The sequence below is a fragment of the Rhinopithecus bieti genome, unplaced genomic scaffold, assembly GCF_001698545.2.
Source record: "Rhinopithecus bieti isolate Rb0 unplaced genomic scaffold, ASM169854v2 scaffold_1103, whole genome shotgun sequence".
Taxonomy (NCBI): domain Eukaryota; kingdom Metazoa; phylum Chordata; class Mammalia; order Primates; family Cercopithecidae; genus Rhinopithecus; species Rhinopithecus bieti.
The window spans coordinates 636,430-701,147 of record NW_016803302.1 but is presented as its reverse complement, the minus strand read 5'-3'; the positions used below and the strand labels follow the sequence as shown (position 1 = coordinate 701,147).

General features: G+C 40.6%; 1 protein-coding gene across 1 annotated transcript; it reads right to left on the bottom strand.

Annotated features, from left to right (window-relative positions):
- Positions 1–26,771: 26,771 nt before the first annotated feature.
- KICS2 (KICSTOR subunit 2) lies at positions 26,772–50,907 on the bottom strand. The gene is made up of 3 exons (XM_017872651.1): positions 50,611–50,907; positions 44,410–44,695; positions 26,772–28,788 (listed from the first exon to the last, which is right to left on the bottom strand). The coding sequence occupies exons 1-3, from the start codon at positions 50,843–50,845 to the stop codon at positions 27,972–27,974; spliced, it is 1,338 nt and encodes a 445-aa protein (XP_017728140.1). The 5' UTR covers positions 50,846–50,907; the 3' UTR covers positions 26,772–27,971.
- Positions 50,908–64,718: the final 13,811 nt, after the last annotated feature.

Below are 64,718 nucleotides of genomic sequence, written 5' to 3'. Positions count from 1 at the left end.
CATACATACATACATACATGGGCAAAGGACATGAACAGACACTTCTCAAAGAAGACATTCATGCAGCCAACAAACATGAAAAAAAGCTCAATATCACTGATCACTAGAGAAATGCAAATCAAAACCACAATGAGATACCATCTCACACCAGTCAGAATGGTGATCATTAAAAGTCAAGAGACAACAGATGCTAGCAAGGTTGTGGAGAAATACGAACTCTTTTACACTGTTGGTGGAAATGTAAATTAGTTCAACCATTGTGGAAGATGGTGTGGCAATTTCTCAAAGATGTAGAACCAGAAATACCATTTGACCCAGCAATCCCATTACTGGGTATATATCCAACGGAACATAAATCATTCTATTACAAAGGTACATGCATGCGTATGCTCATTGCAGCACTATTCACAATAGCAAAGACATGGAATCAACCCAAATGCCTATCAATAATAGACTGGATAAAGGAAATGTGGTACACATACACCATAGAATACTATGCAGCCATAAAAGGAATGAGATTATGTCCTTTGCAGGGACATGGACGGAGCTGGAAGCCATTATCCTCAGCAAACTAACACAGGAACAGAAAACCAAACACCACATGTTCTCACTTACAAGTGAGAGCTGAAAATGAAAACACATGGACACAGGGAGGGAACCAACACACACTGGGGCCTGTCGGGGTTGGGGTGAGGGGAGGGAGAGATTGAGGAGAAATGGCTAATGCATGCTGGGCATAATACCTTCGTGATGAGTTGATAGGTACAGCAAAGCACCGTGGCACACGTTTACCTATATAACAAACCTGCACCTCCTGCATATGTGCCCCAGAACTTAAAATTTAAAAAAAGAAAGAGAAGATGGCTTGGAAGGGACTCAGTCAGAACTTATCCTTGTTTTACTTGGTTTAATCACTGGAGCATTTAGAAGCAGAACAATGGGAGAAAGTGTTTTGTTTCATCTCAGAGGTACTCTAGTTTCTCTCTCTCTCTTTTTTTTTTTTTTTTTAACAACAAAAAAATATTTTTAAAGGAAAAAATAAAGGTGATCAGAAATGAGGAAAATTGGCCAGGCACAGTGGCTCACGCATGTAATCCCAGTACTTTGGGAGGCCGAGGTGGGCCAGTTGCCTGAGGTCAGGAGTTCAAGACCAGTCTAGCCAATATGGTGAAATGCTGTCTCTGCTAAAAATACAAAAAAATTAGTCAGGCATGGTGGCATTCGCCTGTAATTCCAGCTACTTGGGAGGCTGAGGCAGGGGAATTGCTTGAACCAGGGAGGTAGAGGTTGGTGGCTCACAGTTATAATCCCAACCCTTTGGGAGGTCGAGGCAGGCAAATCACCTGAGGTCAGGAGTTCGAGACCAGCCTGACCAACATGGAGAAACCCTGTCTCTACTAAAATTACAAAATTGGCCACGCATGGTGGCACATGCCTGTAGTCCCAGCTACTTGGGAGGCTGAGGCTGGAGAATTGCTTGAACCCGGGAGGCGGAGGTTGTGGTGAGCCAAGATCATGCCATTGCACTCCAACCTGGACAACAAGAGCAAAACTTCATCTCCAAAAAAAAAAAAAAAAAAAAAAAAAGAAAGAAATGAGGACAATTTGTTTAGCATGGTGTGAAACAAGATACATAATAATAAATATTCACTGAATAAAGAAAATACCTAACCAAACTAAACCAAAACAAATAAAATGGTCATCCATTTTAACAGCTCATAAATTTCCACTTGGAAAAAGAAAAGTTACAATATATCTTGTTTAGAATGGGAGTGTGTTGATGAAGAAAACATAGTAAGCCTCATTGCGGGAGAACCAAAGGCCTCCAGTGATGTAAGTAGGGAAGAAGGGGTTCCAGTATATCTGCTTATGTGCCCCTCAAAATAACTTATGGAAACTGGGGATAATTTACATTAATTAGAGGAAATTTCTAAATAATCCATGGCCAGGCACGGTGGCTCATGCCTGTAATCCTGACACTTTGGGAGGCCAGTGCAGGGAGATCACTTGAGGTCAAGAGTTCCAGACCAGCCTGGGCAACATGGCAAAACTCCATCTCTACCAAAAATACAAAAATTAGCTGGGCACAGCAGTGCACACCTGTGGTCCCAGTTACTCAGGAGGCTGAGGTGGGAGGATCGCTTGACTTGAGCCTGGGAGGCAAAGGTTGCAGTAAGCCGAGATTATGCCACTGCATTCCAGACTGGGCAACAGAGTAAGACCCCGTATGAAATAAAAATAAGAAGAATTCATATTAGGCCAAATGCAGGTCATGGTTTTAAAAGTCCACTCGAATTGAGAAATAATCTTAGAATGAAGATAACTGAGTCTTGGTAATACAAGATGAGCAGAAAAAATTCTGTAAAATAATTAGCAGGAAGTTCAAGACCTGGAAATATATTGGTCACAGTGAAGACAGGAGATAGCAGTGGTGTGATCTCAGCTCACTGCAGCCTCTGCCCCTGGGTTCAAGCGATTCTCCTGCCTCAGCCTCCCGAGTAGCTGGGATTACAGGTGCTCACCACCATGCCTGGCTAGTTTTTGTATTTTTAGTAGAGATGAGGTTTCGCCATACTGTCCAGGCTAGCCTCGAACTCCTGACCTCAGGTGATCCACCCGCCTTGGCCTCCCAAAGTGCTGGCATTACAGGCGTGAGCCACTGCGCCTGGCCACACCATCCTTATTACATTCTACAGTTACACTGCCTGAGCTCCAACCTCTAACAGCTAGTCACAGTAAAATTCCCAAAAGTCCATCTATTCCCTCTTAGGCTCTCATTCCTCCCATATTATGGCCTTGAGGTTCCTTCTTGCTTCGAAGTGCCTCAGGGGACACAGTAGCTGTCTCCTTGGTCCTGTACTGATACGCTGAATATGGCAAAGAAGCACCAACAGTTGAGTAGTTGCTGGCCTTTGAGAGCTGTGTCCAAAGCACAGTGCTAGGCAATATGCCTGCCCGCCGGGTAAAACAACAGTAGTGTCCTCCGAAGCAGCAAATCTAAAATTGCCAACGCTGACACAAAGAATCAGAGGCACACGTTGGCACATGATTGAAATGCTCCAACAATTTCACAGAAGGAGTAAATAAGCATTTCAGTAAAAACAGATGCTACAGGCAACATATCCCATAACCGCGCCTAGTAGGTGAAGGAAGTACTTTTCTCCTTAGCATATCTTTGGTGGTAATTATTTGTCAGTTTGCCCAACTGATGGGACAAACAAGATCATTTTCTCATTTACAGCTATTCTAGAAAAAGCAATAGAGAGAGTTGACTTAAAATGTAATGTTATTTTAAACTATGCAAGATATATTAACTTGTTAATACATGTAAATTTTCTACTTGTCCCTTTGTCATTATATCATGGATATAGGAAACAAAAGGAAGAATTATGTATGCTTAAGTCAGGATAAGCACTCCCATGAACTAGGAAGTCCCTGAGTAAAGAGTTAAGGAATTTGGTATCCTTCTTTCTGAGTGAAGGAATCTGGTATCCAGAGAATAAATGATGAAAATATCAATGTTACATTTCTTCATGTAGCTGGTAGCAAGACAGGCTTCATAATGGTTCTAGACTTCCACTGTTTAGGTGGGCATCCTTTTCCTTTCCTCTTTTTTTTTGTAAATATACATGCTATGGATCTATATTGTGACTTAGCTCTTAGCACCTCACAAAAGTCTGCTTGTTTTAGCCCCATGAACATCTACAGCTTTCTCAGATCTTTGCCAGGGAGAGGCTTTTAGGGTGGATGTTTATATTACACTTAAGAAAGAATTCCTTCCACTCTGATGAGCAAGAAAGGCAGTTAAAGACGAAAAAAAGTCAATAATCTTCTAAAAATGAAAACACATCTTACTTCTCCACTCAAACCCCCTATGACATTGAACCCTTAAATGCAGATAAGCCTAAAACTATATAAAACCCTGGACTTAGCAGTTTTATATACTAATGCATTTCCTTTTTCTTTAACTTAAGGTAGTTTGAGTTGTCACTAGCAACAGTTCAGATTAATACAGACACCAAATTATTAACAGTACTTATCTTCTAGTAGTGAGATTACAGGTGACAATTTTTCCTTTCTGTTTTGTTTGTTTTTTAGTATTGACAATAAATTTACTAATTTTTCAATAAAAGAAAAACTAAGGCATTATTTTAACGTATGGAGGAAAACAGATGGAACATCACTGAGGATGGAGAGCTGACGGACACCCAGTCAACCTAAGGAAAGGATCTGGACCCTTCTTGGCTATCTCCACTCCCTACTCCACTTACAGGGTTCTCGCGAACTCCACTCCCCGCCAACCCCAACACTCACGTTTCTTGCATAATCCAGTTTTTTAAATCCAGGGATAGGGAAACAGCATTAATGATTTCTGAAAGTCTCTGCCAAGTCTGTGATTTTCAGAATGACCGCTATTCCTGCTTGGGTCATAATTTAACTGTAATTAAATCTAAGGTTGATGCTGTATTTTTCTGTGCAAGAGAAAAGCACAGAACATGAGAAATTCTTTTTTCTTTCCACTAAACACTTTCATACTTAAAGAAAAAGAGAACACTATTGATGGGACTTTGGACACAGACAGTTAGAAATTCCACTAAAGTTAGTTTGAACTTGTTGAGCATGTTCCATTTGCAAAGAACAAAAAAATGTGCTTAATTTGCTGCTGGAAAGAGTTGTTCACCTAGCTCCTCATTCAAGTTCCTCATTCAAGGAAGTGACACTATTACCATGAAGAGTCATGGAATGTATCTGGGGACTGACCCATCTGGGGCTCACTAAGATAGGCTCTGGGTCTCTCTGGAAATTTGGGTAACAATTTGGGACCTGTGGCCATCTCAAGGTTCTTGTCTGTGACCAGTAAGTCTGGGCAGAGCACAAAGAGTATCAACATTCATTTTGGCAAGCAAAATAAACTGACTCTGGATAATTTCTGCAAAAGGTGAATTTATTTAAAGCTATTTTAATAGTTCAGAAAACCTGCAGGAAGACCAGAGAATTAGGCTTGAGGGTCCCTAGCTAGGAACCCACTCAGGGTTATGCCACATAAATGTTTAGAAGACATCACCGCCTCTGTCACTGTCCCTAGACCCAGACCCAGCAGCCAGTATCTACCATCCCCAACACTGCCAGAAGGAAGAAGGAAGGAAGGAAGGAGGGAGGGAGGGAGGGAGGGAAGGAAGGAAGGAAGGAAGGAAGGAGAGGGAGGAAAAGAGGGACGAAGGAAGAGAAAAGGGAGGAGGGAGGAAGGAAGGAAGTAAAAAAGGGAGGAAGGGAGGAGGGAAAGAACAAAGGGAGAAAGGAAAAAAGGAAGACTGAAGGAAGAAGGGAGGAGGGAGAGAGGAAAGGAGGGAGGGAAGAAAGAAAAGATTGCCTAACTAGGACACCAAGCCAGTTGGTGGTAGTACCTTCATGCCCTTTCTTCCCTGCAGGGCACAATGGCTGGTGACACCTTTCTGATGGATTATTTCTTATAGGTTGATTGGGAGCTCTGAACACGCTGAGTCTGCCCCAAGCAAGATCAGCAGTTTTCACTTCATGGCCACCTCTTCACTTCCTGCTAGGGCCTTCCAGCATGGCTCATAGAGTGATCACTGGCTTCACTTCCTTTGGCTGAAGCCCATCTACCATATCTTCTTTGAAAGCAAAGAAGCTATTTTAATAAAGCCCAAGGAGGTTAGCAAGAAATTATTTCTGTTCTGGAATGTGGGCTCTGTTGTCACATCATCTAAGAGAACCTAGAAATCTAGACTTTTGTGTAAATTTGAAAATTATTCCAGTCTTGCATCTTAACCTTTAGTTTGTAATCCTTAAGGGAACTCAAATCTTAGTCCAAGAAGAGGCCTTAAAAAAAAATGTGCATTTCTGCTACCCACCCCCACCCCATCTGCTCTCCTTGCCTCGTTTAGTAACACCTTACTTCTCACAAACCCCTTCTGATGTTGTCCATCTCACTAGGCCAAGGAAACCCAGCAATGCTCCCAGGAACATCAAGAGATTGCTTCCTTATCACCCCCTGACCCCTTACCTACTCCTGTGCCCTAACACTGCAGAGAATGGTGAAGTCTTTCTGTCTGATTTCATGAAGCTTGCCACCATTTCTTTTAGATCCCAGCCGGGGAGTTGCTGGAAACAATCAACAATAAAAATAACATGGTGTTGCAGTCTGCTATACACTGAAGTGTGTCCCCTTAAAACATATGTTGAAACCCTAACTCCCAGCACCTCAGGATGTGACTGTATTTGGAGACAGGGCCTTTGAAGAGGGGATTAGGTTAAAATGAGGCTGTTAAGGTGGTTCCTAATCCAATCTCACTAGTGTTCTTTTAAGAAGAGGAAATTTGAACAAACATAAGAGACACCAGGGATGTGTGCACATAGAGGAAAGGGCACATGAGGACACAGAGTAAAGGTCACCATCTACAAGCCCAGGAGAGAGGCCCCAGGAGAAAACAGATCTGCTGACACTCCCATCTGGAACTCCGAGGCTCCAGAACTGAGATAAGATACATTTCGGCTGTCTAAGCCACCTGGCCTGTGGTAATTTGTTATAGCCCCAGCAGGCCAATCCACAGGCACTGGAGGGAGGCAATAGGCAGTAAAAAGCGGGAGGATCTCGGACAAAAGCCCAGTTTCCTCCTTATGCAGGATTGGAACTCTCAGGTCACAGAGCCTGAGTTCGGATACAGGGGGTGTTCAGCCCAACAAGGTCTACTGAGCCTCCCGCAGGATCTCATGTAAAGTAGTGTATCTATAATAGTGGGGGGTTATAGATTATAGGAAAGGCTCTTAGAGGTTCCTTCCAAATCCCCAAGGGATTTTCCTTCATTATAGAATGTGAGAATTACTGTCATAAATATCATGTAAAAGTTCTATAGCAGCAAACTCGCAGTATAAAAATATACCAAAAGGTCTTTTCCAGAGTTCATGTTAATACACCAAAAATAATCTTAGAGGTCCATGAATTCAGACTTGATTCAATATATTTTCTCTAAAATCTCTAACAATCCCCAGATTTAGCCAACCTGATAATATTACCACTTATGGCTGGGTGCAGTGGCTCACGCCTGTAATCCCAGCACTTTGGGAGGCCAAGGCAGGTGGATCACCCAAGGTCAGGAGTTCGACACCACCATGACCCACATGGTGAAACTCTGTCTCTACTAAAAATATAAAAATTAGCTGGGCGTGGTTATGGGCACCTGTAATCCCAGCTACTCGGGAGGCTGAGGCAGGAGAATCGCTTGAACCTGAGAGGCGGAGGTTGCAGTGAGCCGAGATTGTGTCACTGCATTCCAGCCTGGGTGACAAGAGCAAAACTCCATCTCAAAACAAACAAACAGCAACAAAACAACAACAAATATGTGTGTGTGTGTGTGTGTGTGTGTGTAATCACTTATTCTTTTCCAGAATCTCAAAATAAGCAGCTAAATTAATTCCTTGGGAGCAGTCAAGAAAAAATTCACTCAAGTCTGTGTAACATGTGAACAAGATCTATTTCGCATTGATGATCCCACAGAGTGGACTCTAAGCAAAGAGGGATAAAACCCTCATCAGCCCAGGAAGGGAAAAAGAGCCAGGTTTCTGGTGCTTCTTGAAAGGATCTGCCTCAAAGTCCAATTCTAATAAACACCTCAGTGAGGAACAGGTGATTCATTGCATTGGTAGAAGTCTCATTTATAATTGAGTCCACTATAATTATTCTGACCTATTCTATTTCATACCAAAATAACTTTGGAGGAATCCAATGGAGTTTGGCAGGAACACCTTTGGGGGGATAAAAAGAAACGTAGCTTTTGCAGTGTCATTCTTTAATATAAGCCACAAAAGACTGTGTAGGGGTGGGGGTGTCTACTCAAATCACAGAGGTGAAATGACTTAAGACATGAGATCCAATAATAAGAAAAGATTACATAAATCCTAAAATATTATAGAGTATAAAAATGTACACCCTTTAAAAGTATTATATGACATGGTCAAGTTTTAAGGAAAGAAAGAAAGAAAGAAAGAGAAAGAAAGAAAGAAAGAAAGAAAGAAAGAAAGAAAGAAAGAGAGAGAGAGAGAGAGAGAGAAAGAAAGAAAGAAAGAAAGAAAGAAAGAAAGAAGGAAGGAGGGAAAGAAAGGGCTTAATGAATCCACCTCTTCTAAAGAAATTGGTCCCCCAAATTTCCATTTCATTGCCATGACAACTAGTACTCCATCATTGCCATGGTAACCAGCTGAATAGCATTAGTCTAAAGACAAGCTCTCTGATTGGGTGACCAACGAAAGCCATTAGGTGCCCCACCACAATGCTGAAAGACTGTTTTGCAATCACTTTGACCTATTTCTAGCTTTTCAATGTGTTTTAATTCTCCACTGTGTTTCCCTAAAACCAAATGTTTTTGGAAGGAGACAATTTCAAGAAGTGTATAATAACTGTATTCCTGCATGTCCCTGCTAAGTTCAAGACCATTTGTTTTCTATCCCAGAAGTGTGGTAATGTATGACAGCCATACCCTTCACCATGCCTTGCAGTTTAATTATGACATCCCCTCTGTTACAGCAACTAGGCACGCTAGCCACATCTAAAACCAGATGTTGGTTGCTGGTCACAAGAAGCTGCCTTCTTTGTTTGATGAGGCCACTGACAAGCTGAACTGCAAGGAAACTTTGAGGGTGGGGAGTGACAATCTGGTAAAATAACAGAGCGGGGGCCGGGTGCAGTTACTCATGCCCATAATCCCAGCACTTTGGGAGGCCGAGGCAGGCGGATCATCTGAGGTCAGGAGTTTGAGACCAGCCTGGCCAACATGGTGAAACCCTGTCTCTACTAAAAAAAAAAAAAAAAATACAAAAATTAGCCAGACATGGTAGTGGGCACCTGTAATCCCAGCTACTTAGGAGTCTGAGACAGGAGAATCGCTTGAACCCAGGAGGCAGAGGTTGCAGTGAGCAGAGATTGTGCCATTGCATTCCAGCCTGGGCGACAGAGCAAGACTCCATCTCAAAAATAAATAAGTAAATAACGGGGGGAAGGGATACATGTATATGGACATGCTCTTGTTTATATGTGTATGTAAATATATGTGCATGTAAAATAGTATTTACAATTTTAAAATGGCTTTTAAAAAATGCTCTCCTTTTAAAAAGGCTGTTGAGATATGATGATGATTGATGATGATGGTGGTGATTACTATTATTATTTTATAGATGGGGCCTCCCTATGCTGCCCAAGCTGTTCTTGAACTCCTGAGCTCAAGCAATCCTCCCACTTCAGCCTCCTGAGTAGCTGGGGCTACAAGTATGTGCCACTGTACTTGGCTCACTGTTAAGCTTTTTAAATGAAAACATATTTTCCAGCTGATAATCTTGCTGGCTACTTGCTCAACGCCAACTGCATATATATTCATGAATCACTCGCAGCACACTGTTGGAAGCAGAGATACCTTGGGAAACCTATTCCACCCCTAGCCCACCCCCTCTCTAGCTGGACCACACTTTTGTTAGGTGTATACTGTTGAGAAACTTCCTTGAAAAATTCCAGCTCTGGACTTTCATAAAATATGTGTTGAGAACCTTCCAATAGGCAGTGCCAGAGTTGCTAAAGCAACGGACTTGAAAGTGCAATCTAGTTAGAAGGCAGGGAGTTAGAGAATGGAGGGAAGGCACCTGCCTTGAAACTGGGCTTGCAGAGCACATACAACTGAATATCACAGATCAATGAAAACCAAGATTTCTCAAGACACCTTTATCAATTCAACACATATTTCAGAGCAGCTGCTAGGTAGCACTCATCTAAATGCTCAAGATTCACAGTGACAGGAAGCCCTGCCCTTGTGGAGTCAACATTCACGTTTTACATGAGAGTGGGAAAATGGCAATAGTTCATATCCAAGAATAGAACTATTTTGTGTGGAATGACAGAAATTGTGGGGTACTCCAACCCTGAGCATTCCTTGGCATGGCCACTGGTGCTTGTTATGCCCCAGCCACTGTGCAAAGGCTGGAAATGCAAAGGTCAGCAGAAATGGGCTTAGGCCTTGGCCTCAGGAAGTTTACAGAACAGAGAGGAAGGGAGTTGCTCAGAAGTAAATGGTCAACCACTTACAATGGTGATCAGGACTCCGAAGGAAAGGAACTGAAGAGCCCTCTGCCAAAGGAGACTGAGCAGGGCTGGGCAGAAACAGGGCTGGAGTGCCCAAGGAAGTGATGACTGACATGAGGCCTGAGGGATGCAGGGATAAAGGGTGACATAAGATAGAGGGTGAAGAAAAGCATACAAGACACAGGGAACAGCAAGGGCTGCTCCGCAGACCCAAACAGAGCCAGGCAAGAACACATGTGATGAGCCTGGGGAAGGGGCCGGGCTCCACACGCAAGTGGCAGTGTTTATTAAAAATAAATCCTGGCTGGGCGCGGTGGCTCAAGCCTGTAATCCCAGCACTTTGGGAGGCCGAGACGGGTGGTTCACGAGGTCAGGCGATCGAGACCATCCTGGTCTACACGGTGAAACCCCGTCTCTACTAAAAAATACAAAAAACTAGCCAGGCAAGATGGCGGGCGCCTGTAGTCCCAGCTACTCGGGAGGCTGAGGCAGGAGAATGGCGTAAACCCGGGAGGCGGAGCTTGCAGTGAGCCGAGATCGCGCCACTGCACTCCAGCCTGGGTGACGGTGCGAGACTCCATCTCAAAAAAAAATAAAAATAAAATAAAAATAAATCCTTAGATCACAAAGCCATGTACTAAGTCAGAATGTGCTCCCTAATCAATTTAATATGAATCTATACATGGAAAACAATGTTTTTGTTTGTGGTTGGAGATGATAATAAAGGGGATATGGTTTGGTCTGAGATTAGAATAAAGAGAATTTCAGCACAACAATTTTTGAGCACCACTTACATGCCAACACTAAGTGTAAAAAGACAAAAGACCCAGTACCTGTTCCTTACAGCTTAGTCATACACACAGAACTATATGCAAATCCATCTAGCATACCCAGAAAGTGACAAGAGAGAAAGGTATGTGCATGGGACAACCTTCACCTGAACATTTGCATCTAGACTAGCCCAGGAGAAACGGTAGCTACTATTGTTAGCCCACTGCCTTAGAGAAAAAGGCACTCAAAGTATCAGCTGAATTACCCCATAGGGTACCACTATGAAGATCAGAGTTTTATTTGAAGATCTATTCTGAACCTCCAGAGAAAATTCCATTTCTCCCTCCTAGGAAAGAATTCAGCAACAGTAGTTTCTTACCTAGCCACAGTACCAGGATAAATTCATTTTAAATGCATGCATGAGAATAGAAACATGCACAGCTAGCACCAAAAGAACAGATGTAACCCATGAGAAATGATTAAAAGTTTAGAATATGCCTCATAGGGGGAAAAAATTCAATAGCTACCAAAATGAGTCTTTCTACACAGCTAGAACAGAATCCAAGGGAAACCCTCTGACCCGAGATAAGGAATCCACAGGCAGAGTGACTAATACTAACAGATGGATTTGGTCTCTTCAAAGCCATTTAGAAATGAAAAGCACTGCATCCAAATGTTTATCATCACTGTTAATAATTGCTATTTTTGCCGCTATATTCATTATCTAAACTTGACAGAGTAACTCAGATCACACAATTCATGCAAGTACAGCAAGATAGGAGACAGAAGACCTGAATGGAAATCTCAGAGCATGCTTCCACTTCACAAAGGCATAGTCTCTGTCAAATAAACAAGATTTAAAGTACGGGAAGCAACAATACCACAAATAAAATTGCTACCTGGCAAGGGAGAACACCTTACTATGAGTCTGTTTTATAGAGTCTCAGAATTTTCTATTTAGGAGGAAACCTACAGGCCCCTATAGACCAACCTTCAACATAATTGCTATCCTCGTCATTGGATTAAAAAAAGGAAAGGAGGGGAAAAAGGGACAGAAAGGGAAAGAAAGGGAGAGAAGAGAAGAAACAAAAGGGAAGGGGGAGAAGGAAGGAAAATTCAAGTGAATGAAACAGTACAGGGATGAAATCATAATCCTGCAGCTCAATGCTTACTTACTTCTCTGTCTCCTCCCAGGTTGACTCCAAACGATTGATACTCACTAGTTAGGAGGTCTGATCAGGTATAGATAAGCTGTGCCATACAAAAGGCCCCAGGGGGCTTATCCTGTCTTTAAAAATAACTCCAGAGTACTACATCAAAGCCTTTGCAGAAAATCCATATGCACTCCCAGGGCTCTGACCCATAAAACATTCTTACCAGGGACCTGGATGAGGCCATGCACTGTGCAATGACTATGAACCAATGGAAATCTTTTTGAAAACTTGCTGGACGGTCCACTGTGTAACCTACTTTGGTATGTCTTTTAATCTGCATAAAGGACATTTCAGCCCGTAGCACCAAGGAAGGGTATTACGTGAATAAACAAGGTGTTCTCTTTCGTGACTAATTTCTGTGCCTCTAGATAAATTTCCCTAATGAGGAGTTCTCTGTTGAAGTTTTCCTTCTTCCCTTCCTTAGTCCCTCTTCTCTCCCACAAATTATAAGACATGTTTCATACCCTAGAAGAGCTCACAGTCTAATGAGTGACAGAAGACATTTATTCCTTCATGAAGGTCTGAAATATCATAGCATTTCCAGTAGTACAAATAGTTTAGAAGGCTTGAGCCCAAGTCAAGAAGAGACACATCTTACTCCAGCGAACAAGGCAGAGAGTTAAATGCCATGAGAGTGGGATGAACAATTGGGACAGGGTCCTTGAAGGAGAAGAAATTTCTTCCAATAGGGGATATAGGGGAAAACTTAATACAAAAGGTGGCCTTTCCTTGGGTCTTTCAGGAAGCATAGGGTTTTGGCAGATAAAGATGGCAAGAGGTGATGATCTATCCTAGATTAGAGGTTTTCTTTTCTTTTCTTTTCTTTTTTTTTTTTTTTTTTAAACGGAGTCTTGCTCTTGTCACCCAGGCTGGAGTGCAGTGGCGTGATCTTGGCTCACTGCAACCTCTGCCTCCAGGGTTCAAGTGATTCTCCTGCTTCAGCCTCCCGAGTACCTGGGATTACAGGCACCTGCCACCACACCCGGCTAATTTTTTGTATTTTTAGTAGTTGTATTTTAGTGGTTTCGCCACGTTGGGCAGGCTGGTCTCAAACTTCTGACCTCAGGAGTTCTGCCCACCTCAGCCTCCCAAAGTGCTGGGATTACAGGTGTGCACCACTGCACCCAGCTGATCATAGATTTTCAAACTGCAATCCCTGGGCCTGCAGCATCAGCAACACTTAGAAATGTAAAAGCTAGGGTCTTACCATTGACTTGCTGAATCAGAAATGAGTCTGAGCATGCTTTGTTTAGCATCCCAGTGATTCTGATTCATACTTTAGTTGGAGAATCAATAATCTAGATTTAAGATCCTTAGTCTGGGGTCTGTGAACTTGGATAGGGAAAAAATATATCTTTATTTTCCCTAATGTCTAACTGAAATTTAGCATTTCCTTCCATTGCCGATGTAGGTCATAAATTGCCACGATAATTATTAGGACCAATGCCATATCTTGTTATTAAATGTATTAATAAAGAAGAATGCACACAACATAGCAGATTTTTAAATATTTTTATAACTGTATTTCAATATAATTGGTTTCTTTGTAATTCTGTGTATCATTTTATAGATTAAAAACATTGTGAGAAAGTGTTTGTATGCTTTGCAGGCTGCCAATGAGATCTCATCTTTTATCATACCAAAAATGTGAAGCATCCCTAGTCTAGAAGGATTCCAGGCAAAAAAAAAAAAAAACTCAGAGCAAAGGCAAGAAAATACATGGCCAGGCAAGAAAATACAAGGCTGGCCAAGTATTCCATTTTGCGTAAAACTGAGGTAAAGCAAGGAAACGGCAAAAGAGAAAAAAAAAAAAAGGCTGAACCTGATTGTCAGAACTGGACTTCTTCCATCAGACTCTGGGGAGCTACTTAATCAAGACTTTTTAAAAAGAGGGAGTGGGGCCGGGCGCGGTGGCTCACACCTGTAATCCCAGCCCTTTGGGAGGCTGAGGTGGGCAGATCACGAAGTCAGGAGATCGAGACCATCCTGGCTAACAGGTGAAACCCCGTCTCTACTAAAAATAAAAAAAATTAGTCGGGCATGGTGGTGGACGCCTGTAGTCCCAGCTACTCGGGAGGCTGAGGCAGGAAAATGGCGTGAACCCGGGAGGCGGAGCTTGCAGTGAGCCGAGATCGCGCCACTGCACTCCAGCCTGCGCAACAGAGCGAGACTCCATCTCAGGAAAAAAAACAAAAACAAAAACAAAAAAGAGGGAGCAAGAGGCAGAGCCAAAGAGACACAACCAGCTCAAGGTTTTCAAATAATTCCCTAGCAAAGGTAAGAAGGCAGGCCTGGAATAGAAAGAAACAGAAGGTGAGAGACCAAGCAGGAGATGACGTTTCTAATCCAGGCTTGACTAATAGCCCAAAGTGAAGAAAGAACTATGAAAATGGAATGAATATGAGAGTGCTGTGAAGATTCAGCAGTGACTAAAACAGAAGAATCAAACATGACTCCAAAGTCTGAAGAGAGGGCGACTGGGGCAAGAGTCATACTAAGAAAGAATTAAGGATGCCAAGTGGAGCAAGTCTGGGTAAGGAAAGTGCTGAGTTGCCTACAGGATATCCGGGTGAAAACATCCAGCAGTTATTTATCTGCCTGGGACAGTACTGACCTTTAAGACTTACTGTATCTCCTGAATAGCCTATTTGGACTTCATCGAGAGCTTTTCCCAAACAAGGATTTTTATCTTGGGGGCCCATGGACTCATGGGGAGTCCCATGAACCTCCCAAATTATTAAAGCAAATTCTATTTGTGTTCATGAACATCTGGGGAGAGGTATGTACTTTCATTACAAACTCAAGGCGCACTAAACTCCCTTTTCCCTCACAAAAATATTAATACTCTCCATTCATCCTTCTAAACACTCCAAGCAAGGTAAGCCCTCTTGTCTGAAAATTTGGGAAGGCAGCATGAGTCTCAGAACAAACAGAAAATGCCTCAGGAACAAAGCAGAAGCAGCAGTTACAATCATGTATGGATGGTTCTGAGTCAGGAGACGCTCACTGCACAGTCACCAGATGAGGAAGGCATTTGGAATGTCTTGGTTAAAATTCACTGGAAATGACAGAAGAGTTTCTGACTCATCTCTTGAGCCAATTCTTGCCTGAATACCTGTCTCTACAAGAGCAGTCATTAATGCCCCAACCTTAAACAGTAAAATGGTCATTTTATAAACCTCATACCGCTCAACTCGCCACTGTCCAAAGAAGCCGAGTTGCACGGGTTGTCCCAGGATGGAAACGAAGCCACAGCCAAGGAGCTGTGTCTTGCTTTAGTGTTGCCATCTACTGGCTGGTCTTCATGGACTCTCATTCCCAATCTTTTCACTGCCAAAGGAAAGATTTTGCAATTAGGCTGCTTTTTTTTGACACAAAGCCTCTCTAGAGAGTTCAGACCCCAAGAGGTTAAAAAATAATAATAATAATTAACAGCAACCTACCAGCTCCAAAAACAAAGTAAGGCAATATCAAATGTCAACAATGTTACTAAGAAGCTTCAGCATTGACTAATAGAGTTTATGGTGAATGCTCCCTAAATGTTTGTTAGCCCCACATAATTAAGACAAAAAAGATGCTTTTAATGTGTTGTATATGAAGTGATAATGAATACGCAGAGGATTGTGCCCACAGAATGGAATAGGGAAATAATAGCATTCCAAATTGTTACTGTTATTGTTTCATTAAAAGTAATTCCCTTTGCTAGGCTGTGTGTAGAAAGTGGTTTTCATGGTAAGCTTAATGAACATAGTGCCAGGGACTCTGGCTGAATAGCTGAGAGTGAGAATTGAATGGGTTCTCACATACCCCATGAAGACAGGAAGGAGGGACCAGGTTCCCCAAGTGAGGACTTTGTTGCTCTTATTGAACTACAATGAAAGGGTCTTGTACACCTACTTCTTAAGCCCATGGCACTGACCAGAACAGCAAAGACTGTCTTTATTTCCGAATGCCATAGTAACTCTTTTCACTATTCTTTTGTGTATGTGTGTGTGTGTGTGTGTGTATGTGTGACAGTACTCACTCTGTCACTCAGGCTGGAGTGGCATGATCTTGGCTCATTGCAGCCTCCGTCTCCCAGGCTTAGGTGATCCTCCCACCTCAGCCTCCTGACTAGTTGGAATGTACAAGTGCAGGCCACCACATCCAGCAAAATTTTTTTCCTTGTATTTTTTGTAGAGATGGGGTCTCACCATGTTGTCCAGACTGGTCTCAAACTCCTGTGCTGAAGTGATCTGCCAGCCTCAGCCTTCCAAAGTGCTGGGATTACAGGCATGAGCCATGCCTGGCCTCTCTTCACTCTTCTTGTGTTCACTTCCTCCTTCCCTGATTTTTTGTTTTTATTACTTTTCTTCCTTTCCTCTTTATGAACTGTCTAACCCCACATCTACCTTCCACCTCATCATACTGGCACAAACTAAGAGCTAAAAGGAAAAGTGAGTTGCACTTAATTCTTCTCCTTCATATGCTTTTCCCTTCTTTTCTGTTTTGCCTTTTAATCCAGCAAAGCACTTTATCTTTCACTCACTTTCGCATTAAAATGTAGAAGGCTGATTGTGTTTGGCCTTTCGGTCCATTATCACCTTCCTATGTAATCAATACATATGGGTGATAAACATAATTCACAACCACCATCTTATGCATCAGCAGCTAATACAATTAAAGACTTTTTTGTTTATTAATGAAAGGAGAGGTTGCTAATCCTTTCCTCCTATAACTTAAGGAACAGAAAGAGGAGGAAAGAATATAGTGCCCTTAGATGTCAATTGTCCCTTCTCCCTCCTCTTGGAGTCAGGACCCCTCAAAAAAAACATTCACTCAAGGAGTTATTGAAGGTTTCAAAGAGGAGAGAGGAGAGGTTTACATTGTAACCTCACAACTGACACCCTGAGAGACCTCCCCCTATGCGTTTTCCCCCTGCTTTGTACTAGTGCATATAAGGGTCTACTTAATCCTACTAGGCCGGGTTGAGCTTCTTGGTTCCTCTCCCTATCACATCCAGCAATCTCTTCCCTCCGAACCCCATTCTTTCTCCAGGGAAGGAAAAATGAAAGCCCTGCAGGTAATAAGGCCAATCCTACTCTAAGTATCTCCTCAAAGTATTTTCTCTAAACATTTAACACTTCCCCTAAGAATTTTCTTACCAGCTGTTAAGTAGTTGACATTTTTTCAATATTGTTACAATTCCCACCTGTAAAGTTTGACAAATCTATACGATTTTTTTTTAAAGCTAGATATCTCTTCAGGTGCTGGTGGTCCCCCTTCCTTGGAAGTTAATCCCTGAGGACAGAGACAAAAAAATGTATCTTCCTCTCCTCAATATCATTCATCTATCCTTTTAAAAATCAAGCAAGACTACAGGGGCTCAGCTTTAATAACATAAAACATTATTGCTCCTGGATATCTGTGCTGTTTTCAAACTAAAAATAACATTTAATAAATACTATAAGAAGCACTTTCTCAAGCTTTCCAAGGACAACTATACTTCCTAGACTAGATAGTTACATTTCACAAAAACTGGCCTTGTTATTAAAAAACATAGTAGGAAACAATATGCAAATAAGTCATTGTGCCTGTATAAATGGTTTACTATGGAACTGAATGATTCCACATCAATTTAGCCATATATAATTTGGTCAAAAACTTTAACTGGAATGTCCATACGTTGGCCAATGGGAGCGTAAAATGAGGTGGTCACATTTATTTGTTAATATCCATTAGGAAAATGTCAACTCCCCATTCTGCTTAATTGCAGGAATTCCAGGCTCTTGAAAAATTCCTCTCCTTAGTATTTCTGGAAATCAGGACCCCAACCCAGTTGTCTGCTCCCTCTGCCACTCATCTGCCTCCTGACCACATTCCCTGTGCACAGGCTGACAGGGGCTCTGCGGCATACCACTTTTGGCAATTCCTGGACTCAACCTTCCTCCTGCTACTGCTGCACTCCCCTAAAAGAAGGCAGAAACCCCTCTTTTAATTCTTTGATCACATTGCTCAGCCCATCCATAACTTTTAGCAAAGACTTCTTGGAAAGTTCAGGAAAATAGAAGGGGGCATTATGGCATCAATACCTCAAAGCTGTGCTATATGTGGTGATTCCCAGAGAACAACAGTTCACATGTACCTCATGTCCCTTAAAATAGTGAACTCCAAACTGGGATTCTACTGAGATATGGAAATATTTTTCAAAAGATATGAGAATAGAGATCATTTTAAGAAAATCAATTTTTAGGAAATCAATTTCAGATTCCTCAACTTCCATATGAACTCTCTCCTAAGAATCTGTGAAAGTAGTTTTAGTAAACTAAGCTTTTTCTACCTTCTCCTTTAATAACTGCCTTTCTCTCACCAAAAAATAAACTTACCTCTCACCCATCTGTTTACTATAGTGTATTAGGAGACCATTTTCCATAGGTTTTTTTCATGTTCTGCAGGTCTTGAGAGTAAGGCATCAACTGCCCTTAGTTCTGCACTATCCCTAGAGGTTTCAGTGGGAAGATGGCTCTGCCATCACCACGTCAGACGTCTAGCCTGCAAAAGTGAGAGACAATACATTTCTGTTGTTTTAAACCATCCAATTTTTGGTATTTTGTTATGGGAGCTCTAGGAAACCAACACACTTACTGGCTAGAATAGGAATGTCTCCCTCTGGAGCAAAGGGAAGGCATGCTTACAAACCATTATAAAAGACTGGGGGCCGGGCGCGGTGGCTCACGCCTGTAATCCCAGCACTGTGGGAGGCCGAGGCGGGTGGATCATGAGGTCAGGAGATCAAGACGATCCTGGCTAACACGGTGAAATCCCATCTCTACTAAAAATACAAAAAATTAGCCAGGCATGGTGGCAGGCGCTTGCAGTCCTAGCTACTCAGGAGGCTGAGGCAGGAGAATGGCGTGAACCCAGGAGGCGGACCTTGCAGTGAGCCGAGATCACGCCACTGCACTCCAGCCTGGGTGACAGAGTGAGACTCCATCTCAAAAAAAAAAAAAAAAAAAATTGGGGTTGCCAAAGATCAGAATTCTCACATGCATGTGAGCAGACATCCATCTGGGCCCATCCACATTGGTCCTGAGATAACTGAAGCTTAGGAAATCAAAAACGCAAAAACGATGTTATCCAGCTCCTACTATTACTAGAATAACTGTCTTGTGTCTTCTGTCCGCATCTGTGAAACTATGTCAGGGCAAGTTGTTAGCTAGCAAATAGGGTAAAATCACAAACCCTTGCCAGTTTTTAACATGGGGTATTATCATAGGGTGTAAAAATATCTGTCCAACAAACAAAAGAACATTTAGACAATTTCTTTAACCAAATCACTGTAAACATTATACCTATTCATTTCACAGAAAATGTATTTCAAATTAAATATAACTTTTTTTTCTTTTGAGACAGAGTCTCACTCTGTCACCCAGGCTGGAGCGCAGTGGTATGATCTCAGCTCACTGCAACCTCTGCCTCCCAGGTTCAAGCGATTCTCCTGCCTTAGCCTCTCAAGTAGCTGGGATTACAGGTGCCCGCCACCACGCCTGGCTAATTTTTTGTATTTTTAGTAGAGACCGGTTTCACCATGTTGACCAGGCTGGTCTTGAACTCCTGACCTCAAGTGATCCACCACCTTGGCCTCCCAAAGTGCTGGGATTACAGATGTGAGCCACCGTGCCCAGCCAAATGTAATTTTTTAAGTTTAATATTTATTAAAATGTCATTTGGTCATTAAACTCTTAGAGCCTACAGTAACACAAAGAAAACTTACATCTATAATATACTGAGTAGTATTTGATAGGGTAACCAATAAGACTTTTAAGCAAAAATAAATTCATTTTAGGATTAAATTTTTTGGAAGTAGAATGGAGTTCAGGGAGCAAAAGAAATCAAACAATATTTCCAACTGTTACAAAGCATGTTAAAGTATTTTTAAAGATGGAAAATGGTAGCTATCAAATCTCTATTGTACCAAGATTTCACTGGATACATTTAAAAGACCAAATAACATTTTTAAATGCCAATATTTACAATACATAATAAAATGCTTCTTTTGAGGCTATTTAAACATAATGATTTTAGATATTCTTTTAAAAAATCAATCAGAGGGACGGGTGCAGTGGCTCATGCCTGTAATCCCAGCACTTTGGGAGGCCGAGGTGGGGGGATCACAAGGTCAGGAGATCGAGACCATTCTGGCTAAAATGGTGAAACCCCATCTCTACCAAAAATACAAAAAATTAGCTGGGCATGGTGGCGGGCACCTGTAATCTCAGCTACTCGGGAGGCTGAGGCAGGAGAATTGCTTGAACCCGGGAGGCAGAGGTTGCAGTGAGCCAAGATTGTGCCACTGCACTCCAGCCTGGGTGACAATGCAAGACTCTATCTCAAAAAAAAAAAAAAAAAAAAAGTCAATCAATCAGAGTCTCATGGTTTTTCCAAAATTTGTAGGGAGGTGCGCAAGTAAACAAGTTTGAAGACTATTCACTGCCTACTGGTTACAGCTCTTTCAACTCTGGGCCACCTGGTTGGTTGGGGCCAGATCACCGTATTTCAAGCGTCAACCAAGCAGACACCATGTTGATCTTGGTTAACTGCTATATCACGACCCTTAGCATAGTCAATGTTAAATCAATGAACGTTGAATATTAGAAATCATTCACATCTTCCCATCCACTTCTGCTTCAGGGACTGCTCTGACACTGGCCTAGCCTGAAATGACTGACACCAGGATGACTGTGGGGGGTAAAGGGTGTGTCCTACATTGTCTATCTTGTCACAACAAAAGTGAAATGAGTCTAGACCTAAGCTGGATCGACCAGCTGAGTCATTATAAATCTCAGATCAAATCAGGCATTAGATTTACAAATGTAACTGGATTGTAGAATTACTGTGCGGTTTTTAGGACCAGCAAAAGGAGAATTCACTCTCTAGGGACAAAGGTAGCAAAAGTCCCAATGACTATCTTCCTCTCCTAGATCAACGTCAAGCGCCATCCTCCGTTTTCCGGCCATTCTCGCCGCACATCTAAGCAGTTGTCTTTCAGAATGCACTCCCATGTAGTTGCCTCATGTGACCCTCTCCTGAGTGATACCATCACTTAGAACCCTAATCCCAGATTCTGACATTAGGGAGGGACTACAGAAGGGGGAACCCATTTGCGTCTCTCCATTTTCTAGTGGTGATATTTTACACATACCGTATGGTTTTAAATTTGAAGTACCCTAGAAACAGACCTTGTAATCAAAAGGAGATTGAAAAAATAATGCAGACAAGGCATTAATGAAGCCTTATGGATTTACACCATATCAAGAGAAGTCTCCAAAGGCAGAAATGCACATCAAGCCTATTTCTTCTGACTCATTTCCCCTGGAGAAGCAGCTTAGGATAATTCAGGCAAAAGGCCACGAAATAATTGCATTGGTAACAGGAACCTGGTAGAAAAACAGAGAGGGAACTGCTAAATTAAACTCAAACAGGGCTTTCGTGGGGAGTCACATAGCATGTTTTTTGTTTCTCACTTGGGATAAAAAAAAATCTAGTTTTCTTACATTTTTACTTGAAAAAAATCAGAGGCTAATTTAATGCTTTTATACAATAATTAGTGCAAATACACTAAGAGTGATCTTTTACATAATAATAAATCACATAGTAAAAATACACTTGAAAAGATTTTAGAGTAACTTTTCCTGCCAAATAACCTGTCAAATACATACAGCAATGCTTGGCTGCATTGGCCAAAGGCCTTGTGTGTTCATGAAGTGGCTAGGATTAATTGTGGTCACCCTATTAGTATCAACACTGACCTTTCCCCCTCTATGTATTCCTTCCTTACTGCCTGAAGAAAAGTAACTGCTTATAAAAACAATCAAAATGAATACTTTCAGATGCTCTTTCCCAAAACTGGGTCAGAGACTACTGGGGTATGTCCTGGATCTCAGAGGCATGGGAAGAAAGGTGGCTAAAGCAGAATCTATGAGAAAGAAATCAGAAACTAAGGTAAGAGAGGATGGGGCTGGGCATAGTGGCTCACGCCTGTAATCCCAACACTTGGGAGGCAGATCACCTGAGGTCAGGAATTCGAGACCAGCCTGGCCAACATGGTGAAACCCCGTCTCTACTAAAAATACAAAACTTAGCTGGGCGTGGTGGTGCGTGCCTGTAATCCCAGCTACTCAGGAGGCTGAGGCACGAGAATTTCTTGAACCCGGGAGGCAGAGGTTGCAGTGAGCGGAGATTGTGCCACGGCACTCCAGCCTGGGCAATGGAGAAAAGGGTAAGAGAGGATGGGAGGGAGAAAAGGAAGGAAGGGAGAGAGGAAAAGAAGGAAAGAGGGAGGAAGAGAGACTGATAGAGGGAGAGTGAGAGGAAAAAATGTGGAGGAAAATAATCAACAGTAATTAAGAGAGAAAATTAACCATGAGGAAGAAATAAGGGAAAGTCATAATATTTACCAAAAAAAAAAAAAAAAAAAAAAAAAAAAAAAAAAAAAAAAAAAACCTTGTGGTCAGGGAGAAAATGGCTGCTTTATTTCAAATTCAAGGTTAAACCTAAGAGGCAGAAATCCTTATACATTCACATACATTTCTTTTAAAACTCCCCAGTGTCTGGAAGATGCTAAGGAACTAACTCAATATGTTAAGAACTAGTAAAAATAAATAAAGGCCGGGCGCAGTGGATCATGCCTGTAATCCCAGCACTTTGGGAGGCTGAGGCGAGCAGATCATGAGGCCAAGAGATCGAGACCATCCTGGCCAACATAGTGAAACCCCAACTCTACCAAAAATAGAAAAATTAGCTGGGTGTGGTGGCATCTGCCTGTAGTCCCAGCTACTCGGAAGGCTGAGGCAGGAGAATTACTTGAACCCTGGAGGCGGGGGTTGTGGTGAGCCGAGATCGTGCCATTACACTCCAGCCTGGGCAACAAGAGCGAACAAAACTCCATCCCAAAAAATAAATAAATAAATGAAATAAAATAAAGAAAAGCAAAAGAATCAAAGATTTATCCATTCATTCCATATGAACTGTACTTCAAGGTATTAATAGTTGGAGGTGAATTTCTCTTTGTAGGTGTATTCTGGCTAATGAGAAAAAGAATAACAATTAGAATATTACCAGTTTGTAACCTCTAATGATACAGTCTATCTAGGCAATGCCAGTTATTAGCTGCTTCCTAATAAAATATGCAACACCCCTACACAAAAAGCTGAATCTTATTAAACATCTTGCTCTAACTTCCAATATAAAGGGGAAAAGGATGAAAAACATGTTAAGTGACAGTTCAAGGATACCGTCATCAAACTCCTGACTGTAAAAACCTTACAGGAGAAATAAACTAAACATTCCCATCAAAAGGCAGAGATTGTTGCTCTTTTTAATCTGTCTTACCTCCTTAGTTCTGTCTGTAGATACTTCAAATACAAAGATATAAAAATAAGTAAGTTAAAAATGAGAATATGGAAAACACACACACACACACACACCACAAACAGTAAGCATAAGAAAGCTGGAAGGGCAATAAAAACATTGGGCAAAATGGACTTTGGAGTAAGCAGTAGCAGTGGAGATAAGCAGGAAACTTCATAATGATAAAATGGTGAATACAAGTGAAGGAAAAACTATAAATGTGTATGGGCCTAATGACAGGGCTCCAAAATACAGGATGGAAAAACTGACAGAAGTAAAGGAAGAAAATCACAAATCCACAAGCAGTGTTGGAGATTTTAAAACACCTCGCTCAGTAATTGATAGAGTAACCAAGGGAAAAAAAAGAAATCATAATACAGAAGAACTAAAATGCTATCAACCAACCATAAAAATTTGGAAACAAAAAACCACAAAGATTCTAAAATAGGAAGAGTGGGTAGGTTGGTTAGGCATTTATCTGCCTCCTCTTCTAAACCAGTTCTCTTTCAAACATAATAACTAGGTACAGGTTTGCCACAGAATTGAAGAGAAAGAAAAGAACAGGAAAGGTGCCGAATTTAAGAAAAGAGTGGTCCATCTTTTATTTATATAGCCTTCAAATTCCAGAAAGTTTCCAAAGCCTTTTTTACACATATGATCTCATTCCATCCTAACACTATCCTTTGAAAAGGGAGCCCACACTTCCGTAGCTCCATTTTATAGACAAGGAAGTTGAGCTCAGAGGCTGATTTGCCAAACGAACAAAATCGCGAGTCTGCTCCTACATCAAAAGGGTGGACGTATTTTAAAGATCACCTGAGGGAATTCCCTGGGAATGTAGTGAAGTATCAATTATTTTCTTTCTAGAAAGTACATCTTCTGCTGGACACAGTCGCTCACACCTGTATTCCCACTTGGGAGGCTAAAGAGGGAGGAACACTTGAGCCCACAATTTCGAGACCAGCCTGAGCAACACAGTACGACCCCATTTCTAAAATATTTTTTAAAAATTAGTCAGGCCTGGTCCTAGCTACTCGGGAGGCTGAGGCAAGAGGATCGTTGAGCCTAGGAGTTCAAAGCTGCAGAGAGCTATGATCATGCCACTGTACTCCAGCCTGGGCGACAGACAGAAAAAAAAGTATTTGGAAATATTTCCCCCAATATGTCCAAATATCCAAAGCAATTAATATAAGGGTATTGGCTTCTTGGTTAAGAATTGGGCTTCTGTAATCCCAGCACTTTGGGAGGCCGAGACGGGCGGATCACGAGGTCAGGAGATCGAGACCATCCTGGCTAACACGGTGAAACCCCGTCTCTTCTAAAAAAATACAAAAAACTAGCCAGGCGAGGTGGCGGGCGCCTGTAGTCCCAGCTACTCGGGAGGCTGAGGCGGGAAAATGGCGTAAACCCGGGAGGCGGAGCTTGCAGTGAGCTGAGATCCGGCCACTGCATTCCAGCCTGGGCGACAGAGCGAGACTCTGTCTCAAAACAGAAACAAAAACAAAAACAAAACAAAACAAAACAAAAAAAAGAATTGGGCTTTATTTTCACACACTCCCTGAAATGACACAGCCAGAGATCAGGTAGAACCCAGAGAGAAGAAAGTTACAAATCCTGTGTCCAAACAGCATCCTAAAATGAAATACTCCTGGATGGAACCCTTGGCAAACTCGGTGTTGACCAAACTCCCAGTTACCCATAAAAACTTATCAAGTGATGGTTTAGAAACAGATTCAAAGAAAGCAGTCTGCAGAAAATATGCAGATTTACTCTTTTAATTAGCAAAACACAGACTTTACAGAACTCATTACTGTATTTAGAGAATAAATCTCAGAGTAAAATGACCTTGTTTCTTGACTTCAACCAAATTATGTGGGTTTTTTTATAATTAGAAAACTTTATTGAAGAGCTTAAGAAATAATTTAAGTATCAATATTGAATCTTCCAAAACTCCTCCAGTAAGTCTATGACAGCTGCACAGTAATTCATAAATATATATTGTCTTAGATTTTCTTAATATTCACATCTGCCTTCTGTTCTTTCAAATTCTTTTTGTGTTTATGCTTAAAGATAGACATACAATTCAAGTATGTTCAGGTGAGGACTGGTTATTTAAATAGCATATATATGCTTTACATCAGGGTTCCACTGAAGCATATATTCTTCTAGGTATTTGGGGGACTGTGTCATTAAGGCTAATGGTGATTTAATCTAAGAGGAAAAAAATGAAAAAAACACATGCATACCAAGGAATATTTTTCAGTTTCTTGGCAAAACACAAAAGAGAGGAAAAGTGATTTGACTTTTTAGCTCCAATTGCTTTCAATTTCTTAGGTAAGGTCAATGTAGAATCTGCTGAGATTTTTTTATAGAACCTGAGTGAATAAAATGCAGAGGTAAATCACTACTTTCTATTTAAAGCAAACTGGCTTTTTACAAAGCTTATGACCATTTTTAAAGAAGAAGAAGAGAGGCTAGGTGCAGTGGTGTATGCTTATAATCCCAGTGCTTTGGGAGGCCGAGGTGGGAACCTCGTGTGAGTCCAGGAGTTTGAGACCAGCCTGAGCAACACAGTGAAACCCAGGTGTGATGGCTCATGCCTGTAATCCCAGCTACTTGGGAGGCTGATGTGGGAAGATCACTTGAGCCCAGGAGGGTAAGGCTGCAGTGAGCCATGATTGTGCCGCTGTACTCCAGCCTGGACAATGGGACAAGACCCTGTCTTGAAAAAAAAAAAAAGGAAAAAAACACGTTCTTCCCAGAAAATAAAAAATAGGCCACAGTTTCTTGGTTCTTCTTCTTCTTTTTTTTTTTGAGACAGGTCTCACTCTTTCACCTAGGCTGGAGTGCAGTTGCACAATCTCAGCTCACTGCATCCTCTGCCTCTCAGGTTCAAGCGATTCTCTTGCTTCAGCCTCCAGAGTAACTGGGATTACAGTCGCCCGCCACCACACTCATGGCTAATTTTTGTATTTTTAGTAGAGAGGGGGTTTCATCATGTTGGCCAGGCTGATCTCGAACTCCTGATCAACTCCTCATGTGATCTGCGCTTCTCAGCCTCCCAAAGGACTGGGATTACAGGCGTGCACCACCGTACCTGGCTGGTTCTTCTTTATTCTGCCAGGCAGTCCACCCTAGGTGGGCAGGCTTCCTACGTGAACTCCGAGGGGTTCTCTGGTCTCTGCTGATGTTGCTGGCATACCTGTGGACACCCAGTAAAACAGTGGCTCCATACAATCATGAGAAAAAAGATGAATGTGACCATTACATTTCACACAGGCTTTGAAGGAACCATCAAACCAGTAACAACTCAATTACTCTTTGTGGCTTCTTTTTATTTTGAATCAATAATCTAGAAGTGAAGGTCTGCACAGCCCATTATGCCTTCACTGATCCACCTACTTCCCATGAACACCTGCTGAAGGAAAGGGATAAGGCAGCATGTGCTAAGATGCAGTGCTGCTTCTAAACACAATTTGTAGGGGGCAGGCATGAAACCCACGTTCAGAAGTACTTAAGTACTGAGGTGATTACTCAACTATGAAAAGGTCTTTCAGGCGCACAACTGATTTTTAGCAGGTGCAGGGTATGAAGACTTTCATTGTGATTTTATAAAAGTAGGCTATGTTGCATGAGTATCTAAAAGCGGCTGAAAAACCGACTGCATGCTTTTAAGCCTAAAAATAACCCAGGACTAGAGCCAAACATGTACATTTCAGCAGAAAAGTGATAAACAGAAAGCCAAGTGGGTAATATGCTGAAGAATGAAGAAAGCCCACATGATGGCTTATGCTGACTTTAAAACTGAGTGAAACATTCAAGCATTAAAGAAGTCAAAACAAATGCAGTTAGGTGTATATATCACCCCAAAAGAACCTATGGCTATTAAAGCTGCCATGAGGATCTGCTGAACTGTTAAAACCTTACTTATGTTATGCTACCAATCTGATTCACCTTCAGTTTCAATAACTGATAGAAAGTTCTTACCAAGACCCTCATTTTGGCATCATAAATGTTAACTTGTAGATCAGAATCATAAAACTACTAACTCCATATTCATTTGCTAATTTATGAGACAGAAAACATACAGTCCTTAATTCTAAAAAGGCCATTTAATATCTCACCCCTATTACTCTTCCAAGGAGGGAAACAGAGAGGGTGTCCGGAATTGCAGTAGAACACATTTAGAACAACAGAAAAACATATGGGGAAAAAAAACCCCAATAAATATTCAATCTACAAGAAATATAGGAAAATAGGGGGAAATACTGCAACTACTTCGCTGTACCATGGAGATACATGGTAGCCCATGACCACTTCCTGGATTACTCTTTGGATACTCAATTCAATTGGCCTTAATTGCTTATAAAGTGTGCAACACAGGGAGGATCTGTCTTTAATTTAGTTCTGAAAGAGGCATGAGTGGACATAAACTCTAATCACAGACCACCGTAGATCATTAGGGCAATTAAGAACAGTTTCTAGTCTTGAAACCCCTCCACACAAATCACCTGCTAACCTTTGGATCCAGGTTTCAGACTTGCAAACACTTTGGGGTTCTTAAGGGCAAGTGAGAGTTCATTGAGGAAGGAAATAAAGTGGGAGTCTCTCTCAGATTTCTTTGACTCAAAAATGACGACAATGGTAAAGTGAGGTTCCGGGCGGGTTAGGAAGTAGGTACTCTGAACTTTGTCGTCATAGAAGTGGACCACTTTCTCCAAGCTGTTCAGATCAGATGTGCGGTCCGTCATGATCATGATGACATTGGGCCAGTGCATGACTGGCCTGTCGCTGGGCAGAGACACTACAGCTGGATACTGGTCCACACCCTTGGGGGCCTCTCTGTAGGAATGGGGGTGGTGATAACCATGACCCTGAAAACTCTCAGAACCCCTGTTGTCAAAAATTAAGGACACATTGGCAGCGTCATATTTCCTGATGAAGCTGGAAATCTTTCCAAAAAAGTCTGGGTTAGCTTTTGCTGTCAACGTTTTCATTTCTGAAGCAGTAGTTTGTCGGCTCAGAGCCTCATGAAAGTAAAAGCTAAACTTGGCAAGAAGCATGTTTTTGAGTTTCATCAGCCAAAGGAAAAGGTGTGGAGGCTGCACGGCCTTCTGAGACTGCCCTCCAAACAGATGTTTCTTGGTCTCCCGCTGTTTCTCAAAGATCTGGCCCCAGGTCTGCAGCTTGGTGTGCGCACTGTGTAAATTAACCAGAGACGGGAGGAACTTCCACTCTGAGACCTGGGCCTGGGCTTTCAGGAGATGACATAGGACATCAACTTCCAGCTGGAAACTGCTTTCCAAAGGACTGAGGATTGGGTGGTGAAATCTAAAGGGAAGAGAGAAATTAATAGAGATACGTGGAAATATTACTTCACTTGCCACACTGACATTTTTCTAACCACAAACCAACAATATGGCCAAACAAATAATATTATGTTTCAGGACAGGGGAAGAAAAGACAGAAGAACTACATGTTGATTTATTTTAAAATTCTGATATAATTTCACCATTTCAAAATTATGTCAACATCAAATTTTCCTGTGGAAATAGCCTGAGAATAGTGGCCACTTTCTTTTCAACAACAGAAATACCGAATTAGCTACAATTCATTTTTTTTTTAAATTTATTTTAGACTGGGTCTTGCTCTGTCACCCAGGCTGGAGTGCAGTTGTGCAATCATGGCTCACTGCAGCTTAATTCCTGGGCTCAAGTCAGCCTCTCGCCTTAGCATCCCAAGCAGCTGAGAATATAGGCACACGCTCCATTTTCTGTGGAGACAAGGTCTCCCTGTGTTGCCCAGGCTGGTTTCAAACCCTAAGTGTTCTTTCCGCCTTGGTTTCCCAAAGTGCTGGGATTACAGGTGTGGGCCACCATGCCTGGCCTAAATGAGCTATAATTCTTTCTGAGTGTATTTTATTTATTCTGGGAATTGTATGACTAAAACAATCATTGAAACAAGGCGTGCTCTTTTCAGAGTGTGGTCCTAAAGAGGCGGAGGTAAAACAAAAAAATCACTAAAACATCTATTGAATGTGTAGATGACACATATAAACTCATTTAATGTTCACAGTAATGCCATGAGGTACTAAACCTGTATTGCAGATGAGAGTACATACTATAAGCTTATATGGAAAACACAGTAGATAAAATAAATGTTTATTAAAGAAATAGAGCATTTATTAGACAGTCCTTATTCAATCCTGGTTCCCAAATTCCCTTCATCTTTAATTACAGTTAAAAACAAAATGGTGGCCAGACTAGCCAACATGGTGAAACCCCATCCTTACTAAAAATACAAAAATTAGCCAGGCATGGTGGCACGTGACTGTAATCCCAGCTACTCGGAAGGCTGAGGCACGAGAATTGCTTGAACCTGGGGGGGCGAGGTTGCAGTGAGCTGAGATCGCACCACTAAACTCCAGCCTGGGCGACAGAGCAAGACTCTGTCTCAAACAAACAAACAAATGGTGACCCAATAAGAAATAGCTAATACTTCAATCACTTTCCATTTATCTTAGGATAAAACCCCAAATCCGTAAAAAGGCCTAGAAGGCACTGAATAATGTAGTCCCTTCCCAGTTTGAGTCACATTCTTATTCTTCTCACTTTCTCCAAATATTAATTAAATAACTGAAAATGTAACTATACTACAAGGAGTTCAAGACAGTAGTGCAATTTCATTTCCATTTGTCCTAGACAAAACGTATAAAAGTTTTTGAAGCTGGGCACAGTGGCTCATTCCTGTAAACCCAGCACTTTGGGAGGCAGAGGTGGGTGGACTGCTTGAGCCCAGAAGTTCATGAGACCAGCCTGGGCAACATGGAAAAACCCCATCTCTACAAAACATTCAAAAATTAGTCAAGTGTGGTGGTGTGCACCTGTGGCCCCAGCTACTCAACCCAGAAGGCTGAGGTGGGAAGATCACCTGAGCCCAGCAAGGCTGAGGTAGTGGGCTGTGATTGCACTACTGTGCTTGACAGAGGGAGACCCTGTCTCCAAAAAAAGTTTTTGACTATGATCTATAGTAAAAAACACACTTTATATTGTGACCAAGTACCTGCACACATAAATATTATTTTATTTCAATATTTTCTTACTATGTACAATGTACTCTGCTAAATTTCTCCTTGAGTCATAATGTTCTAGAGGCAAAGGAGTGAATAGAGGAGGCAGCTATTACTTCCGCCATTAATACTTTCTAATATATGTTAAATATATTTTATTTTCTACTTGATATTTTCTAATATATATTAAATATATATTATTTTGTACTATATATATTAAATCAGATTAGTAACTCACTAAGTTAACTTTATAACCCATGGATTACTACCTGCTGTTTGTAAAACACTGTTCTACTTCACATGTAATAGTAATGTTTAGAGGGAAAAGAACATGATGTGGGACATCCTCTCTTCTAGGCACAGGGAAAAAAGGGCAAGTTCAGGGACCCTAGAAAAGTGACAGCATGACCCGTTTTCATCAATACTGTACTTCTTCCTTATTTTTCAGGTCTCCTCGTCAGTCACTTCTCTAGAAAAGCCTTCTCTGTCTACTTCTAGACGAGGTCAGGTTCCCCAGTTACATCCTCTCATTACCTAATACCTCTCTCCCACTTCAGTAGTCTGACCATGCAGTTTCTCAGGAAAACAGACATATGGCCCACCCTAGTTTTAACTCCTCCTAAAGTGGAAGTAATAGCTGCCTCCTCTATTCGCTCTTTTGTCTATCCAGAACATTATGACTCAAGCAGAAATTTAGTCAATGTGGTGACCAACTATGTAAAGATATGAATCCAAGTCTCTGCCTCATTAACTCTGCCTGCTGGTTATGGGCTGAACGAAGTTCTATAACAGTGGAATAGAATGGCAGGGAGAGTCCTTTCTGTACAGACCACACAGAGCTTTCTTGCTCAGTTCCTCCTCTGAGAAACGCCTAGCGGCTGCCAGGCCTAATACATGCTCCTTCTCCAGAAGTCTACATCAAGCGCTTACACTCTTCCTAAAGATTCACAGCACCTGCAGAGGCTGCGGAATCACCTCAGCAAGTGATCCCACTGTAAAGGCAGGGGAAGTACTTGTATTTATTGAGCACATTATATGTTCCAGGCACTATGGTAGATGATCTACAGGCCTGAGTGCATTTGATCACTTCATTCTTAATGAGATGGACGCTTCTCACACTATTTTGGCTGCTGGTGAAAAAGAACATGCTGGTTATCAAGTAAACAATTAGAAAAAAAAATCACAAGTATATCTAGGATTTTTGTCTAAATCTACTTAAATACTAATTAAAAGGATTACAGTTAAGAGAATCCATACTAGGTTGGATATTATAAGAGATAAACCGATTATCATGTGAAATGTCGTTATTCGTGTTATCTGCATTTTACATCAACATCCTTCCAGCTGAGGCAGCTAAAACATTGGTGAGATCAAGTCTAATAATATACACAATCCATGGAATACTATGCAGCCATAAAAAGGAACGAGATCATGTCCTTTGCAGGGACATGGATGAAGCTATAAGCCATTATCCTTAGCAAACTAATGTTAGTAGGAACAGAAAACTAAACACTGCATGTTCTCACTTATAAGTAGGAGCTGAACAATGAGAACACGTGGACACAGGGAGGGGAACAACATACACTGGGGACTACTTGGGGAGGGAGGTGCTGGGGAGAGCATAAGGGAAAAGAGTTAACGCATGCTGGACTTAATACCTAGGTGATGGGTTAACAGGCGCAGCAAAGCACCACAGCACATGTTTACCTATGTAACAAACCTGCACATCCTGCACATGTACCCTAGAACTTAAAAAATTAAAGTAAAAAAATAAATACACAAAAAATCAGAAAGATAAACCAGATCTCAAATCTTCTAGCTTACGCATTCAATTAATTTGGACTTTTCAAACATTATATATTTTAGAATGAACACTAAGAAAGTTCAGGCTGAGAGCAGTTGCTCATATCTGTAATCTTAGCACTTTGGGAGGCCAAAGCAGGAGGATCATTAGGAGCCCAGGAGTTTGAAACCGGCCTGGGCAACACAGTGAGACCCCTGTCTCTACAAAAACTTAAAGTATAAAAAAATTAGCGAGACCTGGTGGAGTGCGCCTGTAGGCCTAGATACTTGGGAGGCTGAAGTGGGAGGATTGCTTGAGCCTAGGAGGTTGAGGCTGCAGTGAGCCATGATCACACCACTGTACTCCAGCATGAACAGCAGAGTGAGACCCTGTCTTGAAAGAAAAAAAAAAAAAGCTCACTTCAGCAGCACATATACCGAAATTGGAATGATACAGAGAAGATTAGCATGTCCCCTATACAAGGATAACACTTTTTTAAAAAAATCTACTTAAATACTATATATTTTTAAAAATGTTTTAAATGCACACATGCAAAACCCCATTATAGAGTAAGTCTCAAAATCTTTGAATTGTAAGAAAGCCACCTTAGCTTTTAGGCCCCTTGACACTTACAAGCATTAAATATCACAAACCTCTATAATCATGGCTATTAGGAAAATCTGCCCAGGAACTAGGAACATAGTAAGACTGTTAATCACAGGATTAACGACATGAAATTAGAGAAAATTCTGGTACAAATAACACTATTGTTATCTTTCTACTGCTTTTGGCTGGAAATCATCATCTATAGGCAATGCTCTCCTTAAGAGGACATAAATTCCCTGTCCAAACCTTCAGAAAGAATTCCGAACAAGCTCTTCCATAACATACACTAAAAGTGCTTAAGTGCTCAACATTTATTAAAGATAAATATGAATGTTGAAGCTATTTTTCAACCTCAAGAAGAGCTAAAAATTCATGTTAATGTTAGTCTGCCAAGACTTAGAGATTAGCATTATGATGTATCATTTCCCTGTTTCCACTGCCATGTGCCTCATAGCTATTCACAACTCGTATTATAGGAGGCTCTGTTAAATGGTTGTAATCCAAAAATATCCACCTAAGCTACGGCAGCAAGATTGAAAGAGTCTGAATAGTCTTAATACAGAATAAATTAACAACTATTTGCAGAGATCATCTGCTCTGAGGAAAGGAAGGAAGGAAAAAGGGAAGGAAGGAAGGAAGGAAAAAAGGAAGGAAGGAAGGAAGGAAGGAAGTCTCCATAGAATAGAGGAAAATACAAATGAATGGATTTGTGTAATATTCTAATGAAACACTAAACTCCACTTTAGAAACACTGCCTTTCTCCTTTGCAAATCTGCACCATGGAGTTCTTTCCAGAAGGTGTATGTTCTTGTTTGTTTGTTTGTTTTATTTATTTATTTATAGGCAGGGTCTCACTGCACAGCTCAATGCAGCATGAACCTTCCAGGTTCAAGGAATCCTTCCACCTCAGCTCCCTTAGCAGCTGGGACTACAGGCACACACCACCACACCCAGCTAATTTTTTAAGTTTTTGTAGAGACAGGGTCTTGCTGTTTCCCAGGGTGGTCTTGAACTCCTAGCCTCAAGCAATCCTCTTGCTTTAGCCTCCCAAAGTTCTGGGATTACAGGTGTGAGCCACCACGCCAGGCCAAAATGATAAATTTTTTTTTTCACATGTGCAGAACGTGCAGCTTTGTTACATAGGCATATGTGTACCACAGTGGTCTGCTGCACCCAAAATGATAAATTTTATGTTATGTACATTTTACCATGACGAAACAAAATCTGTAACATCTTTTCATTTAAACAACTTGTTTACTAATTCTTAAATACCAATACATTGAAGATACAAAAAATTACCCAGAGATGTGCCCTGCTGGACCTTCCATGGCAGAAGGAGGCATTTATAATGAATACAAAGTAGAAACTAGTACATTTATTATGAATAAAATAACATTTCAGAGGAAGGAACAATTCCCTTTGGTCAAAAGATTGTGGAAGCCATAGAGGAGATGGCATTTGAATTGAGCCATGATGCTTAAAATAGCTAAGAGGCAGAAACAACTCCAATGCTCACTGACAAATGAATGGATAAAGAAAATATGGTACATACATACAAATGGAATATTACTCAGCCTTAAAAAAAGAAGGAAATCCTGTCACACGCTACAACATGGGTGAACCTCACAGACACTATGGTAACTAAAATAAGTCAGTCACAAAAAGACAAATACTATATGATTCTGCTTATATGTGATATCCAGAGTAGTCAGACTCATGGAAACAGAAAACAGAACAGTGGTTGCCCAGGGCTGGGAGTGGGGGAAATGTTGGTCAATGAGTATAGGGTTTCAGTGAGGTGAGATGAAAATATTCTAAAGATCTACTACAAAAGACTGTGAATATACTTAACACTACTGAACTGGATACATAAACAAAGTTAAAATGATAAATCTGCTGGAGGCGGTGGCCTATGCCTGTAATCCCAGCACTTTGGGAGGCTGAGATGGGCGGGTGCCTTGAACTCACGAGTTCAAGACCAGCCTGGGCAACATGGCAAAACCCCATCTCTACAAAAATACAAAAATTAGCTAGGCATGGTGATATGCAAGTATAGTCCCAGCTACTCGGGAGGCTGAGGCAGGAGAATCACTTGAGCCGGGGAAGTGGAGGTTACAGTGAGCTGAGATCAGGCCACTGCATTCCAGCCAAGGTGATACAGCCAAATCTTGTCTCAAAAAAAAAAAAAATGGTAAATTTGATATTATGCTTTTTTTTTTTAACAAAATAGAAAAGCAGGGGCAAGAGTAGGCAGGATTTTGCCATATGAAGAGAGGGTCTTGATTTTCCAGCCCCAATCTTCTCCCATTCATGATTCCTCACCCTTTGTTTTGTAACTTTGCAGCTCCTTTCCTACCGATGGAATATGGACTGGGCCACCTAACTTGCTTTGGCCAAAGAGATGCTAACAGATTGGATGCAAGCAAAGGCTTAAAATGAGCTTAACTGGGTCATACTTTTGCGCTTTGGACATTGCTACTGGGTAGCTACTTACCCTCCAACCTTAGGCTCAGAATGAACACATGTGGAGCAGACCCAAGCCCAAAGCTCACAGTAAAAAGTCAAACCCAGTGAAACAAACAGTGTTAAGCAGAGCTACCCACTTGAACCTTGCTCAGGTCAGCCAACCCTAGTAGGCCTGCAAATCCACAAGTGTAAATTTGGAGGTCTGTTATGCAGACTTATTGTGGCAATAGCAAACTGATACATGATAGAACAATAAAAGGACATTCTGAGCATAAAAATAACAGGATCCTAAGCAGAGAGGTAGGAAATGGCAAATCCTTATGAGGAACATATTGAGTATCAGACTATGGGCTGTTTTTGGACTTCTGCTTAAAATCCTCAATGATCTCTCTCTCTCTCTCTCTCTCTTTCTCTCTCTCTCTCACAGAATCTCACTCTGTTGCCTAGGCTGGAGTGCACTGGTGCAATCACAGCTCAATGGAGCCTCCACCTCCCGGGTTCAGGTGATACTCCTGCCTCAGTATCCCAAGTACCTGGGATTACAGGCACACCACCACACCTGTCTAATTTCTGTATTTTTAGTAGAGATGGGGTTTCGCCATGTTGGCCAGGCTGGTCTCAAACTCCTGATCTCAAGTGATCTGCCCGCCTTGGCCTCCCAAAGTGCTGGGATTACACGCATTAGACACTGCGCCTGGCTCTTTTTAAGTTTCTTTCTTTGTAGTAAGAATTTGGCTGCAATGTAAAGCACTTGATGGGAGGTAGCAGATGAATTTGAAAAGATAGGCTGGAGCCCTATCACGGAAGACTTTGAAGGTCTTCACTATTAAAATCTAAGCATGTCAAATGCCTAGGAGAGATTGCATTCCACAGAAATTGCACTACTATTAGTTTTGCTTATTAAATTTTCATTGAGCAATAATTAACCTTGTTAACTATACATATGCAACTAACAAAATGTCTTATTAACAGCCTTATCATCAAAAATCTTTTTTTGACAAAAAGTGGGCATAAGGGCTAAATCGTAGTTCTGCCTTTTGTGAGAAATTTGTGAATTAAAGCATTCAGATCAAGAAAGTGTACTTCCTAAAATGCAAACAAATATATGTAGATCAATTTTTTAATGTTCTTTAAATTCTAGCTATAAAATTATTATTTAAGAATTAAAATCGGCCGGGCGCAGTGGCTCAAGCCTGTAATCCCAGCACTTTGGGAGGCCGAGACGGGCGGATCACGAGGCCAGGAGATCGAGACCATCCTGGCTAACACGGTGAAACCCCGTCTCTACTAAAAAAATACAAAAAACTAGCCGGGCAAGGTGGCGAGCGCCTACAATCCCAGCTACTCGGGAGGCTGAGGCGGCAGAATGGTGTAAACCCGGGAAGTGGAGCTTGCAGTGAGCTGAGATCCGGCCACTGCACTCCAGCCTGGGCGACAGAGCAAGACTCCATCTCGAAAAACAACAACAACAACAAAAAAAGAATTAAAATCATGGAATGGTTTATTATTGCCATACCATAGAGATTTTTTTAATGTTCTAGAATGCATAAGTGATGGCTTTCTTCTTTCTTTAAAAGTATTATTTCTTAATATTATAGTCTTGATTTAGGAGAGTAAATATTAATTTGCATTTACAATCTATCTTGCAAACTTGTTTTAACCATGAAACAGAAAATTAGCCAGAATTTTCTTTTATACCCACAAAACAATAAATAAATGTGTAAAACTTCTGCAGAATCAGAAAATGTTCCATTGGTGCTTCTTTGGAAAACAAAACAAAACCCAAGTTCTACTGCTCCTCAAAAGTACTCAAGGAACAGCAGATACTGTGACCTTATACAAGCTAAGTTCATGTTTCTTCTGCTAAATGGCACACGATTAAACTTATATAATAATTATATTATTATTATAGTTCAATTTGTTAATAATTCAATTTGAAATGCAGAATCACAAATGACTGTGATTCCTAAACAAGAACTTATATATGCTTAATAATGTTATAAACTGGCCAGGTGCAGTGGCTCACACCTATAATCCTATAGGGGGTTGATTATCTGAGGTCAGGGGTTTGAGACCAGCTTGGCCAACATGGTAAAACCCGGTCTCTACTAAAAATACAAAAATTAGCCGGGCATGGTAGCAGGCGCCTGTAATCCCAGCTACTTTGGAGGCTGAGGCAGGAGAACCACTTGAACCCAGGAGGCGGAGGTTGCAGTGAGCTGAGATTGCACCATTGCACTCCAGCCTGGGCAACAAAAGCAAAACTCCATTTCAAAATAAAAGTTATAAATTTACCAAAAAAGGAAGCCTTTTTTAATACCATTCTACTGTGAACATAACTGGCTTTCAGAAGAAAAAAAGCCAAAATATACTTTCCATTCATCTGTGAAAGCAGACTAGACACTGCAATAACTCATACAGGATCTACATGTTAAATCAAGGCCAGAGGTTTAGATTCCATGCTATTCATTACACTCATTAATTTTTTAATACAAAGGAGTTTCAGCATTTGAAGCATAGTACTATTCACAAAATTTGTTATAAGAGTTCTGACATGGATCAGCTACACTGGGACATTCCCTGAAAGATAAATGGATCCTTTGGGAAGAGGTTTAACTTTTTCAATACAACAGAATACCAAAATATGAATTATTTCTTTAGAACACTGAAACCATAAAAGAGAAATGTTTGGTGTAGCACAGATGCCAGATCAAAAAGTCTACAGAAAAAAGCACATTACCCTAGCAAAGGGCAAAATCATGTTAGTTGATACATAAAGGAATCCCACTTCCCAAAGAAAATCATTATACAGAAGGTCAACTTTTCAGAATTCCTTGAAGAATTTATGTTGTTCAAATTAACCCAGAGCCTCTAATTTAGATCATTTTCAGGCTAGGATGTGTCTGTGATCAGTCATTCCCTATTAATTAGAGAAAGGCCGCATGGGTGGAAGATGGATATTGTTTAGATGAAAAAAGACATCTCTTGTCCATACTGTAATCCAGTTCCATCCAACTCCATCAATATCCACTCAGAGGATGAGGGTTACAACTAAGAACTGCCCTAAGAACTTTGAAAATTAAATCTGCAGGGAAAAGGAGAAACTCCTAAGGCTCTGGGAAGTGGGGTGTTTCAAAGAAGGTTTACAGATGATAGGGCCTTGGTGCGTGGCTTACACCAGTAATCCCAGCACTGTGGAAGGCCAAGGCAGGAGGACGGCTTGAACGCAGGAGTTCAAGACTAGCCTGGGCAATATAGCAAGACCCTGTCTCTCTGCAAAAAAAAAATAAAATAATTATCCAGGGGTGGTGGCATGCTCCTGTAGTCCTAGCCACTTGGCAGGCTGAGGTGCAAGGATCACTTCAGCCCAGGCAGTCGAGGCTGCAGTGAGCCAAGATAGCACCAATGAACTCTAGCCTGGGTGACAGAACAAGACCTCATCTCAAAATAAATAATGATATGGCACAAATTTAAAATAATTAATACTAATCATTTCTAGGAGACACACACATACACATATACACACACACATCAGTAAGGTTCAGTATCTGTTGTATCTTGGAGTTGACATCTTTCTCTTAGTTACCCAATTTTTTTTTGTGCAGACCATGTATCATTATCACAGGGAACTTTGAAAACAGAGGTTTCTGGGCACATAACCAGAACCACTAAATTTTATCCTCTTAGGAAAGAGGAGGAAGGGCTCAGGGATGGGTATTTTTCTTAAGCTTCCCAAAGAGCTCAGCAAACCACTTTTACATTAGCATTTGGGAATCACTACATGAGATCTCTTCCCCTTAGGAATCATATCCATACTGTACTTCAGTTTTGGGGCTTCAAAAAACCATTTTATTAAAAGAAAACATACTAATCAGATTGGAGGAAGAAATAATATTTCCAAAATATAAAATTTTAAATGGTTAAAAAAAAGTAAGTGTATATACTTATATGCATAGCCTATTTCTCAGGAATGACAGCAAGAACTTGCTAACTTTAGGTCGGGCACAGCAACTCACACCAATCCTAGCACTTTGGAAGGCTGAGGTGGGAGGATCATTTGAGGTCAGGAGTTCAAGACCAGCCTGACCAACATGGTAAAACCCCATTTCTACTAAAGATACAAAAAAAATTAGCCAAGCATGGTGGTGTGTGCCTGTAATTTCAGCTACTTGGGAGGCAGAGGCAGCAGAATCGTTTGAATCCCGGAGGTGGAGGTTGCAGTGAGCTGAGATCGTGCCACTGCACTCCAGCCTGGACAACACAGCAAGACTCCATCTTTAAAAAAAAGAAAAAAAAAACCCTGCTAACTTTAGTTGCGTCTTAAAGACAGGAACTACGTGGCTAAGGGGAAGGAAGAAGACTTTCCACTGTGTTACACTTTATAAATGTTGACCCATGTGAACATATTACATATCAAACAATAAATAAAAAGAAAATTTAGAATATGTCACAAAAATCAAAGAGCTATGACAATAAAAAATAACAAGCAACTATAAAGAATATTTTAGAGACAACTGGGGAAATCTGAACATGGGCTATATATTATACAAAGGCAGAAAATCAGTGTTAGATTTCCTGAATGTAAAAACTGTTTTTTTCATTCAAAATTGTGTTATGATTATGTATGGTTCTTAGAAGACAAAATCTGAGTATGTAGGAGGAAAGCATCATGAAGATTGCATTTTACTTCCAAATAATTCAGGGAAGTACAATCATATACAGTAATAAGGCAAATGTGGCAAAATGTTAACAATTTGTGAACAAAGGTGAAGGATAGTTACATGTTCATTGTAAAAAAATTTTTTTTAGTAATAGCTTTACTCTTAATTACTTCATGTACCATCCTTTTAAAGTGTACAATTCAATGGTTTTAATATATTTGCAGAATTGCGCAACCATCACCACGATCAATTTTAGAAAAGTCTCATGGTCCCCAAAAAAGCAATCCCCAAAAAAGCAATCCTGTGCCCATTAGCAATCACTCCTCCTTCCCCTCCAACTCCTGGCAACCATTTTCTGTGACTATGAATTTGTAGTCTACTTTCTGTGTCTATGACTTTGCCTGTTCTGGATATTTCACATAATGGAAATTATGTGATTTCCATGTGGTCTTTTATGACTAGCTTCTTTCACTTAGCATAACGCTCTCAAGGTTAATCTATGTTGTTGCATGTGTCAGTACTTCATTCCTTTTTATTGCTGAATAATATTCCATTGTATGGATATACCACATTTATTTATCCATTCATCCATTGGTCAATGGACATTTGGGTTGTTTCTGCCCTTTGGCTATTATAAATAATGCTGCTATGAACATTCATGTCAATGTTTTTATGTGTGGTCATATGTTTTCATTTTTCTTGGATCTATACCTAGGAGTAAAATTGCTGATCACATGGTAACTATGTTCATTATACTATACTTGCAACTTTTTATAGCATTAAAATTTCAAAATAAAAAATTAGAGGAAAACTTTTATAAAGAAAGAATAGGCTGGACACAGTAGCTCACTCCTGTAATCCCAGCACTTTGTGAGGCTGAGGTGGGTGGATTGCTTCAGCTCAGGAGTTTGAGACCAGCCTGGGCAACATGGAGAAACCGTCTCTACCAAAAATACAAAAAAATTAGCCAGGCATGGTGGTGCACACCTGTGGTCACAGTGGCTTGGTGGGCTGGGGTGGGAAGGTCGCTGAGCCCCGGAGGTGGAGGTTGCAGTTTGCTGAGATCATGCCACTGCACTCCAGCCTGGGCAACAGAGCGAGACCATCTCAAAAAAAAGAAAGAAAGAAAGAAAGAAAGAATAGTAACATAATAGTATATTAACCAAACTATCTTACACTCAGAAATAATATGTATATATGTGGTTGTAGGTAGCACACAACTCATTCCTAGCAAGAGAATGCAGTAAATGCTTCCTACGTCTTCTGAAGAACTAATTTATTGACTTGCAAAATGATCAGCAAAGAGCAATTATTTATCTGGACTAGATAAAAAATATCTTGATTTTTAATAATACGCAATGATGCATACAGAAAAGAATATGGGCTCTGAAGTCACACAGCTAAGCTGTATGACTCTAAGATGACTCTAAGCAAAGTGTTCAACTTCTCCGGAACTCTATAAAACATGTACTATTTTACACCTATAATTCAAATCAGGTAACAGAGAAGAAGGTCTTGCATAGTGTCTGGCACACAGTACTTGCTCAACACATGCTAATTTCCTTCAGAATAGGTACATATAAATATTTCCCCCACCACTACCTTTTCCTACAAGATGAAAAATCAATTGTTGTTTTATTAAAGAACAATGACATTTTAGTTTTCAAACCATAAAACTGTATGAGTCTACTTCCAAATTGTTTTATTTCTGGCCTTTCGTCTGAGCTCTAGACCCCCATTTCCAACTGCCTGCTAAATCTTTACTCGAAAATCTGCTAGCAACTCACGCTCAACTTGCCCCAATTTTAGCTTACCACCTTCCTTCTAAACCAGCTCCTCTTCAGTTCCTCTTGTCTCTTCAATTCTGTAAACACTACTATCACTGGAGGGGCAAAACCTAAGTATCATCTTTCACAGCCAGCTCTCATTATTCCCACCATCCTGTTGACAAGACTTATAGCCTTCTTGTCAGCATCTCTTTTCCCACTGTCTTGCAACCATGAGGCCCTCCTACCGCCTATTAGGCTACCCTCGTAGCCTGCTACACTAACCTTTTCTCCTGTAACCTCTCGCTTCACCATCCCATTACACACACAGTGACACAGGAATTAGTCTAAGATGAGAACATAATACTCCCTGTTCAAAACTTTTCATGGTTCCCCACTACTTACCAAATTAAGTAAAAATTTTCAACCTGGAACACAACTATTCACTCATTTCTTCAATAAACATCTATTGAGCATCTATCATATGCTAGGCTCTGTTGCAGGTGCTAAAGGCACAGCAGCTGTGATGGAGCTCACATTCTAGTTTTTGAGAAAAAGAAAGAAAAAACACCCTAAACAAACAACAGTAACTTCAGATGGCAATAAATCAGGAGAATAAGATCGTGACTAAAAGCAGAATAGTTTTGGTAGGATAGTGAGAGAAGGTTTCTCAGAACCAAGACTTAAAGATGAAAAGACAACTACAGTAAGAACTTTCCAGGGAGAAAGACTTGCAAGTAACAAAACCCTGAGGCTTTTTTGTATTCTGAAATATCCTACCATCTCAAAACACCTGCTGTCTTCTTTCCTACAGTTGCTTTCGAAATCCTACCTGCCATTAAAAGCTCAACTTGGCTGGGCGTGGTGGCTCATACCTGTAATCCCAGCACTTTGGGAGGCCGAGGCGGGTGTATCACAAGGTCAGGAGTTCGAGACCAGCCTGACCAACATGGTGAAACCCCATCTCTACTAAAAATACAAAAAAAATTAGCCTGGCCTGGTGGCATGCACCTGTAATCTCAGCTACTCAGGAGACTGAGGCAGGAAAATCGCTTGAACCCAGGAGGCGGAGGTTGCAGTGAGCCAAGATTGTGCCACTGCCCTCCAGCCTGGGCGACAGAGTAAGACTCCATCTCAAAAAAAAAAAAAAAGCTCAGATTCTACATTCTCCATGAAGTTTCCTTGAATATTCCAACTTTGCTCCCTTCCCCCATTCCATTAATCAGATGGGTATTTGCCTTCATCTGGGAATATGAATTAACATATTCACCTTTCTCTTTAAGCAAACATATGTGAACTCATATATCCACAGGAGTGAAATCCTTCAAATAAATCATTTTCCATTCAGTCCAACATACAATTACTAAGTGCCTACTAAGTGCAAGGCACTATTTCAGGCTGCAGGCTCTAGGGACACAAAAATAAAACTGAGTAATTCATTTCACTGACTTTCAGTCACTTTCAGGCACTCACAATACTTCTGAAATTCTTTTGGTATTGCTTTTTGTGCCAGGCAGTGGGTGGCACATCACAAACATTCTCATTTCTTTATCAGCAGCAATGTCCTTCCAATAAAAGCAATTTTCCAGTTGATCAACATTTTTAAAAAAATACTTAAATTTGGTTCCAAATAACTCTTTGGCCACTCAAAAATACTTGTCCTCCTTAAAAGTAGATGCCTGCCTCCACTAAGAATACTTAAAATGAAATCTAAACTCTATGGCACAAACTCTAAAAGCAATTACAGAGGAGTTTCCAACACATGTTAAATAATGGACTTGTTCAAAGGAATGAGCAGATAACTCACTGATTACTTTAAAAGGGACAACATTTGTTTGAATAATAATTTGTTAAAAATTCACATTATTTTCAGCCAGGTGCATTGGCTCACACCTGTAATCCCAGCACTTTGGGAGGTGAAGGCAGGTGGATCACTTGAGGTCAGGAGTTCAAGACCAGCCTGGCCAATATGGTGAGACCCTGTCTCTACCAAAAAAAAAAAAAAAGAAAATACAAAAATTAGCTGGGCGTGGTGGCATGCACCTGTAATCCCACCTACTCAGGAGGCTGAGGCAGGAGAACTGCTTGAACCCAGGAGGCGGAGGTTGCAGTGAGCTGAGATCGTGCTACTGCACTCCAGCCTGGGCAACAAGGTGGGATTTCATCTAAAAAAAAAAAAAAAAATATATATATATATACACACACACACACACACACACACATATATATATATATATTCATATTATTTTACTATGTTACAATTTGGTTTCCAGAAAAAAGAAATTCCTATTATTTTATATACAATTCTCTTGTTGTATGAACTCTTTCCTAAGCAGCAAAATCAGTTATAATACAAGTTTTATGATTACTTCATTCTCGGTCTTTTGCTATGGCTTAGCAGCCAGTATAGTGTTAATAAGACCAATGAAGGTGCCTAATGTATACCTGTTGATTAATGAATATGCACAAAATGTAATCCAGTTATTTATTTCACAGTTATTTCATCACAGATTTTCATTAACAGTGTGGAGAAAAACTCTTGAGCTTGTGTGGGATTAATAGGACAGCCACGTTTTCTCCCTCCCTCCTCCCCACACTGACCTGGAGCTGTATTTTTTCAGGATGGCATCCAAAAGGCCAACAAGCTCTTCAGCATTGATGAACTTCTGTGTGCTGAGGGTGTACATCTTCTCATAGAAGTCTGCGATCTCCATCCGAGCCTGAACAAAGAAGCAGAGCTGCTCTGACAGGTGGGAAAGGAGTTCTTCTACGTGAGGAGCAGTCCCACCCAGGGCACCACGGCCAGTCACCACCTTCTTCAGCTCATTATGTAAGGAAGTATAGATGGTGCGGATGGAATCCTTCCTGCTGAAGAAAGACTGGCCCCCTGGTAGCCAAAAGACATAAGCACATGACAAGTAAGAAGGAGAAACTGTAAGTATCAAACACCTACCAGCATCCAAAAGCAAAGAATCCAAACCCACTGAGCTCCATAAGTTTTCATCTACCATATTCTCTGTCTCCTATGATTGAGATATAAATCAATACTTTATGATTCATAATTTCCCTAAGGAAAAAGCTAAACGAATACCTGATAGAATTCATTACTGTAGCAATGGACCTGTGTACGATTTGCTTACCCATGTACCAATTCTCCCCCAACTCAATTCAGTGAGGATTCAGATTTACTTCAGAGCATAATTAACCTAGCAAATAACACCAACTGGAACTAAAAAGGCTACCTTTAACATAGATGTATTCAAAACAAAAGAACACACAAATTATGAAACACGATTGTTATTCCTGATATGGCACAATTTTTTGTTTCTGCTTTAGAGTTGTATTTTCCTTTGAATCTTATCTTTTAGATCACACCAGAAAATTGCATACATACATATATATTCCCTCTATGCAAGAAAACAGACTACTGGGATCCCAAGAGAATAAAGAAAATCTTAGCACTCTTGACAGACTGACGCTATATGTTATAAATAATACGCACCACACTGTGAATTATTAAGACCAGGAACCAATTATAAATAACCGCTGCTTTAACTAGGGGGCTCCAAAGGAAATCATCAAAAAATAAAACCAAAAACATCTTTTCATAGCTAAAAAGGATCAGATAGCATAGATATCATTTACTCACTTCTGCAGTTAAACATGACCAATTATATTTCTAATTATACAGTCAGCTTCATGGATGTTTCCTCAAGCAATTCTGCACCCACCAAAGGGCCAGAGGCACAGAGGCAAGATATTAGGAAAACGAAAAGAAACAGGGCAGGTTTAAAACAGTGATTTCTAGGAATATAAAAAAAAATCTCAGAGATGGACAAGAGTTTACATTTTCTCTTCAATTAATTTACTATTATAAACATATACCTATAATTAGGAATAAAAATTATTTATCAAGGCATTTGTAAAACATCCTCTTAATAAATGAACCATTTCACAACATTGATTTTAATTTTTTGCTCGGTTTATGTTTCAAGAAATGAACCTTCTTTCCCTTACTACTGGGGCAACCAACTTGTCCTAGTTTACCCAGGACTTTCCAGGTTTTAGCACTAGAAGTTTAGCTTCTCAGGAAATCTTTATAAGGTTTTAAAACAAAGTCCCCATCCTAGAAATCCCTCAGCCCTGGGCAAATTTGAACAGTTGGTTACCCTACTTATTTCTGAACCCCAGACAAACTACTGATACTTTGAAAAGTGTTTTCCCAATATACTGTCTAAACCAGGGGTGTCCAATCTTTTGGCTTCCCTGGGCTACATTAGAAGAAGAATTGTCTTGGGGCACATATAAAATATGCTAACACTAACCACAGCTGATGAGAAAAAAAAAAAAAAAAACGTACAAAAAATCTCATACTGTTTTAAGAAACTTTAGCCGGGCATGGTGGCTCATGCCTGTAATCCCAGCACTTTGGGAGGCCAAGGCGGGTGGAACACCTGAGGTCAGGAGTTTGAGACCAGCCTGGCCAACATGGTGAAACCCCGTCTCTACCAAAAATACAAAAAAATTGGCCGGGCATGGTGGTGGGTGCCTGTAATCCTAGTCACTTGGGAGACTGAGGTAGGAGAATCACTTGAACCTGGGAGGCAGAGGTTGCAGTGTGCCGAAATCGTGTCACTGCACTCCAGCCTGGGCAACAAAGCGAAACTCCATCTCAAAAAAAAAAAGAGAGAGAAAGTTTATGAATTTGTGTTGGGCTTCATTCAAAGCCATCCTGGACTGCATGTGGCTCGCAGGCCATAGGTTGGACAAGCTTGTTTCAAACAGATTGAGTAACTGGCATATCATTTCTCCAACTAACACCATCAAAATCTATATGGGTACAGGTGGACCAGTTGTGACACCAATATCCCATATGGAACTGTTCCCTGCAGGGTTTGCCTTCCTCCCATACCAATATTTAGTTTAGTTCTGCTGATTTTGTAGAGTGAAGGGTACAACATAAATAGGCCTCTGTGCCCACATCTAGGATAAAACTTCTCAGCTTAGGAGGGTAATAAGAGTGTCATATAAAACCCAAAAGCTGTGGAGGTCTGAAAGACTTGGTTTCAAACCCCAGCTCCCATGATTACAGACTATGTTGATGTGCAAAGTACTGAACCACTTTGAGCTTTAGTTGTCATTTTTAACATAAAACTGGTGATAGAGATAAAAAAACAAAATGAAATAACATTCGTATGTATGTATGTAATGTGCCTGGAACAAAGCATATATTCTATAATACTAATCCGTTTCCCTTCTACTTATAACTGATACATCTTTTAAAACTCCTAATAATAATACATAATTGAGCTTCTGAAACTGTGGTGAACTGTGAGCTTCAAGTACCACAAAAAGAATAGCTATCTAGTACTGTTAAACAGGGTGGCCTTGGTGAAAATTTTAACTTCGCATTGAAAAAGGGATATCATCTGTCTCTAGGACTTATGGGAGGAGAAAAAAAAGGATACCTAACTTCATCAGATTACCCTTATCTGGGGGAATGGAAACACTACATAAATACAAAGAATACCTTTAAAAGCTTATCGATAAATGCTAATCACCAGTATGTGAAACCAAGTAAAGTGAAACTACTACAAGGAAGAGACAGACCATCAACACATTTCTTTCAAACAGTTCTCTTTTCTCAAATCTCTCAGGAACCCAATCCTATCTGTTCACTATCTTGGTTTGGAATATCCAATGGGGTTTTGTGCTGGAAAACAAGGAATCAGAAACATTCAACTTCTTTCTCTTTTCAATATTTTGAATTTATAAAATATGATTACTCTGAATGATTTCTAGAAGGCTCTAGTTATAAATGCTCATAATTTCTCAAGATTTCAACAGTTTATCTCATATCATGAAATTTTAAGTGTATCAAAGGAACGTGTAAAACATCTTGGGCATTTTATTCTCCAACTTCTTGCTAATAATAATTTTTAAACATCAGTTCTCAAGTTAAGTCATTTTCTACTATGCTAAATTTCAGCAACCCAAGGTTGAGGAAACTCTCCAGTAATGAAACAAAGAGAAGAAAAGTATGACCTTCTAAAATTCTCCACAGGCATTGAGTCAGCATATTTTAATCACTGATCCTTCCCCAAATAGGTATTATTCTCTCTTAAAGGAAAGAGAAGGAATAAAGATAAGGGCCCTACTTGAAGTTTTTCAGTAACAGGATCAAGACAGGAACAGAAAGCTCCCTGTCAAGGTCTATCCTTTGTCTAAAGGCCCTGCTTGCTTCTTTAATCAGGATTCACTGCTAAGGCCTCAAATAAACACCATCCATAAAAGAGGTTAAAAAAAAGACTCACTTTTTACTTGAAATTTGCTAGGAGAGTAGATATCTTAAGTATTCTCACAATACACACACGAAGGAAGGAAGGAAGGAAGGAAGAAAGGAAAAAGGAAGGAAGGAAGGAAGGAAGGAAGGAAGGAAGGAAGGAAGGAAGGAAGGAAACGAAACTATGTAAGGTGATGGATATACTAAGTAGCTTGATTGTGGTGATCATTTCACAATTTATATATACATCAAAACATCAAGTTGTACATCTTAAATATATATAATTTTATTATCAATTATATCTCAGTAAGGCTAAAAAAAACTTTCCAGAATTATGTTTTAAATTTTTTAAAAGCATGCATAAACTTTTTGTTTTGCTTTCTAAAGAAAACTATATAAATGTTCTAATGAGCAAAGTAGTTGGAGAACATGGGAATGTTTTAAATGGCAACATTAAAGTTTTCTTCTTAAGTTTTTAAGAAAACAGACAGTAAACCTGATAACTGTGAAGTCATATTGTAAGCACACTGATATCATATACACTCCAGTACCAAAAAAATAAGTGCTAAGATAAAATTTAAATTCCGGAACTTGTGTTTATGTGTTAATAAGTTATGAAGCATTAAATATACCATTTTCAGTATGTTTACTCAGAAGTGAGGAGCCCACCTAGGAACCTAACAGTGCCTGGGCATGTTTCACAAAACCAAATGTTGTGTAGATCAGTTTCAAGGCATAGCTCTCATGCTCACCCATGCCAGCTGGGGTTCAAGCAGAACTAATCAATTTACAAATTGAGGACCACTTTACAGAACCCAAGTCAGACAGTGAAGATCTTACATACATATTCTTATGCACAGGCAGCCAGTTCTGTTTACGTAAAAACCTGACTCATTCAACTTAAAACTAGAGTAGCAGATTTTTTTTAATGGAGTCAATAAATAGACTTTAGAAAATTCAACTGAACCCACTCAGGTTATATGCAAAATTATATGTACATATATATTTTTCTGGAGAGTAAGTACACAGCTTTCATCAAATTCCCATGGATAAGTTAATTTAAAAAAAGAAAAAGCAAAGAATCATGGCACTTGAATCAGTCACCATTCTTTGAGGTGGGGGAGTCTAAAAACAACTAAAACTGCCTAAATATAACCTGCCTTCAGTATTACAGCTAGAATCCACCCCATTTTCACATATATAAAAAACATATATATGTAGATATACATAAATTATAATTTTCATACATTTTTAATAAGTTATATGAACGCAAACTCAATCTGACAGTTCAAGGGCAGATATTTTGGTTTGGACTCTATCATCTGCCCAACACAACTGCATATATAATTCGCTAATCTATAGAAAGGGGAATAATAACACCATAGCAGCAACTACAAATTTGTGAGAAATGCCATTGTAAAAAGGGGAGAAAAAAATAAGATGAAACTATCTGACCAGTTTCTGCTAATAAATTAGCATACTAAGTAAGTATGTATAAATCAACATACTTGCTACAGCAATTACGATCTCAGGAAGACCTGTCCCTTGAGTGTTTACTGAAAGCTCAGTAAGACGTACATGGTCACCTTCAGGCAATACAAGGAAAGTAGGGGGCTGGTTAGGGAACGGGGGCGGTGGATCAAAATGAAATCTACCCCAATTTTACATTTCTATTCTCTGTATTTTATATACGTGTCCTTCACTCACATCAGCCCTCATGCTTCTGAAAACTGAAGAGTCTAAAACAGGTCAAGTACTGACTCTAAAATCCCTAGGATTCAAATATATTTATTTGTCATAATTAAGCAGTAATATTATTTTGTATGCATAATCCATGCCTTTTACATCTATTATTTCCTGCTCATCTACTTATACTTATTGCTTCTACTAGTAAAAATCAGTTGAATCAGCTCTTGAATCTGATTTTCAGAGGCAAGATGTACATGAGGTGCTAAGAGTGTTAACCATTTTCCCCTTAAGTCTCCTCTTACTAGTGTTAGGCATATTTCTTGCCTTTCCTGCCCAGTATTCATTTGTTACTTTAGTCATTAAATATGTATTGGGGGACTATGAAGACGGGGTAGGACTCCAAATGTGACTCTCGGGCCTTAACCTTAAGAGGCCACACAACAGTGTTCCGTAATAAAACTAGGTTGTTTTGCAAAGTTTTGCTCTTCTGGCTGCAGCGTCACTAATTAAAACAATGAAGACAAAGTTTGATTAACTTCTCATTTGTGACATCAATCCATGCACGAGGAAAAGGGGCAAACCCTTCGGTTTGGGTCACAGCCCTGCAAAGAGCATCTACCCAGTTCGCCAATCTATCAGCAGCGCAGGCCGGTGGGCGGGGCTTTTGGAAGCCCAGGGAAGGAAAGGAACGGTGGGAGGAGACCTGGGAATGCCGAGTCGAGCCTGCGATTAGAAGTGACACAGAGATGGGAAACCCAAGCCACTGCCGACTGGGCAATATACCCCCTTTCCTTCCTCCTCAAGGGGCTCGGGGGGCGGGGCGGAGGTACCTAGTTTCTGCCCCAGGTAGGTGAGGCTGTGATAGACCTTCTCGGCTGCGGCCAGGTGCGCCAAGGCCGCCAGGAGCGACAGCCAGCTGCCCCCCGCGCTCTTGTTGGCCTCTCGTTCCTTCTCCACATTGTCCTTAGCCTTGTCGTAAGAGAAGATACCCAGGTGAGAGAAGAATGTCTCCAGCACCGCCTGTTCCACCGGTACCGGGGCGGCCAGCGGGATAGACTCCCCCATGCGAGCTGCGCCCCAGCTCGACCCACGTGGCTCTCCTCGGCCTCGCACTTCCGGGTTCTGAGGGAACGGGCTTGCGCACAAGCGTGCGTGCGCGTGACCGCCTCCACCGGCGGGCTCGTGAGCGCGCCGCCGCCGGGACCGCTCCTGGGCCTTAGAGAAGACGCGGATAAGGACCAAGGAAAGAGGGAGGTAGCGGTTCCTGAGCTCCTTCGGCGCTTGGGCTCCTACAGCTCTGACTATTCGGACCCTCAGGGTAGAACGGGAGGCGGCCAGTTCCCTGCTCTAAGGAGTTGCCTGCGCTCTGAGGTGAGCTGATAGGCCCCTCCCTGTGAGGTTCGTCAGCGCTGGTGACGTCATGCAAACGTGACGTCAACTCTGGCCAGAACATCTGGCCTGGGCTCGCCAGGCGCCTCGCTGGGCCGGCTGGGAGATGGGGAAGTGCCTGGAGTTGTGCTCACACTCACAGCAGGAACGCTAGTCAGCCCTGCCAGCTTCTACACCAACTCAGGGAAGTGATTTGGTGAGGTTAGAAGACTGAAGGGTAAAGGTTAATCTCGTCACCATTGACTAGTTTTCGTCACATCACACACCGTCGGTTAACTCTCACCTGTATCCCGTTCTAGTTCTCCCGGGTCTGTGTTAGCCCAGCAGCTAACAAGCAGAGCCCCTGGCCCAAACTACATTCACCTTCCTTAAAAAGTTACCTTTTTTGGCCGGGCGCGATGGCTCAAGCCTGTAATCCCAGCACTTTGGGAGAGCCGAGACGGCGGATCACGAAGGTCAGGAGAATCGAGGACTATTCCTTGGCTAACCGGTGAAACCCCGCTCTACTAAAAAAAAAAAAAAATACAAAAAACTAGCCGGGCGAGGGGCGAGCGCCTGTAGTCCCAGCTACTCGGGAGCTGAGCCAGGAGAATGGCGTAAACACGGGAGGTGGAAGCTTCAGTGAGCTGAGATCCGGGCCCACTGCCTCAGGCTGGGCGACAGAGCGAGACTCCGTCTCAAAAAAAAGAAAAAAAAAGGAGTCTCGCTCTGTCGCCCAGGCTGGAGTGCAGTGGTGAGATCTCGGCTCACTGCAGCCTCCACCTCCCGGGTTCAAACGATTTTCCTGCCTCAACCTCCTTAGTAGCTGGGATTACGGGCCAGCGCCACCACACCCGGCTAATTTTCGTATTTTTAATAGAGACAGGGTTTCACCATGTTGGCCACACTGGTCTTAACTCCTGACTTCAAATGATCTGCCTGCCTCAGACTCCCAAAGTGCTGGGATTATAGGCGTGAGCCACCACGCCCAGCTTCAAGGAAGATTTTTTTTTTTTTTTTTTTTTTTGAGACAGAGTTTTGCTCTTGTTGCCTAGGCTGTAGTGCAGTGGTGCCATCTCAGCTCACTGCAACCTCCGCCTCCCGGATTCAAGCAATTCTCCTGCCTAAGGCCAGCCTCCAGAGTAGCTGGGATTACAGACATGCGCCACCACGCCCGGCTAATTTTGTATTTTTAGCAGAGACGGGGTTTCTCCATGTTGGTCAGGCTGGTCGGGAACTCCCGACCTCAGGTGATCCGCCCGCCTCGGCCTCCCAAAGTGCTGGGATTGCAGGCGTGAGCCACCGCGCCCGGCCAAGGCAGATTTTTAAACATGACAAAGGTGAAAGAGAGTGAAGGGAGCAATCATACTATTTTGGAATAATTAAGGAGGCTTCCTGGAGGAGAGTGTGATGAATCTTGATGAATAAATAGAGATAATCAAAAAAAAGTGTGGTACTATCACCAAAACCAATAGACAATAAAAGAGATTATAAAACTCATAAACATACCCATGTAATATGAGAATTCCTTAGGTGATGAAGGTGACATTATAAATTAGTAGGGGAAGAAACCTGTTCAATTAGTAGTGAAGGAAACATGCTTAACCATAGGAAAAATAGACTATCACCTTGTTTCCTGAAGAAAAAAAAAAGTGTAAAACACAAAACCAGAAACCAGAAAAAATACAAGTGACTGATCTAAAGTTAGAGAAGAACCTTCTAAATATAAAAGAATTGGAAGAACTTAAAAAGAATGAAATTGATTTGACTGTGTAAAATACCTAATGTAGATGACGGGTTGATGGGTGCAGCAAACCACCATGGCACATGTATACCTATGTAACAAACCTGTCCCACGTATCTCGAAACTTAAAGTATAATAATTTTTTTAAAGTGCTATCCTAGGGAAAAGATATCTATAATATATGTCAGACAAAGGTTTAATGTACTTAACATATCAAGATCTCTTACTAACCAATAAGAATAAAAGGACATGAATATATAAGTCCCAAAAGAAATATAAAACTCAAATTTGTCTTTTTTAATGCTCAACCTCACTAGTAATCAAAGACATGCAAAATAAACTATATTCTATTTTTCATCTACCAAACTAGCAAAAGAAAGTGTTTAATTTTATTTCAATAGTTTTGGGGGTACAGGTGGCTTCTGTTTATAGGAATAAGTTATTTAGTGCCGATTTCTGAGAGTTGTGGTGCACCTGTCACCTGAGCAGTGTACACTATACCCAATGTGTAGTCTATTATCTCTCACCCAACTCGCAACCTTCCCTGCAAGTCCCCAAAGTCCATTATATCATGCTTATGCCCTTGCATTCTCATAGGTTAGCTCCCAAAAGAAACATTTTAATTGCTGATAAATGTGCAATAAACATCTCCCCATTTTCCCCACCCCACAGACCCTGGCAATCACGATTCTACTGTCTGCTTCTATGAGTTCAACTTTTTTAGATTCCCCATATAAGTGAGGTCATACAATATTAGTCTTTCTGTGTCTGGCTTATTTCACTTAATGTAACATCCTCCAGGTTTATCCATGTTGTCACAAATGTCAGTATTTCCTTCCTTTTTATGGGTAAGTATGCCATTGTCTGTATTTACTACATTTTGTTTATCTCTTCATTTGTTGATAGACACATTGTTTCTGTATCTTGACTATTGTGAGTAATCCTTTGGATATAAATGCAGAAGTGGAGTTGCTGGATCATATGATAGTTGTATTTTTAATTTTTTGAGGAACCTCCATACTATTTTTCCATAATTGCTGTATCAATTTATATTCCCACCAGCAGTGTACAAGGGTTCCTGTTTCTCTACACCCTCAGCAACACTTGTTATTGCTTGCCTTTTTTTTTTTTTTTTTTTTTTTTTTTTTTTTTTAATAGAGATAGTCTTGCTGTGTTGCTCAGGCTGGTTTCAAACTTTTGGTCTCAAGCAGTCCTCCCACAGCCTCCCAAAGTGCTGGAATTACGGCATGAACCACCCCACCTGGCCATTTTTTGATAATAGCCATTCTAACACATGTGAGGTGATATCATATGGTTTTGACTTGCATTTCCATGATGATTAGTTATGTTGTGTTTGTTTTAATGTATCTGATGGCTATTTTTATGTCTGCTTTGGAAAACTGTCTATTCGCATCCTTTGCCCAATTCTTAATTGGGCTATGTTTTCTTGCTGTTGAGTTGTATGAATTCCTTACATATTTTGGATATTAACTCCTTACCAGATACATGGTTTGCAAATATTTTCTCCCATTGCATAGGTTACCCTTTCATTTTGTTGAGTGTTTCCTTTGCTATGCAGAAGCTTTTTAGTTTGATGTAGTCCAACTTGTTTATTTTTGCTTCTGTTGCCTGTACTTTGGATGCATGTCTGAAAAATCATTACCAAGACCAATGTCAAGTGGCTTTCCCCCATCTTTTTTTCTAGGAGTTTTGTAATTTCAGATCTGATATTTAAGTCTTTAACCCATTTCAATTTAATTTTTGTGGAGGGTGTAAAGTAAGGATATAATTTTACCCTTCTGCAGGTAGATACCTTAGATACCTAGTTTTTCCAACATTGTTTGTTGAAGAGACCGTCCTTTACCTATTGTATATTCTGGATGCCCATGTCAAAGATTAGTTGACCGCATATGTGTGGGTTTATTTTTAAGCTCTGTATTCTTTTCCAGTGGTCTCTGTGTCTGTTTTTATGCCAGTACTATACTGTTTTGATTAGTATAGCTCTGTAATATAATTTGAAAACAGGGAGTGTGATATATCTAGCTTTGTTGTTGTTTCTCAAGATTGCATTAATTATGTGAGGACTTTTGTGATTCCATATAAATTTTGGGATTGTTTATTTCTATGAAAAATGCCATTGGAAGTTTGATAGGGATCACGTTGAATCTAGATTGCTTGGGGAGTATAGACATTTTAACAATACTAATACTTCAATCTGTGAACATATCTTTATTTGTGTCTTCATTTTCTTTCATCAGTGTCTTATAGTTTTTAGTGTACAGATTTTTCACCTCCTTGGTTAAATTTATTAATAATTATTGTATTGTTTTTGATGCTATTATAAATGAGATGTTTTCTTAATTTCTTTTTTAGGTAGTTTATTATTAGCATATAGAAATGCAACCAGTTTTCATTTGTTGATTTTGTATCCTGCAACTTTACTGAATTGGTTTATTAGTTCTAATTTATTTATGTATTTCTCTCCCTCTCTCTCTCTCTCTTTCTTTGTTCTTTTTTAGACAGGGTCTCGCTCTGTCATCCAGGCTAGAGTGCAGTGGCATCATCACAGCTTACTGCAGCTTTGACCTCCTGGGCTCAGGCGATCCTCCCACCTCAGCCTCTGAAGTAGCTGGGACTACAGGCCCACACTATCACACTCGGCTAATTTTTTTTATTTTTTTGCAGAGACAAGTGCCACTATGTTGCCTAGGCTGATCTCAAACTCCTAAGCTCAAGTGATCCTCCTGCCTCGACTTCCCAAAGTGTTAGAATTACGGGCGTGAGCCCCTGTGCCCAGGTGGGTTTTCTATATATCAGATTATGTCATATGCAGAGATAATTTAATTTCTTTTCTGATTTGGATGACTTTTATTTCTTTTTATTGCCTAATTACTCTGGTATATTCCTTCTTTAATTTGTTGAGAGTTTTTATCATGAAAGATGTTGAATATTATTAAATGCTTTTCTTGTATCTACTGAATTGATCATATGATTTTTATACTTTGTTTAGTTAATGTGAAATATCACACTGGTTGATTTGCATAGTTTGAACTATCTTTCATCTCAGGAATAAATCCTACTTGATCTTAGTATATGATACTTTTAATGTGGCATTGAATTTTGTTTGCTAATATTTCGTTGAGGATTTTTGCCTGTAGAGCCAGAAGTCAGGGATATTGGCCTATAATTTTGTTTTCTTGTAGTATCTTTATCTGGCTTTGATGCGAGGGTAATGCTGGCCTCATAAAATGAGTTTGGAAGTGTTCCTTTCTCTTCAGTTTTAAATGCTTGGTAGAATTCATCCATGAAGCTACCTGGTCTGGGCTTTTCTTTTTTCCCTTTCTTTTCTTTTTTGTTTTTTACTAGCCCTGCCAAAGGAAGACCTCAAAAAATTAGCTAAAAGCTCAGAGTCTTTCCTCTCCACAGGAATCTTGAGTAAAAGGTGAAAATTTTATGTGATCTGAAAAGCCAGAATATTGCTGGGTTTTTCTCTATTGGGAAGTTTTCGGTTACTGGATCAATCTCCTCACTCATAATTGATCTGTTCAGATTTTCTGTGTCTTTGTGATTCACTCTTGGTAAGTTGTATGTTTCTAGAAATTAGAGTACTACCTTGAACTTAACAGATGTTCACTGAATACTTAATTGACTGATTCTTCTTGTCTCATAAGAATGATATAAGAAAATACATAGTGTTAATGACATGTCAAGCTGTTAAAATGTTAAAGTTATAAAACGAGAAGTTACTTTGAATGGTTCAGCCCATGAGCAGGATATTTTGTATAGCAGCAATAACTATTTGTTAATTTTTATTTTTTTAGAGACAGGTTCTTGCTGTGTTGCCCAGGCTGGTCTCAAACTCCTGGACACAAGTGATCCTCCTGCCTTGGCCTTCCAAAGTGCTGGGATTATAATCATGAGCCACCACACCTAGCTTATTATTTGTTATTGGTAATATGTATCTATTGCTGCATAATGAATAACCCCAAAACATAGTGGCTTAAAACAATAAAAATCATTTATTATCTCTCACAATTTCTGTGAGTTGGGAATTCACAAGTGGATCAGTTGGGCAGTTCTATGTCAGTCTCTTATAAAGTTTCAGTCAGATGTTGGCAAGGGCTGTAGTCATCTAAAGTCTTGACTAGAGCTGGAGAATCCCCTTCCACAGTGGCTCTCTCACATTCTTGGCAGCTTGGCCTGGGTTATTGGCTACATGGGGCTCTCCACAAGACTGCTTGAGTGTCCTCACAGCATGGTAACTGGCTTATCCTGGAGCAAGTGGTTAAGAGACCAAACCAGGAGCTGCAATGCCTTTTATCACTTAGCCTCAGAATTCATACATCACCTCTGCCATATTCAGAGCCACCCTCAATTGAATTTGAGCAGGAGACTAGTGAAGGGCCGGAATGTGAGGAAGCAAGCATCACTGTAGGTTATCCTAGAGGCTGGCTTCCACAGATGATGATATTTTCAGCATAGAAAATTATTTGTCTTTCTAAAAATATCTAAGGATGGAAGCCTTAACTGCTCCTTCAGTAATATTTTAATATTTTATTACTCAAGAAGCTGTTTCTTAATTTCAGGCAAAGTCTCTCAAGTCTAGAAAAACAACTCTGCTCAAGACTGTTGATTTGGTATTGCTCTTTACAGGTCTTTGAAAATAACCCTAGTGACAATGCCAGTGAAAAAACCATTTTAGTTATAACAACCCATTTTGGGGACAAAAGGGCTTTAAGAACAAAGCAAGGCATTTATTCTTCATGTATTCAATCAACAATGGACTACATTTAAAATATTTTTGGAGACAAGGTCTCGCTCTGTCACCCAGGCTGGAGTGCAGTGCTATAATCATAGCTCACTGCAGCATCACTCCTGGGCTCAAGCACCCCGATCCTGCTTCAGCCTCCTCTGTAGCTAGGACTACAGCCACGTGTCATCGTGCCTGGCTCATTTTATTATTTTGTAGGCTGGGCGCAGTGGCTCGTGCCTGTAATCCCAGCACTCTGGGAGGCCGAGGTGGGTGGATCACAAGGTCAGGAGATTGAGACCATCCTGTGAATGGTGAAACCCTGTCTCTACTAAAAATACAAAAAATTAACTGGGCCTGGTGGCAGGTGCCTGTAGTCCCAGCTACTTGGGAGGCTGAGGCGGGAGAATGGCGTGAACCCGGGAAGAGGGAGCTTGCAGTGAGCTGAGATCACGCCACTGCACTCCAGCCTGGGCGACAGAGCGAGACTGTGTCTCAAAAAAAAAAAAAATTTATTTTGTAGAACTGGGGTCTTGCTATGTTGCCTAGGCTTGTCTTGAACTCCTGACCTCAAGCAGTCCTCCCACCTCAGCCTTCCAAAGTTCTGGGGTTACAGGCATGAGCCACTGTACTGGCTTGGATGAAATTTCATTTGTGGCCAATATATGCAAAGTAACATATTCCAAAAATGATTTTACAGTTGGTCATTGTGCCAATTAATTACTACCTAAAGTTGATATTATTTGGGCTTACTTCCCTTTTCCTGATCAATTTTCTGGATGTGATACTAACAATAAAACTGTCATTAATATAGCACTTACTATGTGCCAAGTATTTTATACATCTTTTAGTATAGTATTTTTTTAGTCTTTGAGATGAGGTCTCACTATGATGCCCAGGCTGGTCTTGAACTCCTGAGCTCAAGCAATCCTCCTGCCTTGGTGTCCCAAAGTGTTAGAATTACAGGCATGAGCCACCACGCCTGGCCAGGTGCTTTATATATGACTGATCTTCCTGTAAGTCTTCAAGGTAGGGGTACTTTTAAACACTTGATTATGGAGAAATGGGGGCTCCAAAAACTTAAGTAACTTGTTCAGATACACAGAAGTAGTAATTGATAAGGCCAAGATGCAAACCACGGTTTGTGTAGCTTTCCTCCATAAACCTGGCTGCTGTTAGTGAGTTGTCCACACACACACAGGCCTCCCACCTGAGTAGTAAGAGATTTCCACTTGTTATTCAGGCAATGTCAAATTGTTGCTGCAGTTATCTTTCTTATCAACAGTGTGGTTGAAAGATGCTGTTTCAGGGAAAGTCTTCTTTGGCTTACCAAGAGGAATCAAATATTTAACACAGAACAAACTTTTTCATTTTTTTTTTTGAGATCATTTGCTAAAAGCACCACACAATTAGCAATACATTATTACATTATATAGCTCTTTAACATCTAACTTTCTTTTTTTTTTTGAGACGGAGTTTCACTCTGCCGCCCAGGCTGGAGTGCAGTGGCGAGATCTTGGCTCACTGCAACCTCTGTCTCCTGGGTTCAAGCGATTCTCCTGCTTCAGCCTCCCGAGTAGCTGGGATTATAGGCATGTGCTACCACACCCAGCTAATTTTTGTGTTTTTAGTAGAGACGGCGTTTCACATTGTTGGCCAGGCTGGTTACGAACTCCTGACCTCAAGTGATCCACACGCTCAGACTCCCAAAGTGCTGGGATTACAGGCATGAGCCACCATGCCTGGCCAACATCTTACTTTCAACTAAATTACTTTTCCTTTCATATGACAACACTCACTCATAAACACATTCTTACTTATACTTAATTAGCTCTTCCCATTTTGTTTTTCTACGTGTCTAATTATAATGAGATTTTAAAATCAAGGTTAGGGAATTATACGGAGCAATGAAGTAAGAAACTAATCCAAGCTTCAAGAGAGAAATAATATTTTAAATCTGTTCTCTAAATAACCATTGCCCAGTGTTGGTCTAAAGCCATACTGTCAGATATGGTAGCCACTAGCAACATGCGACTATTTACATTTTAAATGAATTTAAAATGAAATAAAATTTTAAAAATGTACTTCTTTAGTTGTGCTAGTCACATTTCAAATGTTCAGTAGCCTCCTGTGGCTAGTGAGTGCCATATTGGACAGCACAGATATAGAAATTTTCATCATCACAAAACTTTCTATTGGACAATGCTAAAAAGAAACAATGTTATAAGAAAGACTTTCACAGATCAGATAAACTAAAATAAACCAAAATGAACAGCAAGATCCATGTGTTATTTTAAATCCTTTTCACACTTTCATTCTTTTGACAATGTATATATTTATGTTTTCTTTTTAAATTATATATGTATGTACATCAAGTACTCAATAAATTTACCTATAGTTATTTTGAATTTAGAAAGAAATGTGTGTGTACCTATATATACAAATTTCTTTCTAAATACAAAATAATCATTTATAAATATATTGAGTATTGTGTAAATTATAGGAGTTGTGCTAAGTGCTTTATACGAATTGACTCATTTAATCCTTAGTACAATGCTGTGTTCATTGTGAAAAATTTGGAAAACATAAAACATATATAGAGAAATTTGGAAAAATAAAGCTTATAAATAAAATAAAGCATATAGAAAAATAAAGCATATTAATCCCCAAACTAAGATAATCACTGTTGACATTTCTAGTGGATACTGTGGTATGCTGCCCAGATTCCAAGATACAGCTACCAGGAATGTTGGCTGTTGCTGGCTCATAGTTTAATTCCTCTCTAAAATTGTCTTCAGTGATGGAAACTGCCTCACCCAACATTCCCCTCCTTGCGTCAACCCAAATCCAATGGCTGGTCAGTTGTGGAGGTACAAAGGCATCAAGTCAATTGGCACAATCTGGGACATCCCAGCTTTAGAGTGTCCCGTGAGACAAGTTAAAGTCTCTGTGGCAACTGCCCTGCAATTCACCTTCCCCCTCTGCCCAATCCTGTCCCTGCTTCCCTTAACAGGTGCTGTTCCTGAGAGTTCTCACCTGTAAATCACCTGCATACAAACCTCTGCTTCAGAGTCTGTTTCCTGAAAAACTCAACTGTAGTCAACATTTTTGGAATGTAAGTTCCATTTTTTTTCCTTTTGCATCTGTCCATTTAAAATTTTTAAATATATATTTATTTTGCTCTAAAAAATTTGAAATTTTCTTATTTTATATTAAATATTCAGTTAATAATACTTTATAGATAATTTAGCATGTAACTATCTGCAACAGTATTTTTTTTTTCTAGATGAGATCTTGCTCTGTCGCCCAGGCTGGAGTACAATGGCATGATCTCAGCTCACCACAACCTCTGCCTCCCAGGTTCAAGTAATTCTCGTGCCTTGGCCACATGAGTATGTGAGTATCTGGGATTACAGGTATGCACCACCATGCCCGGCTAATTTTTGTATTTTTAGTAGAGATGGGGTTTCGCCATGTTGCCCGGGCTGGTCTCAAACTCCTGGCCTCATGTCACCCGCCCTCCTCAGGCTCCCAAAGTGCTGGGATTACAGGTGTGAGCTACTGCACTTGGCTCACAACACAATTTTTAACAGCCACCTGGGATTCATATGGCACGTGACACTCAGTCACTCTTGTATTGTTGGATATTTGGTATTCCCTGGTTTTCCTGTGGCCAACCCTAAAACTTAGCAGAGAAACACCCATTCCCAAATCCCTTCTCACTAACCTACCTCTATAATATCTAGGAGTATTTAGTTTTGTAGCCTCACTTACAAGTTCCAGCCATTGAGAAATAAGCTCAAGTTTTGTGAGAGTTGAGGGGGAAGTTCCAGGAAACATTTTGCCTTCCAGATAAAATGAGACAGCTAAAGCTGGTATCATTTCTTACCTGTTTCTGCTTGGTAAGGAATGAGATGTTCAGAGCTATCATACCCATTTTTCATCCATGAGAGAAAAGAAATTAGATACTTGGCTTTGACAAAATCACTGAACATTTAAACCCATGCTTTCAATCGCCTATCTCTGGATTTCTTGATATGATGAGTAAACTAAGTATTTTTTTAATCTACTGTGGCAGCTTAAATGTCGCTATTCCTTACATTCATAATTTGAAGTATGCAGTGATAAACATCGTTGTATGTAAATACTTGAATTAACAACTTAACATAAAAGTCAGGGAATTAGGACCCTACATTTTCAGCATTATTTTCTGCTTGACCTTGTGCAGCTCTGTCCCTAACCTTCTCTCCCATTTTATTTTTCTTGTGGGAACCAGAAAAATAATGCACATAAGGCTTTCTAAAATTTTCTGTTTCCATAAGCAATCATAGATAAATAATTTTATCATATGTGCTAAATCTCAGTGGGAATAAGAATTTTGACAGTGAGGCAATCAGTCATTTTCCATAAATTTTTTTAGGTTTTTAAAAATCTCATCAATATTGACAAACCAACCTATTCAGCTTCTCCGATTGTGTACTTCAAAAAGGCAGTAGTGGTTGGAAGAGGAAATAGACCTTTTGTAAGTCAGAAACTTATCTCTTCAAATAGGATGGTTTAGCAAATGCACCATTCCATAGTGTTCATATCCACTTGTACAGAATCAGCAAGGTTTTTTTGGAGCAAGTTTTGTGTGAACTGAGTTGCATTCTAGACCAAGCCTTGGATTAACTCTGCATGTACTTCCTGGGAATCATTCAGGCCTCCAGGATTGGGATGTTTTATTTCCTCAGCATAAACATGAAGCATCAAAGAAACTGAACTGACTGCCATTTGAGTAAAAAGGAACAATAGTGAATTGAAAAGTAGGTATTGAAATTGTTTGATTTCAGCATTCTGGTGACAGACACTTAATAACGCAAATCTGAATCCAATGAGTCCACCTCCGTATCTCCCACTTACCCAGTCTTGAGGCTGCTTCTAATTCTGCAGCCCCAGAAACCTTAAGTTGGCTGGTTCTGGCTCAAAGCAAAGGTATGGGAATGCTTTTGGATGTTGTAGAGGATCAGAATATCCAGATCTGAAGTATCCAAGACAGATGTTTTGACTCATTACCACTAATGTCTTTAGGATAGAAGATGGCTCCAGACCTGACCAGACTGCCAGCAGTTTGCTCCAGGCTAGACTTTCATTCATGGGCAAAGATTAAAACTGGACTAGCACAATCAACAGAGTGAAAAGCAACCTACAGAAGGGGAGAAAATATTTGCAGATTCTGTATCTGATAAGAGCTCAATATCTAGAATATAAAAAGAACTCTTGCAGCTCAACAAAAAGAGCCCTAATTTTAAAATGAGCAGAGGACTTGAATAGACTTTTATATAAAAAAGATACACAAATGGCCAACAAGCATATGAGAACATAGATACTCAAGATTACTAATCATTAGGGAAATGCAAATCAAAACTACAATTAGGTACTGCCTCATGCCTATTAGGCTAGTCAGATAATAATAAAAAAAAAAAAAACAGGTGTCAATATGGATGTGGAGAAATTGGAACCTTTGTGCACTGTTGGTAGGAATGTAAAATGGCGCAGCCGTTGTAGAAAACAATATGGAGGTTCCTCAAAAAATTAAAAATAGAACTACCAGCAATTCTACTTCTGGGTAATTATCAAAAAGAATTGAAAGCAAGATCTTGAAGAGAGGTTCCTACACCCAGGTTCATAACAGCATTATTCACAATAGCCAAGAGGTGGAATCAGCCCAAATGTCCATCAAGGAATGAATGAATGAAGAAAAATGTTACATACATTCAGCCTTAAAAGGAAGGAAATCCTGTTATTTACCGCATGTGTGAACCTTGAGGATATTATGCTAAGTGAAATAAGCCGGTCACAAAAAGACAAATATTATGTCACTTATATGCAGTAACTAGAGTAGTCAAATTAATAGAAACAGAGTTGAATGATGGTTACCAGGGACTGGCTAGAAGGGGAAAACGGGGAGTTGTTTAATGGATGTAGAGTTTCAGTTTTACATAGCAAAAAGGTTCTGGAGATCTGCTGCACAGCAATGTAAGTATGCATGACATTACTGAACTGTAGTGTTTTTTGTTTCACCGTAATAAAGTTATTTCTTTAATGAACTGGGCACCAAAGTTCAGTAGGCAAGGAACAGTTTATTTACCTGAATTCTGTTGCCTCCTCTCATCAACTGTTGATCCCACCCCAGGATTCATTGTGTGTCTTAGTATGGTAACATCATTAAACATATCTTAAACATTTTTTCTTTTCTTTTTTTGAGACAAGGTCTCGCTCTGTCACCCAGGTTGGAGTGCAGTGGTGTGATCTCAGCTCAGTGCTACCTCCACCTCCCAGGTTCAAGTGATTCTCCTGCCTCAGACTCCCAAGTAGCTGGGACTACAGGTGCATGCCACCATGCCCGGCTAATTTTTTTATTTTTTATTTTTTATTTTTTTGAGACAGAGTCTCGCTCTGCCGCCCAGGCTGGAGCGCAGTGGCCAGATCTCAGCTCACTGCAAGCTCCGCCTCCAGGGTTCACGCCATTCTCCTGCCTCAGCCTCCGGAGTAGCTGGGACTACAGGCGCCCGCCACCTCACCCAGCTAGTTTTTTGTATTTTTTTAGTAGAGACGGGGTTTCACCATATTAGCCAGGATGGTCTCGATCTCCTGACCTCGTGATCCGCCCGCCTCGGCCTCCCAAAGTGCTGGGATTACAGGCTTGAGCCACCGTGCCCGGCCAATTTTTGTATTTTTTAAGTAGTGACAGGGTTTCACCATGTTGGCCAGGATGGTCTCGAACTCCTAACCTCAAGTTATCTGCCCACCTCGGCCTCCCAAAGTGCTGGGATTACAGGAGTGAGCCACTGCACCTGGCCTCATTAAACATACCTTGTTTTTAAAAATATGAGTTATCAGCCGGGAGCGGTGGCTCACGCCTGTAGTCCCAGCACTTTGGGAGGCCGAGATGGGCGGATCATGAGGTCAGGAGATTAAGACCATCCTAGCTAACACAGTGAAACCCCGTCTCTACTAAAAATACAAAAAATTAGCCAGGTGTGGTGGCAGGTGCCTGTAGTCCCAGCTACTTGGGAGGCTGAGGCAGGAGAATG

What these genes read in the sequence shown, in the direction of transcription:
- KICS2 (XM_017872651.1), bottom strand. Translation starts at nt 50,845, where the DNA reads ATGGGGGAGTCTATCCCGCTGGCCGCCCCGGTACCGGTGGAACAGGCG. An exon ending in CTACCTGGGGCAGAAACTAG is followed by an intron (nt 44,696 to 50,610) that starts GTACCTCCGCCC and finishes TTTGGCTACCAG; the next exon opens with GGGGCCAGTCTTTCTTCAGC. An exon ending in CTGAAAAAATACAGCTCCAG is followed by an intron (nt 28,789 to 44,409) that starts GTCAGTGTGGGG and finishes TCTTCCCTTTAG; the next exon opens with ATTTCACCACCCAATCCTCA.